Genomic DNA, 70,594 nt, shown 5'->3' with positions numbered 1-70,594 from the left:
AAAGGTTTGAAGTTTAGTTCTCACTAGGAGTTGGTTATCTCTCAAGATAGTTGTAAGTTTCAGTTTTTTTACTTTGTATTTTCATTTTCTTTTAAAGAGACATTCTAGAACCTTTAATCTGAAAACAGAGTATCCTCTCGAGTCAAAATTTTGTTATATAAAATCTCTTGGAGAGAGATTGGGATAAGTGTGATTGGATATTGCACTTGGCTTAAAGAGAGTTGAAATTTCTTGTATTTTTTTAGTAGAGGTAGATAGTGAATTTTTCCCAAGAAAGGGTTCTTGGACAATGACTACACTAGAGGAACATCGAGAAAAAAAAAAAACTTTGTCTCTTTTGTGATTGTACATTTGCTTTTACTTTTATTTTTTATTTTAGTTGCAATTAAAGCACTCTATTTTTATGGGGCGAGGGGTAAATAGGTATGTTGGCATTAATGGTCATTTTTAAGTTCTTCTGTGAAAAATGTGCTCCAATTCTTAGAGAATGCAAAATGTAATTTGAAAATGAATTCTCAATGTGAAAACTTTTACAAATGCTTTGAACTGCAAAACTACATGGATTACAATGGTGCACAATCTAAACACAAGTTGTTAATCCATGGCCACTACTTCCATGCCCTCTAGATCCCTCTTTTTTATTGGGATTTAGAAGTAATATTCAAGGTCCAAGCATGATTATTTTTGACAAACTGGTCTGGATTAGGTAGTATGGCACTTGTTTTGCTTAATACCCTAGAATTGGTTGTGTCAAGAAAAAAATGTCAGCGCTAACTAGCCTTTAACAAACTCAAATTCAGGTCCCAAATCACAAAGGAACCAAACAACTAGAATTTCAGTTTCTTTCTTTTTCATTTCATATAGATTAATGGTAAAAGGATAGTCGACACTAATCTCCTTCAAATGTCCTCACATTTCACCAAAGTTTTTATAGCAATCTTTGTTACCTTTTCGTAGAGTGGGCAAGTTATTGTATAATTTAATAAAATCTTGGAAGGTAGCTTTCATTTGAAAACAAAGACCCAAGTTTTCATTACATATCCTTTGTCATATCACAATATAAATAACTTATACGAGAATCCATACTATTAACCAATCATGTTTTGATGGTTTGACATTTATTCTTTTCCTAAACTCTGAAACATCTTAATTGATATTTACCATAACAAATAGTTTGGACCATTCAATTTCACATTGGTAATTTAAATATGAGAATTATCTTTACTATCATTGGTAACCATAAAAGGTGTAATTACCTCCTACTCTATCAACTACAATACAATTTTAATTGCTCTTAGATTAAAAATTGCTCTCCCGGAGACGAGAGGGAGCAGAGACGGAGGCCGGAGACTAGAGTCCGAGAGAAGAGAGGGAGCAGCGATGTTGGGGGCGCAGGGAGACGCGAGAGGGGGTGAGGGAGAGAGGGAGGCAAAAAGGGAAATGATGATGCGAGAGAGAAGGGGGTGCGAGGAGAGAGAGGGGGAAAAAAAAAACCAAGCCGCATGCGTTCTTCATTTCGAAGAAGATAAAAAATGGTTTTCAACGAGATGAAGGATTTTAAAACGTAGAGATGAAGGACCGCTTCATCCCCAGCATCCAAATGAAATATCATATGCGCTCCACTAACGACTTCAACTGATGAAGGACATCATGCGATTGATCTTCATCTCGGACTTCAAGTTGACTAACTCCCCTTTAGCAATTTGAGTCTCCCTTCCAAAAATAGCAGTAGCCCAAGGCCAATCAAACAATAACAACACTTCATTCAGAGAAATTGGCTTGGAGAAAGGGTGAGCGTGTGTAGAACATTAATTTATTAATCAAAGAAGAAATTTGTGAATAAAAATCTAATCAACAAGCTATTCATGATAGAACAACCTCAACATTAGTAACTATGTATACAAAAAATATGAGAAACAACCACTTGACAACAACAAGTTTTTCATTGAACATATCGAATACATTGATATGTCAACGAAAATTTGTAAAGAACTATCCCACAATGGGGCACAATAGCACGATAAACAGATCTAATAAATTTGTAGAACCTAGTCATAATGGTTTGAGGAAGGAAACAAAGAGAAAATTAGGGTAGAATATACACACAAAAAAAAAAAAAAATCATTTCATGTGGAGAAAAAAAAAGAGGAGAGAAAAACATGTAAAGACCTTATCCTATTGTCTTCAATGCTCTGATACAATGTGAAATTAAGTAAAACAACCAGATAAAAGATAATAAATTGAGGGAAGAAGTGGTGGCCTTGGTGGAGATAGAGGCTACCACAAGTAAATAATTTACTTAGAAAAGACCAAACTGCCCCTCGATTATAAAACCCATAAAAAGATTATAATAAAAAAATAAACTATGTAGTTTTATCCCATAACAAATACTTGTTACTACTAGAAAGTGACACATATGCAAATAAAATTACCAAACCTTCCTTTTATGCTCTAAGAAAAAGAATTAATTAAAGAATTGAAAATAAAAACAATAAATTTTGAAGAGGTGGAAAAAAGTATTTAAACGAAAGCTCGGGAATGAAAGCAATTTAACAAGAATCGACAATCGTTAAACATAAAAAAATGCATAAGGAGAAACGACAAGATAGATTAGCAATTTTCATGAGGCAAGATGAGTTTAAGGATCATTTAACTTCCATGTTTTATTACCTTACTCAAGAAATCAAGATTTTTGAGTTGAGAAGACATGGCTTCTTGTTTTCTTATCTTTTACAACCTCAATCAAAGTTGCAGTTGCATCAGGCATGTCCTTGAGTACTTTTGCATATGAAAATGTAGATTACAAAACCAAATCATTAGATGAAGCATATATGATTTTAATTAATATAAAACAAGAAGTCGCAGGTGCTGCTAACGAGACATAAATCTGCCTTCTCACCAAAAATCTCTACATGAACAGGTTCCCTCTTTAAAGCAATGGAAGCGATTGTTATCCCTCAGAATAATTTCTCGACTGGTAATCTTTGAAATTAGTTTTATAGCTGCATGGCAATCGTTACAAACACGAAGATTCTTCACCACACGAATTGGATCTTCTTTCTCTACAGCAATAAGACCATAAGCTATAGCTAATTTCTCACTATGTTGACCAAGAGAGTGCTCCTTCTCCTCTTCTTCTATATCAAACAAAACTACATCTGTCTTTGGTACATAGCCCAAAATCCTCAGTTGCTCACCCAACTCATTAAGCTTTTGATAGATCGCCTCAGACATCGGATGTGTTTGGTCACCAACATGAAACTCATGAACAAGACCCTCAACTTCAATCCAACTACATCCAGGTGCTTTTCGAATGCTCTTATCCTTCATAATCAACCTAAGATTAGCTGCATCATTCCACCGACCAGTCGAGGAATAAATATTTGATAGTAATACATAATTCCCTGCATTTTGAGGCTCTAATTTTATCAGATGCTTCAAAACATGCTCAGCCAACTGGGTATCCCGATAAACCCTACAACCACCTAAAAGTGCTCCCCAAACAACAGCATTTGGCTCAAGTGGCATGTCCTTAATCAACTGATGTGCTTCATTCAGAAAGCCGGTACGACCAAGAAGGTCCACCATACAACCATAATGCTCGATCTTGTGAGCCAGGAAGTAAACTTTGCTCATAATTTGGAATAAGTAACGACCTTCATCGACCAGGCCAGCATGAGTACAGCCACTAAGAAGACCAATGAATGTGTTCCCATTTGGTTTTATACCCAGTTTCTCAATTTGATTAAAAAGTGCAAATGAAATCTTTACATGCCCACTCATAGCAAATGCAGAGATTATTGCATTCCATACTACAGTATCTCTCTCTTGCATTGCTTTGAAAACTTCCCATGCATGACATATTGTCCCACACTTGGCATACAAATCAATCAATGCCGTACCCATGACTGGGTTCGACAGAAAAACATTTCTATCAATCAATCCACTAGCCCAAGTACCCAATTGTAGAGCTCCTAGTCTGGCACAAGCTGAGATAACTGCAACAATGGTGAAACAATCAGGTTTAACATTCTCCTCCCTCTGCATTCTGAAGAAGATTTCTAATGCCTCTTTAGGGTGTCCATTTGATGAATACCCTCCTATCATGGCACTCCAAGTCACTACATCTTTCTCTCTCATCTGATCAAAAACTTTTCGTGCTTCTTCCATCCGACCACATTTTGTGTACATATCCACCAATGAAGTGGCAACAAAGAGATTGTCCTCAATGCCCTTTTGCTCAATATATCTATGTATCCATTCCCCACTCTTGGCATCCCCTAAATGAGCGCAAGCAGTCAAAACTCGTACTAAAGTGAAAGCATCTGGCCTTGTATCCATTTCCAGCATCTTCCGGAACAAGCCTACTGCCTCCTCAAACTTCCCATGTTCTATACATCCAGTGATTATAGCTGTCCAAGATACAGCATTTCTAATACTCATTTCATCGAACAGCTTCTGCGCTTCATATAAACGACCGCATTTAGCGTACATACACACCAAACTAGTTTGTACGAACACGTCCAATTCAAAACCCAGTTTCACCACATGATTATGGATCTTAATGCCCAATGTAAAATCAAACAACCTGGCGGAAGCCTTCAAGGCAAAAGGGAACGTGAAGTTGTCAGGGAAAAACCCTTCCTCGCGCATCCGATTGTAGAATTCTACTGCTTCTAAGAGCCACTCACGGTCAACATAGCCTCTAATCATTGCGTTCCATAGAAAGATATTACGCTCTTTTGTGTTATTGAAGACTAGAAAGGAATGGGCAGGGTGGCCGGTCTCGAAGTAAGCTTGTAAAATGAGGTTGACAAGGTAGAGGTCGTGGTCTAAAGAGACGCGAAGAACATGGGCATGGATGTGTTTCACATATTGGAAGCTCTTGCATCCTTGCAAAAGGCATTTTCTGATCTCCAACGCCTTAGATGCTTGCTTATATACAGCAGCCACATCCATCCCCTACAAAGGACCAACTAACTGAAGCTGTCACATACGAAATAATTTCGTTTAGTTCTGAAGGTTAGGCGAGGCCGTAGATGCGCGGACTGCACTCTTGCAGCGGTCACTCGCTGCAGTTTCTTTGCAAAAGAAAATTCTTGAAAATTTAATCCTGATATAAATGTAATTCTGCATATGGCCATACAATTTCAAATCTATTTAGCAAAGATAATAGAAAAATTAAAATTATTTAATTATCACTTTCTTTATAATTTTTTTTTTTTTAATAAAGTGGGTATGTGCTTCCCTTCCCTCCTCTTCCTCTCACTTGTTGGTGTTTTGGAGTCCCTGTAAGTAATTTATGTTGGACTCAAGATCTTCATTTAAATAATTTACAAACATTTTAGTTCCTAAGGATATGTATTAAGAATTACTTGTAGTTGAAAAAGATCCCAGAAATTTTTTTGGTAACATAGTTATCCGACCAGCACACGATCAACCGGACCACCAATATAAAAATTGTTGACCATAGGTTGACTCTTATGTTGATTTTGATGATAACAAAACTTAATTGATCTAATAACTTGAAAGTCTAAGATATTTCACCTTGCAACTCAAGGTTTAAAGTTTCAAGCCAAACTCAAAACCTCAAGCCACCATTGAAGAACGCCTCTTGAAAAAGCACCCACAAGGAAGAAGATAACGAGAAGACTAGAGTTTGAGTATATTAGTCAAATGTCCAAACTTAATCACTTTATGTAAGAGAGTATTCTAAACTCTTTCTTTTGGTACATATGTGAAATCGAAGCTTTAAACCATAATTTGTATTTAGACATGTTGAAGATCATCATTAATATCAATTACAACATGTTAGAGAACTCTAAGAAAAATATTTACATGCTTTAAAAGTCAACACTGTTGAACTTGCATGAGAATGATCGATCAACCATTGGTAATGATAAATCATCCATAACTATGCAAGCTAGAAATATAAAGTATGACCAATCAACCATAGTTGATTGATCGATCATCCAAAACATGGTCATTTAATGTTATAACACATGATCTATCATTTCTGCCCAAGCAAGCAAATTTTACATGGAATGATCGATCATCCCAACTGATTGATTGATCAAACAAAACCTTGCCTGTATGGAACATAAAACATGGTCGATCATAGAAATTTTTTTTGATTGATCATACTTGTTTTGTATAATCAGAGGGAATTTTGACTGATAGATTATCCACTAATAATGATCGATCAACTTAACTTTTCTGGACCAATTGTAACATATTGATTGATTAGTCCACCGATTAATAAGTCACTATCTGACAGAAAAGTAGGTATTGTGATCGATCGATCACTTTTAGTGATCGATCAATCAAAGTATCGACGCTTGCAAATGAGAAAATAACAGCTAATTTGAGTTGGGGAAGTTAAAAATACCCCGCCAAACCATGTATAGAGAAGTAAATGAGTATTTATTGGTAATACTGAAGCCATTATTCTCTATCTTGCAAAATTCCTTTGAAGGTATGTTAGAGTGAAAGAGTAAGCATAAGACCTTTGAAAAATCTTTTTTCTCTTTCATCAATCCTTGCATTCATATAGTCTAAGTTTGACCCTTGCCGGTTCCATTGAGAATATGTCCTTACAAAGATATCTGATTGACATTAAAGTTACTCCTTATGAAACTAAACTTGAATATCTTTCATTCAAGTATAACATTTTTGCATAAAATATACTTCTTTTGAGAGCAGTGATTACATAAAATTTTCAAACTCTACAATCAAGCCAAACCTAGTAATCTTTCTTCTTAGGCGAGGGTAAAGGATAGTTCTAACATGACCCTTGACTCTTCCAATATTGATATCTCTCTCTAAAAACCTCAGATTGAGAAAATGTTTGATAAAATAAAAAATAAACTCACATATATTTCTTTTGACATATAATTATTTATACCTGGGTTTGACACTCTCATAACCACCCTTATTTATAGAGGTGATTTTACTACTTAATTCAACCTTTCCTTTCCCTCTTTTTGAAAATTTTATTTAGGACTTAATGTCCACCAAGTAAATAAATCATCAAAATTGGGTTAAAAACGCTAATCGACTAAGCTAGATTAGCTTCTTGAACTAGTGAATTGATTTGGAACTTTTAGTAGTTGACTACTTTGAAACAAGCAAGTACTTCTTCAATCTTGCAACCTTCTATTTGGACTATGTAGGTCTCTAGATTTTGTAAATGACCTATCGTTGTAATCAATAGAAAAAATTAAATATTTTGAATAAATTTTTAGCATAGTTTAATAAGTTTTTACTAAATGAAAAAAAATATCTTTTTTAGGTATAACAACTAGTTTTTTAATGTCGGAGAAACTTCTATTTAAATAACTCCCACTTGAAAGAGATAGAGAATGGTTTGCTTTAGTGATTTTGGATGTTCTCAAATTCTCCTACCCCTGTCAGTGATTTTAAAATCCTAAGTCTGATTTGTATTTGTGTGTCTTTGATTTTTAAAATCCTAAAAGAATACTTAGCTTGTTTATTGAACTTGTGCTTGGTCATTTTAAACTAGATTTATGTTCAACTTAACTCTTTGTATGTTTGCTTAAGTGACTTCCATTTGAAAATCTTGTTTTGGCTTGTTTTGGCCAATTTTAAAGTTCATTAAGATTGGGCTGCTATTAACTTTAGTAGAATCACCTATGATTGGGTGTATTCGTATATTATTGTAATATTGATCTGAGACAATATTGTGCTACATACAATACAAAGTAATCATAGGATTATAAATCTATTCCTCTAGTTGTTGTAAGTGGATTGGAAGCTAAAAAATCCATATGTGGGTCTAGGTTAAGGGTGGGCGTAGGGTTAGGTTCGGCGGGGAACCCAACCCGAAATACGAGGGGACGAGGTTACATTTTCATCCCGCGGGGCAGGGATGGGGATGGAAATAAAACCCCATTGGGTTTTGGGTCGGCCCCGAACCCTAAACCCTAAGCCCTTATTTATAAATTTATATAATTTTTAAGGGTCATTTTTTTATGGGCCCTTATTTTTGGGTTGGGTCGAGGATGAGTTGGGGATGTATCAGAGATGGGCCAGGGATGGGGTGCAGGGGAGGGGGCAGGGACAGGGTTGGTTTCCCAATCGGGTTTGGGTTTTTTAGAGACAGGGATCAGGTTCAGGTTTTTTGGAGGCGGGGATCAGGTTCAGGTTCAGGTTTTGGAAAACTTGTTCCCATGCCCACCCTTAGTTTAGGTGAATGTACCTTGTAGACCAAAAATCCTTGAGGTGCTATAAATCATACCTTAGTCTTTTGGTATAAATATTGTTTAGTTGCTAAATATAGTAAATTTATTCTAAGGTGTAACCAACTTGGGAATTGCCAATATGGAGTTATAAATGATTATAAATCCAAGTATCTTGGTTGTTGTTTGTTTATTGCACTTAATTTTTACCATGCTTGTGTGTTAAATTGCTTGATTTGAAGTAATACTTAAGAACATTCTATTTGTTTTTTGAAAATTTGAAAAATATTTAGGACATAAACTAATGTAAACATCCGATTAACTAACGGGTAGAAAAACCTAGTTCAACTTCACATGCTCATCTCTTTTTAACCTAGTTGGGGTATTTAAGGAAAAGTTTGTTTAAGAAATAGGCATGGTTTAACCTAGTTGGGGTATTTAAAGAAAAGTTTACCCTCTCTTTTTAAGTAGATTAGTAATAGGCATGGTTTATGAATTCAAATCCAACCAACACTTTAATGGTATTTAGAGATTATTATCATTCAATCATATTTACACCTCTGTCACTACATATAAGATATATACGTTTCGATTACCATTCCAGTATTACGTATTTGTTCTATCTGATATTTTTTAAGGCATTTCGATTCCTTTTATTTACCCAGTTAAGAACAAAGTAAATATAAATAAACTGAAATTAGTAAAAAATAATTAAAAAATATAAAATTATTAAATTTAAAAAAAACATAAAAACATATTTATCATATCTAAAGACAATTTCATATAACAATATATATAACAAGGTCCCCCTACATAAAAAATTATAATAATATCCTTACGTAATCAATGAATGAGGAAATGGGTATGGAATGTGTATTATCTGTTTTTGTTGTATTTAATAAAAGATAAAATTGTCCAATTATATATACGGGTAAGATTTCTTGTTTCGTTTCTGTTTTGTATAATAAATGGTAAAGAAAAAGTTAGATAATCAGATAAAAAATTTCTTTGATTTGTTTTAATTAGCCCTCGAGGAGAAACCCTAGGTTATGTTGCTTCGATCGACATTTTAGTTATTTCAAAGAAGAACAAACTCTTTGTTTGTTATCCAAAAATGATTTATGGTTTTGAATATGGAGATTTATATGAGAATGAAGGAAAGAATGGAACCCCTTTCTCCTCTTTCCTGCCAATGGACATAGGTAGGGGTGGCACTAAGCCAAACCGACTCGTAAACAATTTGAGAAAAAGCTCGGTTCAGTTCAATTTTCACTTGAACTTGGTTCAAGCTCAAACTTGAAGTAAGACTCGTTAAGTATAACAAGCCAGACTCGAGATTTTCTAAGCTATGTTGTTAGCTCGTGAGCCGACTTATTAGCATATATTTTTTTTACAAAAATACCCTTTACTCTAATTGCTCTCATCAATTCCCTCTTTATTTGGTTGATAATTCTTTTTATTTACTTCAAACCTCAAAGACAATCAATCGTTCAACCTTTATCAGTCCCTCAAGATCTAATGTTATTGTTTGTCAATAGAATAAACACTATTGATAGAGGTGATTGTTCTTTCTTTTAACTCGATTAAGCTGGTTAATATACGTTAGTATACTCCATTACAAAGTCTTGAACTCCTCTATGATACCTTGTAGTTCAATGGTATCAAGGTCCTCATAATATTCTCTTTATTTATTTATTTTATTTTTTAAATTTTAAATATAGGTTAAAGTTCGAGCTCAAACTTGATTATAATTTTAGACTAGAGGTTGAGAAGTATACAAATCTAAGTCAAACTCAAATATATGCAAGTTAGATATTAGCTATGTTGGACCCCTCTCCAAGACATAGGAAAATGCATTGATTTCTTGGATTTCTCCAACAATCAAAGAGTAAAAAGACTTGCATTGATTTGTCAATTATAAGGAGGACCACCTTCTGTCTCTCCCTCTCTCTCTCTCTCTCTCTCACTTATAAATGATACTTACTTAAAAAGAGGTATTGATGGGTTCTCCCACCCGATTCAGGCCACGGGGAGAGAAGGAGAGTTTGTGATAAGCAACATAAACCTTTAAAGCCAAGTCACATGATTACGCGTTTTGTGCGAGTGTGACATCCATCAATCAATTCATCCTCCTCTTCTTTATTTTATAAAAACAATTTCTTTATCAATATAATAATACATAAGAAATTAACGAAAACCCATGTGATGCCCTGGGCCCCACCCCACGTAGTCGAGGTTCCAACTTCCCAGCCCAATATCTGTAATTACAGGGTTTAAACTCCCACTTATATTTAAAATAATAAAAATAAAAAATATTTTAATAAATTTTATTCCATTAAATTTCAAGCTATGCATATTAATGTCTAATAACTAGTTTAAAATAAATAGTAAATATTTTCATCCATAATATTGAGGGACCCAAAGGGGGTGAACTATTGATCGTCTTTGATGTTTAAGGTAAATAATATCAGAATGGTTCCGTCCACTCTTATTAAAGTTTGTGGTCTGAGTTAGGTCTTCGACTTTTCACACTTTAAACGGCTAGTCTTATTGGGTTATATTGGTTAGGTATCTAACTCAGAACTCCAAAGTTAAGTGAACTTGGACAAGAGTAAGAATAATTATCAACCAACTAAATAGTAAATTGATGAGAGTAATCAGAATAAAAGGTATTTTCATAAAAAAATCAATGTTAACGAATCGATTATTCACGAGCTAACAAGTCGAACTAAAAAATATCAAATTTAACTTATTATATACCATTCTTTTTCGAACCTGAACTTAAGTAAAAACTGAACTGAGTTTATACTCTCTCCAAAGGCTCAGAAAATGAAAAGAATTTCACTTTCAAAGATCTGTCTTTTTCGTGGTGGGCCCAAGAAATGAAAGGTTGTGATTTTGTCGTTTACAGTTACGAACAGGAGGCCAGACACAGAAGCAGCTATTATTTTGACTTTAATAATGGGGGAATGTGCTCACTACGCTGCGATCCAGTTTCGCACTTTCACTTTCACTTTCACTGTCACCTCCGCCCAATTTAATCTCCAGCGACAGCATTCACTCTTACTCCCTCTTTTTTAGGAAAAAAAAACAAAAAAACTTTTGTCAATAAATACACCCATACCTCCTCCTCCGTTCAGTATATTCATTCAAATTCCCGAACATCTTCAAAACGCTCGAAAGAGAGTCAAAGAAATCGACAAAGAACATTGGAGAAGAAAACCTCTGTTTCTATCTTGTTCAGAGCTTCGATGGCGAGAGTCTAGCATCTGGCGAACGAGGGGAACCTGTTTCGGCTCGTACGGTGTTTGATGCATACGAGCAATGCCTATATCGAGATATCAGGTCAGGAATGAGTACAACTTGGCAGATCCGGAGCTGTACAGAGCGGCCGATCGAGATGACCCGGAAGCAATCCTCGAAGGTGTTGCTATGGCGGGGCTTATCGGGGTTTTGCGGCAGTTGGGGGATCTCGCCGAGTGAGTAGCTCTGTTGGAATTCTCTACTTGTTGTTTTGTTTTACTTTTCGTCGGTTGATTGTCTATCAGGAGGGAGATTTTTTTTTTAAAATGTAATTGAGTGCTTCTGCTCCGAAAATGTGATTTATGCGTTTTTGGTGCCTAATTTTGTCATCCGAAGGTGGATTTCATGTATTCGATTTGGAGTCTAATTTTGGTTTATCTTGTCATTTTGTTTAAATTTCCTGAGACGTTTGTCTACTTTGGTCTTTGGTTTCATTTGGGTTGAATTTCTAGTACTCGAAGTGAATTTGCTGGTGTTCTTCTAAGATGAAATTTTCCGAGGAAAAAATAAAAACGTCTGGTGCTATATCTTTTGTCTCTTTCCTCTTTCTTTTTTTCTTTATCTGAATGCTCTTCTCTCATTTTTCTTCGGATTACTCCTGTTTTTAGTTTTTTCTGTTTCAACTGACCGGGTATTTCTTAGTTATTCTGATAATGCATTTTGAATGGCATCATAGAAGTTTTTTTAGTGAGTTTTGTTGATTCACGATGGGTTCGGTTCGTTTATTGTGGGGGCTGGGTCTGCAATTTTGTTCTTTGCTCTTTTATTTATTTGCTTGAGTTGATTGTCCAATGTTTAATCTATGGTTTTGAAGTTAATCCTTGGGTATTTCTTTCATTTGATTACTTTCATCTCAATTTTTATTTCCTTTTCTGAAGCTAATAGATAGAACACTGTTTCCCCGTTGGACAAATATCATGGATTAATTCCTTGCATTTAAAGGATCACACAGAAAGAAGAGCAAGCTCTGGAAAAATTCCTTTTCACCCCACTTTTATATGTGTCAGTGTGCTGATGTCTTCAAACAGTTGACAGACGATTGAACTTAAGTATTTACATTTGATCTTTTGTTAAGTTTTCTGCAGGCAGTGACTTGCAATACAGTGCTATATTGCAAATTACTAGCTATTAGATAGAGAAGCAGCGAACGTTCTATAATCTGTTTGTACCATCTAGTGGAAATTCACGTTAAAGGATGTATTTAGCTCAACCATGTATGTTTTTTCATAGATGTTATTTACATAATTCGTACTTTAGTCTTATTTGCGGTCCATGCTTCAATTGAAAACAGGTTTGCAGCAGAAATTTTTCATGATTTGCATGAAGAAGTGATGGCCACTTCGGCTAGAGGTCATGGGCTAATACTCCGCGTCCAACAGCTAGAGGAAGACTTTCCATCCATTGAGAAGGCTTTTCTCTCTCAAACTAGTCATTCAAGTTTCACTTACAATGGAGGTCAGTAAACCAATCAAAAGTGAACGTGAACTTGTTTTTTTTTTTCCATGGCATTGACTAATCTGAGTGTGCTATATCTTCTTGATTTTTATGGGTTGGATTAACACTTTTCAATTCAACATACTTTCTGTTCTTCCGTAGGTCTGGTTTGGCATGCTAATCTTCAAATAGACCAGAATCTTATTACACGTGGAGACTTGCCTCGCTTTATTATGGACTCTTATGAGGAATGCCGAGGACCGCCTCGGTTATTCTTACTGGATAAGTAAGAGAGTTTCTGCCTCATACTGCTACTTGCTGTGAAACCATCCATTAATAAATAGCTCATGCTTAAATCTGTGCCTTGTCTCGTAGGTTTGATATTGCTGGGGCTGGAGCATGTTTGAAGAGGTATTCTGATCCATCGTTTTTTAAGACAGAATTTGCCTCCTCTGGAGAGATGAAAGAAGAGCTACAGAGAGAGAAGAAAGTCCGGAAAAATAAGGTATGAGATTTGAAAGTACTATTAGCTTATAATTAATTATTTAGGATCGAAGAGTGTGAAGAGTCCTGTGAAGTGAATGAGACATTATTTACTATTTTAGCTTCTCATTCTGGTTAGACATTTTATGCATTATCAATTGACTGTTTGAAATTCCTCCAGTGATTATGGTGTAATGTTTCTCTATCAGTTAACAACTTAATCAGCCATCTTAAACATTTAGTTTTTTAGAGGTCAGTTTGTATGGGCTTAATGAGGTTTTGTGCTTCTTCGATTCGGGAACCAACTGGGCATCATAGAACGGAAACTCTATTTTTCTGCTGGGGTACAAAAGCTTATCCCGCTTACTTTTTCCTAGTAACAGTCACCTGGTATTGGTACCTGGGAATTATTTAGGTTTCTTGAGCCACTGAAGTAATAGAAAGTATAGGGTATAGAAAAAAGTTTTCTCTATAAATATATAGTTTTAGGTAAAGCTATCTCTATAGACATGCTGTTAATTTGACAGTTCTTGTGAATGTTTCTGACAATCACATACTTTTATCTGTGGCAGAAGAAAGGATCCCGCTGGAAGAATGGTGAAACTCCTGAGATTTTCTCAGCATCTGATTTCAGTTCCCAGTAGGATATCAAACATGATGTTGACTTTCTTTTCCATTTAAATTGGACCCATCTAATATCTTACTCTCCTCTAACTTCTGTTGAAATTTCAAACCAAATTTGTTGGCATAAATTTCCATACTGGTGATCGTTTTGTATTTGACTGATGCAGATTGCAGCAAGTAGCAGCTGATGAGCCTTGTGATATCTCAAGGAAAGCCCCAATTTTCGGTGTCAAGCTGAAGAAGAGGCACTTGAGTGGGTCTTACAGTTTAAAAACTAAAAGTTATATGGAGAAAATTCTTGAGACCAATTTACTTGAACAAAATTCAATTTCTAGGGATTCTTTACTAACCTCAAACTTTAAGAGGAGATGCCATGGTCCTGGTGATGCAGTTTCTGAAATACATGAGATTGTTTCAGAACAACTACCTGCAAAACCAACTCAGAAAGAAGAAATGCACGAATTTGCAAAAGCAACTGTAGATGACTTGAATCACAAGATAATTAAAGGTGGGACTTTGGTTTCCCCGGAAAAACCAATTGTTGAATTTGAACCTGAGAAAAAACGTTCTACCATCTCTGAGGTGGACTCAAAGGATCTGGTAGTTGATGCATACAGGTCTGATGATAATACAAGTGAGTTAGAAAATTATGTGGATGCTCTTACAACAATGGAGTCTGAAATGGAGACAGACTTGGAGAGCAACACAAAGAATGAGGTACGTTCTATGAAGATCCCAAATCATGACTTGGATTCAGAGGCAAATGACGAACAACTGGATCTGCAAGGCAAGCTTTCAGATTCTCCTTCATGTGAGAACTTAAGTGCTTCCTGTGATTGGGGCAATGCATTCAAGAAGGGAAGAAAAAGTCATTCCAACTCAGACACATTAAGCAGGGTGGATGATACATTGCAGTCATCTAAAATCATATCAGCAGAATTTCATGATCTGTCTTCAGAAACAATTCCAAGCAATGGGGAAATTCCAGAGACTAAATTTACTGAATGCTTGGCCCCCAGTGTAACTGTCATTGGTGAGTCTAAGGTTGCTAGTCATATGTCTGGATCAGGTGGACTATCTTTTGATTTTTCTTTTACAGAGTCAACTTCTAATGGTACCAATTTAAGTCCAGGTACATCAGAACTGACTGAAATTTCATCCGACTACATCGGAGCTTCTAGCCTTGAGTCATCTTCAAATTTAAAGGGAATGAACCAAAAGTTGGATGGTGACCTGCCACTATCACCTGGCATATTAGACCCACAATCTGACGCAGAAGCTGTTCTGCCATCAGGTTTTGATGTCAGTGATCATCTTGAACAAGTAGGGACCATGAAAGTTGTTAATGATACTTTTTTTGATGATACATTGACAGCTGGAGCCGCCAAAGTTTATCCTTCTGACCTGCATTTTGCAGCAAAAGGTGATATTAACCATGAAAGAGTTTCTGGAGGTTATGTTGAAGAAGTTCATTATCTGGAAGGCTTAAATAGTGGCTTGCCTGAGTTGCCTAACTCAATGGAGAAGATGACAAAAGTTGAAACTTCAGTAAAGCAAGATTTACCTGCTCCTTGCAATAGGACAGTAATTTCAGATGAGTATGATCCTGCTCCTCGTGTTGAGGACACCATTGTGGTGTCTAATGAGAACAAATCGTTGACAAATAGGAATTTAGAGTTGTCTGATGCACCTAAGACTGAGGTGAAAGCAGCAGCTGTGACAGAAGGTCTTGACTTAGACTCCAATATGCTTCTTAACAGCTTTGATCCTGTTGAACTGCAATCCGAGTCTATACCTGTACACATTAACAACCAACCAGATGTTCAAGTGGCTGCAAATAATCATATGGAAGCTTTTACTGCTCAACACAGTTGTGACCTTCTTGGTGCTTCACATGAATCTTTCATTAGGGTGCATGAGCAATCCACTGGCCTTGAACTTGGAGACACAGGTGACAAGAGTGGAAGTGATACTTTTGGGTCTGACTTGGTCAGCTCTCAAGAGATATCTTCTCATGGTCAAACTGATGCCAATTCAGGTGGACATAATTTTCTGGAGGTTGGTGTGGATGATTCTAGGGCCAACCTGATGGTTCATTTGAAAGGTACTACAGATGACGTGCAAGAACAGTCTTCTGGCTTGGCTGCAGCTACGGGCACAAATATTGAAGCTGCAGCAGATGAGTACAGTTCCAATGTGGATATCTCCCAAGAGGCATCATCATATCAGCACTCCAATGATTCAGCAGATGATGACATTTCTCTCGAAGCCAAAGCAGTTGATTTGCATGGCCAGATATTTCCTTCAATGGTATCTACCCCTGAGCTACATGACCTGCAAATTGAACCAATAACTGGATGCATGCTTGTTGTAACTGGAAATATTGAGTGTGGACTTCACTTACATGATTCCACAGAGATATCTTCTGTCAACAAGCCGGAGCCGGCAGATGATCCTGCTGCTAAAAATGATCTCATAAAAGCTGATGTTCATGATCTTTCTCTTGACAGTTTGAGTGCAATGCAAATGTCTGGAGATCACCCTGATGAACCGATAGTATGCCCTTCTAGTGAGACGGAAATAAATCTGTCTAAGCAAGATATAACTGAACCATCAACTGAACATATAGGATTCGATGTTCAAAACTTAGCATCTGTTGCCGACAACATCAATGGGATGGTAGGGGGTTCTCCAGATTTGAGAGAGTCCTGCAGTACAGAATCTGATCCTGAGTCTGAATCTGAGTTTCTTGATTGTGTACATAATCTTGCACCAGTTGAAGATGTTCAAGACAAGGATCATCCTTCTAATGAGTCAGAAGCTCATGTGTCTTTGAAAGAGACTGATCACGGATCAGAATTGGATTACACTCGACACAACCATGGAAATGAAGCTGTTGCAGATGCATCAGAAGAGATTCACAAATTAAAAACTGCCAAGAGAGTTGGGGCAATAACTTCTCATGAGAAAATAGAAAATCTTGAGCCTTTGAAGGAAATAGATCAAATCTCTGAATCAGTTTCACCTCAGCAGGATTCGTATGCAGAAGTCAGTGACATTGGATCTTGTACCTGTTCACTCCCAGAGCCCACTATTTCTTCAGACCAAGAGTTTGGACAAAATCCACATATCAGTGAGGAAATTAGTATGGAACACTCAGAAAAGGGAGCGATCCTCAAATCATCAGAGATTTCCAACGTAGTGTTTGAATCAAAATCATCCAGCTGGAGACCTTATGATCAAATATCTGAATCAGTGTTACCTCTGCAGGATCCTGATGCAGATGTCAGTGACCTCAGATGTCATATTCGTTTAGGCCCAAAGATGACCATTTCTTCTGACCAAGGCTTAGGACAAAAGCCTCAAAGCAGTGAGGAACCCAGTATGGAACACTCAGAAAAGGGTGAAATTTCGAAATCATCAGAGGTTTCCAACCGAATGTTTGGATCAAAATCATCCAGCCAACGTTCTCATGAAAGTAAAGAACATTCTGTTTCTCCATCCCTGCAAATTGTCCCCGATTCAGAATTTGCTTTGGAAGAGTTTATTAGAAAGGAGGAGCACAACAAATCTGCTGATTTTCAGTTTGATGAAGAACAATCTACTGAACAGATGGGTTCTTGTCTAACATCAGACACCCAACTTGGTCCCCGCAATAACGATGTCACAGGATTGGTCATTTCTTCATCAATGGCATCAGTGCAACCTGAACCTTCTACTCAGTTACCAAAATGGCATGATTTTGACAATTTTGAATCAGGATCTAACCCATTTGGTTCAATTTTACCCAGCTCTGATGATTCCTTAGGAGAGGTTGGCCTACAAGCATCATCTAATACCAGTGAGATGCCTCCACTTCCACCTCTGCCTCCCCTGCAGTGGAGAGTGGTTAATCTTCTGCAAGACTGCCAAACTATTGGGGGAGAGGCAGGTCCATCTTCAAGGTTATTCCCACAATTTCCTACTAGAGAAGAAGAGCAGCCTTCACATGTTTTCCTTACCCTTGGGGAAGAAAATCTTTATCCTACCAATCCTTTCCTTCCAATATCTAGTGTAGGAGATGTTGGTTTGGTGGTGTCACCTTCAAATCCATTTGCTCCACAATCGAAAGAAGAAGAGAAGGATCAAAATGGGTCAGAGCGACAAGAATTTCACCCTTCAAATCCATTTGCACCAGCAGAAGATGAGAAGCATCAAAATGGCTTTCTTAATTTAGGGGAGAAAATTAGCGCACCTCCAGATTCTTGTGCTCTGGCACCAACTGTAGGAGATCACATGGAACCTCAACATGATTCTACTGCGACAGAAGGACATTTATGTCTGGCTCCAACTGCTTTCACTTCATCACTAAGTAATGAAGATGAAAAGCCAAATGGCAAGTTGCAGCATCCTCGACGAAAGGATCCTTTGATTGAGGCAGTTGCTGCTCATGATAGAAGCAAGGTAAGATGGTTCGTTTTTATTTTTATTTTTTAAAAATTATCTTGAACTCATCTGGTATCTCATTTTTTGAATGAAATAATAATGTCTGCAGTTGAGAAAAGTCTCTGAACGGGTAACACCTGAAATCAAGATGAAGGTGGATGAAAGGGACTCACTATTAGAACAGATAAGAACGAAGGTGGATGAAACTAGTTTACCTATCTGTCTCTTATTATGGCCACTTTTTTCTGTAGAAACAAGTATGAAATTGTTCCAAAATCTAACTAAAAGAACACCTCTATAATTGCAGTCCTTCAATCTTAAACCAGCAGTTGCAACAAGATCTATTACTCAAGGGCCACAGACTAACTTAAATGTCGCTGCCATTTTGGAAAAAGCTCATGCAATCCGTCAGGTGGGTGAATATGAAACTCTTGTTCCAACTCTTTTGGTGATACAAATTGTTGTATTGTGCCTCAAAAAAATTTCATATGTTTATCAGGCATTTGCTGGAAGTGATGAAGATGATGATGCAAATAGCTGGAGTGATTCTTAGACTGTGAATTCAGTACCCGTTCCACTTATGCGTGGAATGATCAATGCAGTCTAATAGTATGTTTGTACCGTAGACTAGAAAAAGCAAATCGCATGTAATTTTACCTGCAAAAAGCGAGTCCCGTTGAAAAGAAATGTGGCCATCGAAGCCCCAGTGGAAGCGCTGCAGCTTTTTGTAACTCTTGAGATGTAAATTCTTGGAAGTTATTGAGCTTCCTCTTTTTGTGAAGTATGTCTATAAAGATGAATGTATAGAAGAACAGAAGCAGATTAAAAATCTTGTAAATCTTTTCTGAGCAAGCGTAAAACACGAAATCACGAACGTCTTTTAAATCTCAGCCAATCGGAGGGAGAATTTTGCATCGGATTTAGTCTTGCATAAATTTACAAATATATCAACCCATTAGAGCAACATTACTTGAAAGTTAAGAGATCAAAGTTGAAAATAGCCCATTGAAACCTATTCACTCCTCCACCTTTAGGTTTATACACCACAGGACCAAACCAAGGCGCCACTTCCTCAAGAAAATGGTTCCTCAACTCAACTAAACAAGAGAAAAGAAATTCAGCAGGAATCTGGGCTATGTGTCTCAATGTGCTCAACTTTTACAGGTATTATGTGATCTATGTGACTGAGAGATCAAAATACAAGGCCATTCGATAACCATAACTAATTGGGCCACGAGAGTCGCAGGAATGAAAAGGAAATCACAAGTTTACCGGAAGTTCCCTGCTACTTTTTGGCATAAGTAATCACCATGGGGTTCTGTGGGCTAATTTTGAAACCCTGAAGAGCTTGCATCGCAACTGATGATTGGACTTCATCTTCAAACTCTACAAAGGCAATACCTGGCTTTGCTTCAATTATTCTTACTTCTCGGAAACCTGGATATTGCTGGAATAGCATTTGAAGCATCAGACTAGTGGTCTCATGAGGCAAATTTTGGATGAAAAGAATATTGTTAGGATCCGCGGCTGCATCGTGGCCATTCTTTCCTTGGCGAAATGTATGTGAATCCTACAAAAGATAATACAAGTACCTCATTTCAGTTTCAACACTTTTGAAGAGCATTTGTGTACGTAATGAAACTATACACCAGTTTTAAAGTCTAGAACTTCAGCAACCATCTCCATCATTTTACTTTTTTGTAATAGAAAAAAGACTAACATGAATAAAAAGAGTGACAGAAGAGTAAGGAAGAAAGCTGGTTATCATGCAAATGACCGGAAAAGCTGATTGTTTGTATTTCAATGTTAAAACAGGACTAATAATCAGATGGCTGAAATCATCACTCAGCTCTTCATAAGTTGTACAAGATGGAGATTCTCAAGAAGAATATTTCTTCCATATTTTATGTATAAAAGGAAAAATGTCTGAAACAACCAGATGAAACTAAGCAATCTTACAGATGGTCCTCCATTAGCCTGAGAACCAATTCCATTGGTGGCAGCGCCAGACTGCTGTGCCTCCTCAGTCTTCCTTTTCTTTTCAGCTGCAAATATAAAAACATGTAGATTTTGAGAAAACCATTTCAAAGAATAGTAGGGGAGGGCAACTGTCTTTCTTAAGGGAGGAAACAGCACAAACTAGAAACTAAAAAGAGATTTCCAAGAAACTAAAAGAACCATATTTCAGCATTCAAACATTAACAAACCAAAACTTCATCTGCAGGGTTCCAGTAGTAACATCTAGCCGTCACATTCCTGTAACTTTTCCATGATCAACACTTTTAAAAAAATTCTTACATGCAACCATAGTTAGTTAGCTCACATACAGTCAAATAAATAATTCATTCTAGGGTCTGGCAGGTGTTAGCCTGCTCTTCACAGTATGGATCATAAACCTCTTATAAATTCCCAGGAATCATTATAAAAGAATTATTAGAAAGAAACTCAGTTCTTTCTCGTGGCAACAAACCTGAAAGAGACAAACTTAAGACATTTACATGGTTTAACCACAGATAGCATGAGTCATCGTGTACTTTTATTGAATCCAACAAGGGTGTCTACACTTTTACCCAATATTTTTTGAAGAGGTTCGCTGGACACTTTCTACCTGGCTAGGTAAAAACAAGCCTCTGAATTTTGATTCCTTAATTTTAAAGGATGCAGATGGCAGTAGGTTATCTGAGCAGCTTCATTTAGAGGTATAATGGAGTTTAACCAACCTCAAACTCAGCATTTGGCTGACAGATGAACCTACCCCAGATAAAATATCTATTTTGCAATAATCATACAGTAACATACACTGTAAAAGTCAGTATAGCAACATATCCAAAGGTATCTAGATATTCTTTATAACAAAAATAGTGGTATAGATAAGTGCTTAAGCAAAGTCAAACATATTTCTTGATGGTTGAGGGTGACAAAACAAAAGCGTCAGTGCAGCCCAAGTAAATGAGATCTATTTCTTTGAAAACCTTCAACAGTAACATCAGTATACAAATACAAACTAGGAAGTTTGGACAACTCAACCAACAGATGAACCCATTCTAGTCATAGAATACTTTCATATACAGTTATTCTGTAGTGCTGCTATCAGACAAATGGATGTAACACTTTCACATGGTAGAACGCATACACAAGTGACAGGTAAATTACACCCCAATATATCAAAACCACCTCCGCTAATGTGAAGTGGCAGCTCAGAATTACCTTTTTCTTCCAGCTTCTTTTTCTTCTCTCTTGGAACAAAAGAGCCATCTGCCTTTGCAACGCAATCAGATTTGGTTTTTGCATATTGTATTCGCTGTACCAAGCAATGATGTGAGACTAAATATTCAGCAAAGCCAGATACATAATGCTCCCAAAATAACCCTAAAACAAATTTCTGAACTCCATACATTGGACATACATTGGATTAGCAAAATACACAGATTTTTAAAAAATCAGATATTATGAACACACCAGTTTTTTTTTTTTTTTTTTAACTTGTAATCTTCGCAAAAAGTAACAATCATACAACCTTTGATGACGTATCTTGTGGATAAAATGATATTCTGTATTTCTGAGACAACTTAAACGCAGTTGGAATGTGAATGATTACAGAAAAAAAACTAAGAAAACAGAGAAGAAGAAGGCAAAAACAAAGCCAAAAGTGATCTATTAATTCTATTAAATTCAATCTAAAACCCCAGTCACAGCAGCTCTCTTGAATCACATACTCATAATCACGTCTCAGAACTGAGTTTCTTATTAAAACTCAGCCATTGACTTGCTACTTTATGTAACTTAAAACTTACGATTTTTCCAACTACTAAAGTCAATGTTCTACTTGGACTAAAAAATCAGGCATAGAACAAATTCCAGCAACCAGCTGAGGAACTAAAATAAAAACTACTAACAATAGACTTCCCTAATATGACTTTCCTCAGAAACAAGAACTGACTTGAAAGAGGAACTTTCCTATTTGGCTGACTTTCCAAAAAATAGAAGATGCTAACAATAATCTTTCTGAGCAGCTTTCTTTCCTTTCATTTAGTATGTCATCCCATAGAATTTATCTTCTATGTGTTCTGCACCAACTTCTTGAGTTTTGATTACCTAAAGAACTATGACATTTATTGGAGGATAAGGTGCGATTGGCATTTTAGTGACAGGAAATCTTTCCAGCACTAAAACTTTTAGCTACCAATGAATTGTAGATGTCAAGTATTTTATCTGCACAGTACACCCCTCCCTTTGAACAGTTTTAGGGGTGTAAAAGAAAAGTAGATCAGGAGATCATATAACTTCTTGCATCATTTTAGGGGCACTTAAAACCTGGCTAATAAAAACCCTCCAATAACATTTTAACTAAGTCTAGGTCTGCCAGCTCATCACACCAAATTTCACATATCAGTATAATATGTTAAGAATTTCAAACTCCAAGACCAAATAAGACTTTGTCAAGATTTACTGCAGTTGGCACACATATGCACAAGCTAGGCCAGCATTTGACATGTCCTAAACTATTTTGGGTCATTAAGAGAAGTTCACCATTCCATCATTGTTCAACCTTCCAAATGGATTTTAACAATTTTAATCAAAACTAGTTGTATTCCTCTTAAAGAATGAACTATATTGTGGGACACTTGATATAGTCTAAATGATCTAGAATTTAGACTGTTGCTTCCCCCCATCTGAAACCTTCAAACATGACACTGTCAACAACACTTGCACAATACACAAATTCAGAGCATTTGACTACCACTCAGCTGATGATAAATTTTGGATAATACTTGTGTAGGAATGGAGGCAAAGGTCAACATATATGTTTACTCTTGCAGAAAGCATTTAAATATTTTACTTAGGTTTGACAACTTTTGTCCAAATAAAATACCAATTCATGGAACACATAAATCTCAAAAAGAAAAAGTTACTTATTGCTTCTTCTAATAATATAAGCACACCATTGGTTTATCATAGAATGGGAAACTCTGCATTTGTCGCACAGCAGCACTGGCAGCAGTAACTTCACTAAAGACAACCCATGCTTGCCCTCGAAGTTTAGGGGTCATCAAAGCAACCACATCCAAGATCCTTCCGTATTGAGAGAATAATGCATAAAGAGACCTCTTTAGCTCTGTCGAATGAGAAGCAATACAAGTGAGAATCAGATCATTTCAATAATGAAGCACCAAGTGGAAGGAAGTTATATAACGTAAGGTTACTTCTAAATGCAAGGAAAAATAAGATAGAAGTCTTTGTAAATAGGTGGGTGAAAATAGAACACAACATTTCTACATTGGATTAGAATTTTTTGGCAGTATTTTTTTATTCTATTGACAGTTGAGGTCACTCATTGGTAGGCTTTGGGTGGTTTTTAACTCTGCTAAATCACAGAAATAAAGCTGATAGAGAAGGCTGGAATACGGGTAACCCAACCTTAATCTTCTCAAATCCATGAAATTCCTGGTTTTCGAGTTCCAGGGGAAGAACTTGAATTTGCAGGTGCTGTTTTGTATCTAACAGTAGTGAACACAAAATAAAAATCCATTAAGAAACTGTTCTTATAAAAAAGAAAGAGAAACAATGGCACTCCAGCAACCAAAAAGAAAAACTTGTACATATCTTCAAAACTTAAGTTACAGCATATTTCCCGATTTATATACTCTATCCATGTAAAAATAGGCTATGTCACTTTGGTAGAATTTTCCAAGGACTACACTTCCTAATTACAATTGAATTGTAACTTCTTCCACAACTGAGCAATGTATTTATAGTTTTCTTCGGGTTGTATGTCATCATAACAGGTTCTTAGCATTTGTGATGAGATTTATGATTCAATTAAGCTACCTCAGATTTCCTGGGTTCACATGGTAAGAAATGCAAACTCTATGGCAGATTCTTTGGCATGGACGTAATTTCACTGCAGGGACTAGTTAAAGGTGAGATTTATCCTTCAGTTATTTCATGATTGATGGTTTTTGTATTTGTCTTTCTTGATGTCATTCGCTGGCCTTTTCGCTGGTCGAGTTTGTATCCAGTATACTCTTCGCCTCTTAATAAAATTCTCAACATTTCAAAAAATAATATTGATAACTAGTGAAACTCTCTAGATTCTGTATCTATAACCTGTGAAGGATAGCGGTGTCAACAGACTGGTGGGATAATGATGACAATTCATACCTAAAGGACAATTAACTGGACTTACTGGCATCCTGATATTGGGCTTTGGCCATTGTCCTCACGTGAATCCCCCCTCTTCCTTGCTGACCTGGAAGACCATCGCTCATCCAGAGGTGAAAGTTTTCCTCTGGAGCTTGTTGAAAGGTAAAATCCTCATCTGCGACCAGTTGCAAAGGAGATGTATGTCTCATGATAATCCCCACAGAAGATTTTGTTTGTCTGAGTTGGAAACCAACAATTACTCCTTCCTCCCCTGCCATTTGACCATCAAGGTCTGGAATTCCTTTCTTCAGTGTTTTGGCTAATCTTTCTACATGCCTGAATCCCTTGCTGCCCTATTTTCAAACAGCTTACATCTTGCCCTTCTTTTACTTGGTTCCCTCCTCTGACACATCCCTTGAGCCCTTTGGCAGGAGAAGAACAATCGGGGGAGTAATTTAAACAGCCATACACACCACCCCCCAGGGGCAAAGCTGATGTATAATTTTGAAGAGCTTCTTGCAGCTAGCAACAGGAAGAACTACAGCACTATTACGGCCTGCTCCCCCCATAAACCCATTTTCATTGCTAGTTTGGAGACCCCCAATGGACAAGTGGCTCAAGATGAACTTCAACAGAAGCTCGTCTGGGAACCCCAGCCCTTCGGGTTTCAAAGGTCTGATTAGGAATCATGAGGGTCTTATTTTGCTCTCCTACTGCAGGCCATTGGGCCCTTCAGATGCTATTTTTGCCTAGGTGCACGCTATCCTAAGTGGCTTGAAAGATTTCCAATAACACTTCTCTGGTCCAGTTATTGTGGGAGGAGATTCCATAACTATCTTCTTGTCGGTTAGTAGAAATAATAAGAATTCATGAAGGTTCAATCGGCAGTTCGTTCAGATAAAGGATCTTGTATCTTAATTGCAAATTGGGTCTCATGTGCTTCATGAAGCTAAGTTGAAGGCAGATGCTTTTGCAATGATGGGCCACACATAAGATGGGTAGGTTGTAAATTGCCTTTAGGCTTAATGGGCTGATCTTTTGATGGATCTTGTTTGTGTTTCTTTGTTGTTTTGTTGTTTCCTTTTTCTTTCCTCTTAATAATTTTTTTGACTTTGTCAAAATAAAAATAAAAATGCAGCAATATATTATCTGGTCAGTAAAGGGACATAGTGTACCATTTGGGTCCATATACGGCATAGGGGATCTTAACCATAGACTGCATAGAGGATCTCAACCGTAGCATATGCAAGGATAAACCACAACAAAACCCTACCCCCCTTCCCATCTCAACACATAACAAACAAAATAAAGAGAAAAAAGAAAAAGCAACATATAAATTTTGCAGGATTGGGGAGCGGAGCATGAAGAGAAAGGCTTGAATTTATATAGCCACAAGAGTTTGTACCAGAAATGCTAAATAAAAAACAGTGGAATCCATAAGTTTTAAAAGACATAAAACAAGAAACTATTTAGAACCTTTGTTTCAGTTTAGGGGCTCAAAATGAGATTTTACTTCACCATGAAAAAATTCACACTCTTGGTCAAAATTTTCAGCCACTGAATGAAATCAGCATTTTCAGCTGAACTTTCATAATTGTTACAATAAACCTTCATGGCCATTTTGTGTTTTTCGTTAAGGCAGTTGGAGTAAGTCTGTCCCACTCTCTCTTTTCTTTTTTTTTTTTTTTTTTTTTTTTTTTTTTTGGAGGGGCGTGACGCGATTCGAACTTGCGACCTGATGTAAAGAGAATACCACTAGACCAAACGGCCTTAGGTTGTCCCACTCTCTCTTAGTATGTTAATAGTTTAATTTCTCATTATGCTCTAGTGTATGTATTTCAGTACTGTTTATTGTAAAAGTGGGGAGAGAAGAATTCTAGTCATTCCATGTAATATTTTACTTAATGATATAAAACAAGGTCAGGGGTCCAGCCCCACCTCTAACCAACAGAGACTTTACTCTGCAGCAACTCTCAAGTCTCTCCTCCCTCATTCTTTTCTACTTCTCTCTTCTCGGACTTTTTATGCTTCAAATTCCATAAGATTTCACTGGGTTTGAAAGTAAGCAAAATATGAAAATTAGATAGAATTACAAGTGTTATAAGGCATTAATAGATGAGAACAAAGTAATCAGTAACAAAAAATTAATGAAATACAGCAAGTGTCCACAAGGGCCAGCATCATGAGACAATTACATTAAGCTGAACTAAAAGACACATTATATACACCATAGATAAATGAAAGGCAAACAAGAAGAAAAGTCGGTTGAACCTGAGCTTCTCAAACTATGCTTCACTATCGACATTTGATTCAGGGATTCACCAGGTTAAATCATGGCTAATCTTTGTTGTCATCAAAATGCAATAAATGTCTAGCATCTTAGAAAGTAAACCAATCATTACGTAATCTCTCTCTTCATTCCGAGTTGCTACCTTGTAGAATTGATCTTCTCTTTCATTTGCTTTTGCTCTTTTAAGCAAATCCTGAGGACCTAATATCCAAAACCAACTCATTCATCTCCCGATAAAACAAAAAACAATAAAATTCTCAAGGGACAGACATATCAATGCACAAAAGATGTCTCTTTTCCATTCTACGCGGATAAACGATGAGAAATGCTCAATAAGGGACGAGAAAAAAGTCACTACGGAAACCGAAGGGGATATGCATTCACACACATATGATCCTGACGGAATGCTGCAACAATTCGCCTCCTTCGAGCACTGATAACGTACATTTCAAAATCTAAACAATTAAATAACTCAGACCTAACTATTAAATGGAAACCAAATTCGACATCCGCGCACTTCCACCAATACTCCAAATAAAGAACCTATCAACGCAAGGGATTCATTATCAAAAAGAAAAAAAATAGGCAGAAATAAAGGTTCGACAATCAGCAACGCAAAACCCTAAGATGAAACGCAGGACAAGCTAAGAGAATTTTGAGGAAGGAGTAAGACGGAAGGTAGAGGATACCTTCTTTCTTCATCTTCTCATTGAGATTTCTGACGTAAATGGTTTGATTCGGAGGAACATCCGCTGAGAGCATCGCTATGGAGGGAAAAATAGCTGCCAATCCCGAAAGCAAACACCAGAGTGCAAAGAATTGTGAAGATTACTACTACTACATATTTAAGCAAAATATATAAATGTGAAAATTTATTTCAAATTATTTTCTTTTTTTATAGAATTTCTTTCTTTTATAAATGTGAAAGTAAAAGGGAAGTGCTAGGAATTAATTGATTTCCTTCAAAGTTTATAAGGTTGAAACCAAAATAAATAATAATAATAATATGGTGTAGTCTAAGAGGAGTCCCATGAGAATAAAGTCTCACTGTTTAAATGAGTTTTACTTATTTTAGTCTTCTATTTATATTCAATTATTTAATTGTTCTAAGACTTATCTTTAAGTGTTTAATTTTGGGTGTAACTAGGACATGGGTATTTTAATAGTAATATAATTCTACTTGTTTCATGTGTTATAAATAGAGGCTCACTGCACTCAATTATAATCAAGTCAATGAATTATTTATTTTTTCCAGAAATTCCACATGGTATCAGTAAGTAATGCAATTCTCTTTATGATATAGTCATTATTTGTGTCTTTGTATATAGATGAAATAACTAGTTGTTTTGGTTTAATACACAAATTTTTTTTTCTTTTAGTTTATGTCATCCTTTTATTCCTATGCTTATTCTGCTATAGGTTGTTTACAGTCTTCTGTTATTTTTGAATGATGGCTATGTTTTTGCTTGTTTTTAGTTTTTGAATCTTTCTAGTTTCTCTAGTTATTGATGACATGTATTACAAATTTGAAGTTCTCTCTTGTGCCTTTAGTTTATCATTCATGTGGTAAGTGAAATTGTTTAGCCAATCAACTTGATCAAAGTCTGGGTTTTTAATCCCTAAAGGTGTCTTGGGTAGCATGCACTAGAAAGTTGTTGTATCTTGCTTGACAAGTGGTCTAAGTTTTGTCATCTGTTTGTTTGTTCTACTTGTCTGTCACCTACACATAAGTTAATTCTCTATTTAAGAGAGCGAGATTGTCCGGCATTAATCGACGATGCATTGGATTTGGCTTTCATGGTTTCAAGTCCAAGGAGAAGTGTTAGCCCAAGTGGCTTCTCAAGGGGGTGAATTGAGTTTTTAAAAATATAAACTTATAGTGTGTGGGAAATAAAGTAAACAAAAATGCAAGTATAAAGATAAATCACACACTACAAATAAACACCAAATATTTTATTATCGATGTTCCCCTATTAGTATTCACCACCCAAGAACCTGTGCTTGGGAAATTCCACTAATAATCGTTCTATTAGCTTGGAATTACAAGAAAGAATTTTGGCTCTCCTTCAAGCCATGTGTATGCCCAAATATACTATTACAAAATAATCTCTCCAAGAGATTAGCTAGATTCTATCTTTAGCAAGTCTTTCTATCAAGATTGAGCACGGTTCTAGATGAGTCTATCAAGAAATGAAAAATTATAGGAGAAAGGTAAAACTTATACCCTTTAAATTGTGGAGAGATAACCTTCTCCTTGAGAGATCCAAGTTTTAAGCCTTTGATGCACAATGGAATAGATAAGAGCTTGACCAAAATGTATGCAAGGAGTTGAAATTGGGAAAAGAATGGAAGGAATAGGCCAAATATGGTTTTCCTTTCTCAAAAGGGGCTTCAGAAGGAATTTTTAAGAGAATGTTAATGAATTGCAATAGGTATGCCAATAAAAGCTAATTAACTTCTCAATAAAACGTTTGGTGAGGTATTTTTAACTTCCCCAAGCCAAACTAGCCTTGCAAAATGAGGATTTTATATTGATTGATCAATGTAAAGTGATTAATCGATCAATCGTGTGTGACAACTATATTTTTTTTCTTCAGAAAATGACTTATTGATCGATGGTTTGATCGATTAATATCTTGGGTTTGACATTATAAGTTGATCGATGAATGTACAGAGTATGATCGATCGGTCAAAATTCCTATTGGCACTGCATAAGAAGTATGATTGATCAATGGTTTTGCTATGATTGATTATGCTTTAAGCCCATATGATCAATTAGTCTCATGAGGTTGATCAATAAATCGACATGAATTTTCATCCGGGATAGTATTGATCGATAAGTCCACTTGGGTTGATCAATAATGCTTTATAACACAATTTGGTCATGTTTTAAATGATCGATCAATCGACCTTGGTTGATCGATAAATCCAATGCCAGTTCCCTATGTGGATTTTTAAAGTATGACTTTTTGTGATCCTAAGTGATTCTAACATGTATGAAATGTATGTATGCTTTGATAAAAACATGTTTGAATGCAAATATGTCCTAAAGCTTTATTGTACCTCAAAATTTGGAAGGATTAGGGTTGCTATCTGACATAGACAGATTTTTGACATTTTTTCAAGATTTTATATACTCTAGTCTTCAATTCTCTACTTCTTCTTACTGAGGGCGCTTCTTCAAGAACACTTTAATATTTCATGGAGCTCGAGGTCTTTGAGAAGCTTGTGCCGGTTCATTGCTTAAACCTTTGAGTTTTGTGTCATTTGAAGGAAATGCATCTAAAATGTTTGAATTGAAACTATTAGATTAATTAAGTTTTATTATGATCAAAATCAAGAAGGGAGTCAACATTCGGTCAACAAGAAGATCACGTATGTACAAGTGTGCCTTCTTGGCTATCAGAGAGACGTTGCTAGAGTACCGGCCAAATTCTTCTTCGAAAAGAAAAAGTGACTAGAAGAGACGACTAAGAAATTGTGCAAAGAGTGGGAACCCTTGAGTCCATTGAGGAGAAGGGCACTCTCCAACTCCTATGCTAAATGGGATTCTACAAGGTTGCAAATTATCTTGTTGCGTGGACTCGCAGATCATTACAACAAGTCTTGCATTCCTACTTTGAGTAGGACTCCCTCTGATCAAACACCTTCATCCTTATTTTTGTGCAACAACAATTTGTTTTGAGGGATGGAAACTCTAGTGCCCGCTTACTTGCTCCACCAAGTCTAACAATGCTTGGGGGCATAGCTTGTGGTATCTTGTAGAAGAGCAAAAGGCTTGTTAGAAGAATCATCCCCATGGTTTTATTGTGAAACCAAAAATGTTGTCGGATGGTTCCATGAATTTGACAGTTTTGCAACACACAATACCTGGTAAGAAGTATTACCTCAAACTTAAGTGAGAGAGAAAGCCAAGTCCCGCCCAGGAACTTGGCCTCCCACCTCTACCATTCATCGTCTAGTTCCAAAACATGGCAAGTCATGTCTCTTTCCTTTCACTACTGCTATGATGAAGCAAATCTTTGAACCACCACAATAGCCACTTTGTGGGCTTGCCTTTTTTCGCTGCTTCTCTTTCCAGGCTGAAGTACTTATTCTATAAACACTCTTGAACTTGGACATTCTTCTGAAAACAAAAATCATACAACTTTTACTAGATGAGATTTCTTGGGGATGAGAAGGAGAAGAGGTTTTAAAGGCAGAAATAGCAATGGCTAAGGGAGGCACCTTACTCAAATTTGGTCCATGCAGATAACCTTTGGGAAACCAGGTCCAAGTCTAGGTCCGGTTCCATGTCCGACTTGAAATTATATAGTTCAATCAGTTAAAGAACCAGTTCGACAATGATCGTTATGTAAGTTCAATCTCAATAAAATTTTTTTATTTTTTTATTTTTGAGGGGAGATTACACAAGGTGATTTGGCTCGGGGTCTCGTCTCTAGTGTTGGCTTGCTTTTCTCATTGGTTGCATATCTTCCACATCGTCAACTCTGAAATTTTTTTGTCACCCCTCAAAAACTTCCTTGAGGTCATACTTGGTCAAACTAGTTTGTTAAGTTATTTTTACAATTCTACCATTACAGTCTCTCCTATTTTTTCTTTATTAAAAAATAAGAAGGTCACATTCTAGATTCTTTTGAAGTATGAGTGTTGCATAGTCACCTCCTTTCGGTTTAAGTTGTTTTCCTCTAGTATTTCTTCTATTTACCATCTTTAATTTTCATCACTTCAAAGCAATGCTTAAACCCAATACCTAAAAAGTATAGGATTGTACCCAACATCAAGCGTAAGTCAAGTCTTTTTATTCTTCACCTAAGAGATTTTTTTTTTTAGCTACACTTCAAAAGTGAGTAGTCTCTTTGTTGTGCCCTATAATTGGGCCTTTTTTTTGCCTTTGAAATTCAATGGAATGTGTTTCAGGCTAAGACCTTTTCTTGATTTTGTTATGTCCAAGTTGGGTCTCTATGTCCTTTATATTCCCTAATTGAGAGGGAGAAGTAGAAGAAGAAGTACAAGAAAGAAGTATTCCGCATATTGTAGTAAATTTATATGACCAAAATATTCAGGAAAGGGGGTGAACATAAGATGAAGAATTGACATCTATGAAAAAAATTAACTAATGAAGATTGAAGACCAATAGTTTTTTTTTATTGCAAGTTGAAGTCATAAGCTTTAGTTTGAGGGAGAGTGTTGAAGAACAAGTATGAAAAAATTTTACATGACTCTCACAACAAGAAGTTTCATGAAGCCAGGATAAATATGTTGGAGTCTAAGAGGAGTCACATGGGAAAAAAAAAACTCCTATAGTTTAAAGGAGTTTAAGTTATGTTATTTTTCTATTATTTTGTGGTTGTTTAATTGTTCTAAGACTTATCTTTTAGTGTTTTACTTTGGGTGTAACCGGGAATTGGGTAATTTAATTGTAACATAATTTTACTTTTTTCCTCCACAATAAAAAGAGACTCATTTTACTCAGTTATAATCAAGTCAATGAATTATTTCTTTTTTTTTAAAAAATGCAACACTCAAGAAAGGGTGCAAGGTAGGATTCACATAGCTAAAAAAATAATCTTATTTCCTTTTATTGAAAATGAACACAAAGACAACAAAACACTTCAAATAAGCAATTGCATCAAATTTAGATGGCAATGCTGCAAACTTGTGTGCATATTTGACATTAACCCAATAATTAGAATACTTGCAATTGTTAGGTCCTACAATGATAAACCTAAAGGGGAGGGAGAATATGTTTATTAATTTTAGTGAATAATTCTTTGAAGAATAGGTTTAAAAGAGTCTTACATGACTCTCACAACAAAAATATTTGAGTAATCTTATCTATTTTAGATATGAGATGACAAGTTACCAATCGAGTAAATATTTGAAGTTCAGCTTTGCTTGCTTAAGAATAAGAAAACCCACCCAATATTTGTAGCAAGCTTACAAATAAGAGTGTCCTGAACCTACGAAAGAAATTGGTAGAAAAAAAATATCAATGAAAAAGGAAAGACTGAGGGTAATTGAGCTGCCTCTGATACAGGGACGAGTTCTTGTAAGATTCCTATTCCCATCTATTAAAACGGAAAGATTGAGATTTCCAATTCATTCCTTTAACTTCAGAAATTGAGAATGCATTATCTTCTGGCGATTCAGTCAATATTATATTTCTTTCCTTAACAAATAAACAGAATCAAGTAATTTTATTACACCAGAATAGTAAAAAAGACTTGTCTTAATTTCCTTTTCCTGTTTCTGGGTTCCATGCTGAGACAATAATAAGCACAAAAATCTCATCGTTTAGCTCGGACAAAGAGGTTCAAATGGTTTGTTAAACTTCTATGGTTTGTGGGCGGGAAGGATTCCAGTCGGTCAGATGATGCTTTGGTAGAAAACAGCCTATAAATCCCCGGATTTTCGAGTACAGAAACATCCTTTCCTGGTTTTCTCCGCTTAGAATTCTCCGTGGCTGCAACGATGACCGTGGAGTCAATCAGTACCGACCAAAGCCCTCAAGGATCGCCGAATCTGTGCACCACCTATCCCAAAAGGTGAAGGTTATTTTCTTTTCTATTCAATATTTTCTCTGCGACTTAGTCTTTCCAGTAGGCATTTGTCAAATGGAAAGGGCAAGATGTTACAGCAAGTTTACCGTCATCTTTCATTATCACAGATTAGACGGAAAAGTTGCCATAGTCACCGGCGGGGCACGAGGGATAGGAGAAGCGACAGTGAGGCTTTTCGTCAAACACGGTGCAAGGGTAGTCATCGCCGATGTGGAGGACACCGCCGGAAATGAGCTCGCCGCTTCGCTTCATCCCGCTGCATTCTTTCTGCATTGCGACGTGCGCCGGGAAGAAGACGTTCAGCATTTGATCGATAGAACCGTGCAACGACATGGGCACCTGGATGTTCTCTTCAACAACGCTGGGGTCCTCGGAAATCAATCCAAGAACAAAAGCATCCTAAACTTTGACGCAGATGAGTTCGACCGACTGATGCAGGTGAACGTCCGCGGTGTTGCACTGGGCATGAAGCATGCAGCACGGGTTATGGTGCCCCGCCGCAGTGGCTGCATCATATCAACAGCCAGTGTTGCCGGTGTCATGGGTGGTCTCGGGCCTCACGGATACACGGCTTCAAAGCATGCCATTGTAGGGCTAACCAAGAACGCAGCCTGTGAACTGGGTAGATCTGGGCTGCGGGTTAACTGTATCTCTCCTTTCGGCGTAGCCACCTCGATGCTTGTTAATGCCTGGAGAGCAGAAGGGGAGGAAAGTAATGGGATACCTTCTGGGGAAGAAGAAGCGAAGATGGAGGCGTTTGTGAGCAATTTGGCCAACCTGAAGGGTAACACTCTGAGAGCTACAGACATAGCTGAAGCTGTCCTTTACCTTGCCTGTGATGAATCTAATTATGTGAGCGGTCATAATCTTGTTGTGGACGGAGGAGTTACGACATCCAGGAATTGCGTCGGCTTGTAGGAGTATTTCTTCCTATCATCAGATTGGTAACATCGAGTTTGAACATTCCATCTTCTACGATATTCTTTTTTTTTTTGTCTTTCTTCTGTGTTCTTGAGTAGTAAAGCATCATCGAGATTGAATGTGATGTAATTCTTATATGAACTTTTACTACATTTCAGATTGCTAATTTGATGTAACAGGTAGTTTGAGATTCGAAGAAGGTCATCTGGGTTTTTATTTATTTATTATGAATCACAATTACAAATCCAGATGAGTCATAAAAAACAAATAAGATCCTTCAGATTCATGCAACCACTTCCCTTCGATCATCCAACTCTATATAAAGAAAGAAAAACCATGCAACTTGTATTATATGTATCCAGACTTTTGTTTTCCATTTTCTTCTTTTAAGGGTCTGTCCGGAACCCCATGGAAAAGAAAAGAAAATGAGAATTTGATCATTATTATTTCCAAAAATAGTTAGCGAAGAGGAGAATTTGATTATTATCTATTTTCACTAACAATTTTTTGGAATAATAATTGTCAAATTCTCGTTTTCTTTTTCTTTTCTTTTCTAGGGCTTCCAAACAAACCCTAAATTCCCAATGGTGGAAAAAAATAATTCTGTTAATTAGCCGAACTCATTTACACAAACACTAGAGCTCATCTATAAATGGCTTTTCACTCTATGGATTCAAATGTTGTTTGCTTGATTGGTTATCTTTCAACTTAATTAAACGGGCATAGACTAGCTTGAGAACTCAATAATACATGTTTTTTTTATTTTAAAGAGAGTTAATGATACCAGCATCTTTGAAGTGCTAGATGAGTTATTGTTACTCATAGAATATGTTAAATTAATTATAAGCGCATGAAGGGGAGAATGAGGCATCATGGAAAAGGTGCCACGACTTTGAACTTTGATAAAAGTTAGCCTAAGGGAGTCAAATTACAGTTCACCAAATGAAATCACAAAATACTGCAAAACCCCATTGTGTCTAAGTGTGGTACATGTAATTTGGTTATTAACAATTTCAGAGATATTTATTTATATATTTATTGTTAAAAGATGTAGCTTGTGTTTACATAGGTTTCTAAGAAAGTGTTTTTCATAGAATCGTATTTCTTATAGTGTAAAAGGAGTATCAGCATTAGCGTCTTTTTTTAGTGTTTTATGTTATAAATAGGTGAGAAGTGTTTTATGTTGCTTCTTTCCTTTATTGTAAGGTCATAAATTTTCGCATGGTATCAAAGCGATAATCTTGAAACCAAGAAAACGATAGAGAAAAAAAAGAAAGGGAAGAATAAGAAGAAGAATATGAAGAAGGATGAGTCTTTCTCTTTATCTTAAGTTCTTCTTGTCCCAATAATCTTTCATTTAAGTTTTAATTTTGGTTCATCTCATATTCAATTTTTAAGAGTTTTAAGTTTTATTTTTATCACTTCTTGGGTCATGCATGCATACCTTAATTTTCTAGTCATTATGATCATGAGTTTAGAACCTTGAGTCCTTAATGAACGTTGATTAGTCTTCTAGTTAAATCTTTAGTTATCTATACTCCTCATCTGTCTTCTCTCTTCTGAAAAAAATTCTTTCAAAACTAGTCCTCCGCCATGATCATTAAGTTATGAAAACTAGGATTTTTTGTCCTTTTACTCTTTATGTTGTGTGAATTTGAAAAGGGTCAGAGTGTTATTCCGTGAGAAGATCAATAGTTGTTTGGTGCTTCTAAGATTTTGTTGCTGGGCAATTGGTTTGTGTTTTTTGTTGTTGGAAGTTATTCATCAAAAGCTATTATATGAAAAAAAATGTGCAACTAGTACTTCTTAGCATAAGTCTATTTATGTTGGTTTATAAGCTGGTTTGAAATTTGAGAGTTAGTTGATGTCTCAGTCTTCTTGTTTCCTCACTACTTGGCTATTCCTCCTACAATTTGTCACAACTTTCTAGACTCCTAGAAGGAGTCTGACCTCATTTGGACTCCTAATAGGAGAAAGTTTGTCAAACTTTCTTTCTTAACATCCTAATAAATACCCAACCTCTAAAGTCCAATTTTTTCTCCTAGCCATGTTCAGAATTCTCTCCTATGTTCAAGAGAAGCAAGTTTAATTTTGTTTCAAATTCTTCTTAAGTGCTTGATAAACAAATTCTATGTTTTAGGAAACCTTCTTGTTGTCTCCTATTTCTTCCCCGATTATTGACGTGAAGAGAGTTGCGTCTTAGAGTCCTCGTTACTTGAAACTCATCATAATTTTAATTTCATGACTTTTCTTGTTACCCAATCATGAGTTCTATCCAATGTCCAATTTACTTATGTTTATTGAGGTAGTAGATAGTTTTAGTTAAAACAAAATTAATAGTTCTATCCCAGTCAAGGACATAAAGCAAGATCGATCATTGTGTTCACCATAGGTTGAATTCCTTATTTATTTTGATGATAACAAAACTTAATAGAGTTGTCTGACTTTCAAACTAAGTATTTTAGATACTTTACCTTCAAGAGACATGCATCTCAATGTCTAAAGCTTCAAAACGATCAAGCCTACTAAAGACCTCAAACATCATTGAAATACAACTCTTAAAGAAGCACCCTTGAAGAAGAATATGATGTGAATACTAGAGTTTAGGAGTCGTTGATGTATATCAAAACTTAATCAATATGTAAGAGAGCCTTCCAAACTCCTTCTCTTAAAGTACAATGCTAAATATGAGTTTTAGGGCATACATTACATGTACACATATTTTAAAACATCTTTTCAAACATGTTGGAGGACTTCGATTCAATCATTCACATGCTTTAAAAGTCAACTTAGTTGAATTGGGATTGGAGTGATCGATCAACTTTTGCCAATGATCGACCATCTAGAAGTGCACGGACCAAGCTTATAAAACATGATTGATCAACCATAGTCTATTGATTAATCATCTAGAACATGGTCATTTCATGTTAAAAAAACATGATCGATCCATATTGTCCAAGCAAGTAAAAACTTAGATGGAATGATCGATTATCCCACCCAATTGGTCGATCAGACAAAATCTCACCAGTCAAAGACATAAAGCATGATCGATCATAGGAAGTTCATTAATTGATTATACTTGTATTACACAATCAAAGGGAATTCTGATTGATCGATCATCCCCTATGTTAGAAGATATGAATATGTTGGAAGGTCATTGATGTAATTAGTTTATGTTTTTTATTTTTTCTTCACTCTTACTAGGGTGAAGGGTGTAATTGTATTATTGGTACTTTTATCATTTATAAATAGAGCTTAAGGGGGAGGGTTTGGACTAGATCAATTATCTTATTCTTCCTCCTTTTTTCTCCAAATTCGCCACTCTTCCTCTTCTTCTCCTAAAATCCTCTCTCCATAACTCCTCTTTTTCTTCTCACCCCTTAATCCTCTTCTACTGTGATTATACATCATGAAATCCTAAGTTTTAACATGGTATCAGAGAGGGCAAAGATATAAGATGGAAAAAGAGAAGATGGAGAAGAAAGGGAGGAAGAAGAAGAAAAAAAAAAAAAAAGATTAAAGATGAGTTTCTCATTTTTCCTTAAGTTTTTCTTTCCCTGTTCTTGTTTTTCAATAGATATTTTAACTCTCTTACAATATGTTTCATATAGAAAATTATATACCTTTGGAAAGATCAATGAGACTAGTTTTTAACTCAAAAAAAATTGTTGAAATAAGATTTTTCTAGAAAGAGAAATCGGCATTTAAAGCAGAAAAAGGGTCAATGGTCATGTTGGCCAAAGAAGAAAGGATAATCAATTCGACCATATTATAGAGTCTAAAATTGATTAGATTGTTTATCTCAAAAGAAGTATATTTTATGAAGAGATACTTGGATGAAAGATATTTAAGTTTAGTTTCATAAGGAGAATTTTATGTTGATCTAATATATATTTAAGGAGATATTCGCATTGGAAGAATTAATGGTCATGTTGATATCCTGTTGCATGCGAAGATCTGAATTTAAGCTAAATCTTTTGCTTCACTTTTGAATTGAAGTTATTGATCTACCCTTGAAATTTTTTTGTTTGTTAACTAACAATACCTAAAAAGAATCTTAAGAATATCATCTTATTTTTCAGAAAATTTTCTTGATTTATTTAACAAAGAGAAAAAGTGTCTTTATTCTGAACTATGGTAACTTCCAAAAAAAGTAGTTACCTCATTTAATACTGTAAATTACAGAAATATTTATATAAGGAGATTCTAATTTTGGATAAGATTCATAACGTTTATTTCTTCTCTAATTATGAGAAATCCTTGGCTAAATTATATACCTACTATTTCATAAGATTAATGGGCCACATGTCACACATTTAGACTCACATACGTCATCCATTTTTGTGTATGATTTGCTAAGTTTCTGTCGTTTTTGCATTCTGACCTGTTAAAAAAGTGAGAATAGCTCAACATATCCCAACTTGATAACATTTTTTTTGTTTTTAAGCTCACACCCACAAAAAAAAAGAACTCACAAAAGGTTCCTCCAAAATTTAAACTTTACAGGAGGTCAGGCTAATTGGTTGTAAAGAAGAGTGGGAAACATATCCATTAAAGCTGTCCTACTTCAAATGCTTAAATCCATGCGAAAACTCATATACAGAAAAGATAGACAAAACGGAATTAGATGCATCTTTTGTTCTCTGTACACTGTCCGGAGCAAACCATCTTTATCACAAACTTGGTTAAAATGTTCTTGAAAAGCTCATTTTAAGTGGCCCAGACGACTAGGCATTTCCTGGAGTAAGGTTGCTCCCTCCACGTTTAGAAGTCTCTCGCGCCGCCGTTTGAGCTTTCAGACGCTTTATCAACTGAGCAATTGGCTCCTCAACCTACCATAAACCTTCCCTATGATTTTACTGAACAAACTTGCTCCGGAAATAACAAGTAAAAATAGACTAAATTCTCATGAAAATTTTAATAATATATATATAGAGTTGATCCAATATAAAAAATTATTTAATATAAAACATACATTGATCAAAGACTATCTCAACCTTCTGAACAACTGCTATCTCAGCCACGGTTGAGAAAACCGTTTTGCACCAAATTGATTGTCTTTCGTATTGGATCAATTATATATAACTATATATATAGCTAATCCAATACGAAAAAATGGTTTTTTTTATTGAATCAACCCTAATAGATATAGAAATAGCTCAGACAAAACATTGGATGATCTTCGTTTTCACCAATTTCATCTTAGTGCGGGCCCCATTTCTACTACCTGATCAGCTGGTTCAGTCAAGCAGCGGAAATTTGCGAGGTCCTCGTGTGGATGACTTAACGAGAGAATCGAAGAGGAAGAACTCACCGTGCTGGCCTTCCTGAAGCGCTTCTCCTGCGTGGAGCGGTAGCACGTAGTGGCTTCCTGTTGCTCACAGCGAGAATTCCTACCCGCTGTTCCCTCTTGCTCGGCTTTTACTAGGACGACGCTTTCCCGAGAAGCGACCGGCTGTAAAGCAATTAATAACAGATCTGTTACTTCTCTGAGGAAGGGTTTCTTTTTGTCATTCTATCTATTTGAATAATTCTTTACTAGCCATAGATAATTTAGGTATTCTGTCAACATAATTTGCTTACGGGATCACCTTAAACAAAACCCAACTTTATTCGTCTAAAATTTTGAAATTTTCCTGCTCTTTAGGCCACGCCAAGCTTAAATTCTGGCATTTGATTTCCGGTGAATGGGTTTACTTGCATAGAAAAACGAGGGGACGAAAAGGAAATTTGGCTAGGAAAGAGATTCCAGACTGAGAACGACCTGTGCATGGCTGATGGGGGTGTTGCCATGATCCATATTGACTTTCGTACTGGCCGTATGATCACTGTGGTCTGATCCATTTCGGTTGGTGTCAGACCTAGCTCGCGTTCGCGTAAGATCAGATCCGATAGAGTGGAGCCCAGCGCAGATCGATGCCTCATTGCGGTCGCTTCCTGCACACCAACGAAGTGTAACGCATGAGCAAGCAGCAAGCACCGTGGGTAGATTGGTTCACACCGTAGGGTTGCCTTGATTTACTCACCAGCCGATCGTGAAGCAAGTTCACTGGATTTTGTTGCCCCATAACCGGTGATTTCTCTCCCCTGTAGAAAATAAAAAGTATTGCATGAACGAAATAGACGAACATGTTACCCGTAGCTATATTTCCACCAAGCCAATTATAAATCCCCGTAGCTGTATTGCCAATTTGCCGTCTAAGGCAATTATAAATCCCTAGCTTCTTTCTACGGATATTGAGTTGGATAAAAATAAATTACCGATGTAGTTTCTAAAGCTTTCCTGATTTCTTCAAGCTTCCTCGCTGCCACCTCTGAATGTATCACTCGTTTGCCTGTGTGATAGACAAATTAGAAAAGGCCTTTTTATACTATGTGAAATTGGTTTAAAGTCTAACCCAACTACAAAACTCAAAATCTTTCTGACTAATTAATCCATTAACATGACAGTTTTTTCTGAGTCCAAGATGCTTACCGAGCCTTCCGATGTTTTTGACTTCCACAAATCCGTCCAACGTCATCTTTGCTATCAGCTTCCGGATGGTAGACAAGCAAACTTGCCCTTCTAACTTTTTTTGCAATTTAGCCGCCGATATATATTCCATGCCAAGGGCATGATATAAAACCTACAATTGTTGCATTCGAACTTCATCTACTTAGCAAATGTCTGTAGTGCAATTTCCCATTAAGAAGAAGCAGTTATTCACCTTCTTGTAGATGTTATCTTCGTCCATTTTTTGAAGATCTTTTACTGGGCTAATTGTCTCGCACATATCCATCTCCTCTTTTACATCAGCCATCTCGCAATCACCCTTAGTAATGAGCTATGTTAGAGAAAGTATTGAAAGAGCAGAATAACTGCACTCAGACAAAATGTAGCTACTTATCAGACCTGACCCTTGTGTATCTTGTATGAATCCCTTCCAACTGCTGTTAGAAACCCTTGTTTGACCAGCTTGTCCATACTTTCTGAAGCAAATCGTAAACAAGGACATGCAGATGAGAAACATTTGCCCTTCTTTGAAAACATATAACTGTGCATGATGATTTGTCTTCCATTTATTATTCTCATTGTAAGTTAACATTTGAACCGGGCCATTCTTCAAATTGCATGAAAAATGCTTCGTTCTTTACCTTCAATATGTACCTGCGAATCATGACTGCAGTTAAATGTACAAAATAGACATCTAATCTAACGTTGGTTATTGAATTAAGCCTTATTCAAGTATTCAAATTTGTTGTCAAAGGTAATCAAATTTTTCACAAGCACACACTATAATCAAATAAGAAAAACTAAACCTAGGACGATTGATTTCAGTGAAATCAACGTCTTTTGCGTAAACGAGAGATCATCGTTACCACAGATAAGTCTGGAAAGTTCGACAGAACATCAGTGAGGTCAACGTCGTCAGAATGCCTGGAAGCAATCCAATTTCTTATCAATGCCAAATTCTCTTCGTCCTGCTCACGATCTTGAGTTTCATCTGCAACAGGAGTGTCAAATCAACTTGAATAGAAGCTGGGCATTATAAAGACTAAGCTTATCTTGATGCCCAGTTCGTTCACTCTATGCTGTACGTAGAAACAGACCATCAGGAGAGACATTGTTGTCCATGCATGGCTGACAGTTGTCTGACAAGAAATTAAATATGTTAGTGACCCATAGGTATACAGACAGAAGAAAATATTAGCCAGAGAAATAGAGCAGTACTTATTGGTGCCACTATGTACTGATCTCCTTGTAAATGGTGAACCTGAAAAGCCATAAATTTCAACTCTGTTGATTTTTTTTTATTTTCAATGCGAAGTAGGTAGATTTAGAAAAGGAAAGAACATGCTATTCCTACATGTTATTGTAACACTCTCTGATCACATAACATTCTTCACATGTTTTGAAGTACAAGCTGTACAAAGGAGCTTACATATGACCCTGAAAATTTTAAATTACTCCAGAGACATCCCGAACGATTAACCATTTAATTCTCAACAGGGTTACTCCATCTGGTGCACAAGTTTAAAAAAATATGCAATTTATTTGCCAGGCCTCCTAGAGAGTATCATGAACTATTTTAGTGCAAATCCCATTCACGTTTATCAACCTACATCACCCAAAATAAGTTTCAATTGCACAGCTACTTGGCAAGTAAATCAGCTGTAGTGCCAATTGCCAACAAGAAATATTGGTGAAATCATCAAAAGGAATGAGTAGACAGAAATTTCAGAAAGTGATAGACAAATTTAAGGATGTGCAAACATTTCATAGTCATTGTTAAAACCTGGGAGCACCAGCTTCTGAAGTGTTTTGAACAAAACTGTAGGGGCAATTATAGATCTCAGTTTCTTCTTGTTATTTTTTTTCTTCTTTTTTTTGGGTTTTTCCGAAGGGTAATTTTCCATGTGGCAAGATATCAGAATTTACTGGTGCACAGACACCATCCTGAGATTCAGGATTCAATGCCTAAACTGTCAGGCTTCTGACTGCAAGCTACAAGTGTGGACACAGACTCTTCCTTAGTTGCAGATCTCCAAAGCAAAAGAGTTATTTCAGTACAGAACATGACAAAAAATACTAATAATGGCATTAAACATGAAGAAATACAGTTTTATGGTATAGTTGAAATCTTGGTTTTCAGCTGCAATAAATATTTTACCTCGCCATCAGTAGAGGAGTCATCCTGTTGAACCGAAACTGCTCCCAAGCTCTCCTCTTCATCAGCAACAGCATCCTCATTCTCATCATCACATGGATCAAGAATGCTTTTTACCTGCACATATAAATAGTTGGTTAGTGGCAAGCAACTAGAATATATAGATCATGAATTCTTGTTTCATACCTTCAGTGCTAATGAAATATGCTTGCTGTCAACATTTCCGACCTCCATTTTAAGAGGTCTTTTTGTCCATGTATTATTTGTTTCTTGTTCGGAGCAGCTTCTAAAGAAGGGGGGCTCATAATTTGCTGGCTGCACGCGATTGAGCACAATATTTGTTTTAGTATGTCTCAAAGTGTTTACATAAGAAGAATAGACGATAGTCCTCAGGATGCCACTTCCGGTAACTGCACCCGCATGGAGCCATAGTGAATCACTTGCATGCCAGATAAAGAAAGCAGAGTGATCACTGGCACAATTCAAAGGGTGTCTTGGTATTCATTCCGGAGTTCCTGATAGAGAAATATCCATGCTTCCAAGCAATGAAATTAATAAAACCATATCAATTTAGAAATTTCATTCTTCCCAACACGAAACTACAAGAGAACGGAGCAATCTACAATTAACTGTAAGGAAGAGCATAAAATCTCATTAAAAAAACTATAAAGCATAAATTAGTGCATAATCAGAGAACAAGTTCAGGTAAAGAAATGTTACTCACCGTTACATCCTCGAAATATAATAGTTTCATCAAAATGGTCCGCTGTAAAAGAATATAATTTCCAGTTTCAGCTCTACAAAATATAAATTTTCTCCACTTTCTTCAGTTTTATGTACCTCATCAGGCATACGATCAAGAGTCCTCATCAGCTGGACAAGAGTCCGTATCATTTTACATGCAGAACTCCTGCAATTTGGTATAAGTTAGTAAAGGCAAGAAGCTGACTGACATCATTCACCAAATCCAAATATACCTCATTTGGTTGGGAGTAATTTCAGTTGCATTGGACTTGAACGTGCATCCTTGTTTCTTGTTTCTAGTGATGTTCATGGACACCTCGTCGCTGTCTGAACCCGTGTAGCTGAAAGAAACTGCAGGAAATATAAATAAAATTTAGTCAGGTGGAATGATTACTAAACATAATAATTCGTTCCGGAGGTCACTGCGTGAAAATCACTACCCCTGAAATTTCTCACTAGGATTATGAGAATAGCAGAATTAACTCCTATAAATAGTCCCACTAGCTTACTATATCTTTCCATACTACTGGAATGCTTCTCTCTCGGAATGCAGCTCGTAAGTGGTGGTCTTCTTAATTGAACAGAGTCCTTAATCCTCCAGAACAATGGAATGGCCATAGGCAAAGTAAAAATTCCGGTTGTGAAGTTGACGAAATACTGATTGTTTATTCGTCTAAAAGAGAGTGAAAAAACCAATAATGCGCGACAGCCCTGGATGGCTTTTGACTGTCAAAACCTAAACAAAATCTAGGAAAGAAACAGACAAATCTGAAAGAAAGAGAACTGATCAAGGACGGAGAAACAATATTGCATATACCAAAATAATTCTGACACATGAACTTCTTAATAAACAACTCACAGGAATATTCCTCGATCATTGGACCATCCATAGCTTCACAGATGCTAAACAACATCGTTTTGAGGTACTTCTTTTGCAATGCATCATAAACGCCTACGCGAGTAAGAAGAGTAGAGTGAGCTAAGAAATACAAAAATACAGATAAAATGCCGTTCCGTGGTAATTACATCGTTAAACACTGAACACGTTTGAAAAGCCAATGCGCTGAAAGTAACAGTGTGGTAGATCCTGGAAATTCCAGATTTAATGGAAAAATCCTTATTGATTCATAAATTACACAGCATTGAGGTACGTGAAACGGTCCGACCGGACGCGTCGCCAACAATCTCTGGAAACAAGACCGAGATACTCTACTTCAATCTACTTCACATGTCAGGTACCTTTCTCCATCCAATCGATCAGTCTTCTTGATTCTGCATCCATCGGCATCAGCTTTTTTATTTTCATCTCTGCAAGAAGACAGATCTTATCACTAAAATCTCCTTCACGATATTAGATCACGCAAAGGTCTTTTTTTAGAGAAGAAACTGACCTAAGGCTGGAACAGATTTATCGTTGAAATATTTCTCCGGAAAAAGGCCTCTAATGTAGCTAATATTGTAGATAGCGATTCGAAGCAGGTTCCTTGTCTGTTCGTCATATGTGGAGAAATAGGCCAAAAATTGACAATTCGATTAGGTAGGACAGAGCAACAGACTAGACGAAGAACGAATTAACTAAGTGAAAAACAAGTACTCTCAGCATTTCACTTATGACTGAAATTAATTGAAGCCGTTCCGTCTGTTGATTATAGTGATACCGTAAGATGAGTGAATTTTAAAAATCTAGCAGAGGAAGTTACTTCGATTTTTTCAGAAATTGGGCAGAGTTATGAGTCGAAAACCCGACATCAGGAGGAAATTGGGCTGAATCAGACGATTTCGTCGACGAATTACCAAAAAGCTTAAAAAGATTACTAAAAGCTGAATGTGCCGAACATTCTGTTCACCGTAGGGCATTTTTTACCAGATCTTACAACTGAGAAACACTAACAAGATCAACAGTATCTACTAGCATATCGGTGTTGAATTCCAAAACAAAACCAGACACTGGTTTGTAGTTAACTATCGACTTATAAATTAAACTAAGAATCTCAAATGATGGTGAAATATGAAAAAAACTAAAGGAGAAGTCAAAAAAGTATATCACCAGTAGCAGGGAATCCTGCTCAGTTATTTCAGCTTCTTTCAGTTTCTGAACCACAACCTAGCGAATGCACAAGCAGCAACAGATCAGCGAAAACAGATGAATCACAAACACCAAACATTCATAGCGACGAGATAGGTAAGTTCGTCTCCGTGCTCACCATTTTTGCGCCTTCTATGCAGAGGACAGCAGAAACACAGAGCGCCCCTACCGAAATTTTGAATTGTCACTGAAGACTGAAGATGGCGCGGGAGTGCCGTATTTATAGACCGCCTTTATACTTCTAAAGTCTCAGTGACTCTCATGGATTCCAAGTCTCGGCCAAGACTTGCTAGTGACGTGGCTAAAAATTTGTATACCAATAAAGTTAGGGATATTTTTTCTTAGTTAAAAGTTTTCTTTAATTTAAAATCTCATTTGTTTCATATTATAAAATGTATAAAAATTTGATAATATTTTCCCAACAATTAGTAGCATGATTATTACTAAAATAAAATAAAATTTGTATTACCAAAATTATGATATATAAATTATAATATAAAATAATCTTTATAAAATAGAGAATTTTTATAATTAATGTATTATATATAATTTTCTAGTTAAAATGTGACATATAATATTTTAAAAAATATTATAATTATTATTATAAAAAGAAATATAAAGTAGTAAGAAAGAAGGGGGATTCTTCTTACGAGAGAGCTTTGCTCGTGGAGGAGCTCTACAAGAACAAAAGCATAAGGGGAGACCCTCTACCTTATACATCGAGGGGGAGGGAGAACATCGAGGGGGAGGGAGAATGTTAGACTTTCAGTAGCATCATATTGATCTTCATAGTTTTGATGATAATAAAATGGGTAACTTGAAAGTGTGTTACTAACAGTGTTATCTAACGTTGATCCATCAAGTTCCCAAGTCAAAACCCAAAGCAAAATGATTTTGAAGATTATTACTACGAAGAATAACTTACAAAAAAAAAGATAAATGAAGAATTGAATACTAGAGTTAAATCATATAAAACATTACAAGAACTCTAGCATGTAAGTAGACAACCACCAATTTTTGCTAGTTAAGTACATCTACTTTAAAGGAGCAATAGGACATGCATATTTCAAAAATCGTGTATAGACGATGCCTTAAAATGTTCAATAACTCGCTAAACTACCTTAAGCTCAAATTTAATCATGCTTTGAAATCATACTTAGCAATTTGGTATTGGATTAATCCATAAATATATTTGGCGATGGGCGATCAACTAAAAGTGTACATGCCAAAAATATAAGCCATAATCAATCAATCAGAGGTGATTGATCGATCAAACAAAACTTAGCCAAATTGTGCTATAAAGCATGATCAATCATCCTCTATGGACTGATTGATCAATGATGTCCATGCAATGTAAAAATATGAAGAATGATCGATCATACAGAAGATTTTCAACTAGGGAAGTAAAGTATGATTGATCATTGGCAAGTCATTGATTGATCATACATGCAATGCACTACCAATAGGAAAACTGATTGATTTATCAATCCTTGGACATTGATCGATAAACTTAACTTGTCATACCCAACAAAAAGATATTGATCGATTATTCTAATCGATCAATAAGCCATTTATGACAAAATTATAGTCGTTAGACTAAATTGATCAATCATTCACTAACATTGCTCTATCAATGAGATGTAAGTTTTTTACAAACGGGCAAATAATGGATATTTTAAAGGGAAAACTTATAAATACCCCTCTAAACATCTTGGGGGCATTGAGTTGTTGTGCCTATATTTGAATATCCAAACTTTGAAAATTTGATTTAAGCATCACTTCCTCATTTTTACCCATTAAAAGAGAAAATCCCAAAAATTACCCAAGCTTTTATCCTCTCTTCAATCATCATATGCATCTTAGTTCCCACCAAGCTCCTCCCTACACATTCTGATTTATGCTTAAAGTCTGGAGACTTGGATATCAATCGTTATCTCTCCATTACAAGAAATTTTTAAGTTTTATTTTTCTTTTGTATTTTCATACTTTATTTTTAGAAGTTGCCTAGAACCTTATGTTATGAAATTAATTTTAGTGAGAATAATGTGTATTTACTGAAGATTTTTTAATTTTTTCAGACATAAGTGAATAAACCTCAATGATTTTTTTGGTTTTTTGTACTTATTCTCAGCAAAATTAATTTAACCAAGAAGAGTTTATATTTACAGGTGATTTTTGTATGGTTCCTTTCCATTTAGCAAGAATCTGCTCTTCATCAAAACGATTGTGTCAAACAATGTCTTTAGCAAACCTTTCAGAAACACTATCATATTATTCTCAAATTGGGTAGGCTATTCTTATTCTTCCTTTTTCTTTTATTACATATCAGGATTGATCGAAGCTAGGTGAATAAGACGATGGGGCTGCTCACACTATGAGAAGTATCAGACCAGACTAGTTGAAAAGAGAGAAGAGAATCACTTTTCAGTGTTCCTCCTGAGATAGTCACAACGAAAGGCTGTTTATCATTCTTGGAGCTGAACTGGAGAATATCAGGAGTGATCGTCACCTTGATAGCAGAATCTCTCGGTGAGATTGTTGCCTTGTAGGTTGAATCGTGGGAGCCCACGTTTGTGACTGTCCTTAAGAAGTAAGTAGAGAAATGGCTTCCTTCCGTGATCTTTACTGCCATTGCTGGGTAATTGAGATCTCTCACTGTTCCAACTGGACCATGAGGACAACTGCTGTTATCTCCTGAAATTAGCCGAACATGTTTCGCTTCATAGCCTTGGTTACACAGCATCTGAATATAGTCTCTTTCTTGTGCATCATAAACGAGACCGGGATCAGTGGCTTTCACTGGATTAACAAGGCCAGCACCATAGGCAAATTCAACATCTTTATGTTTTCCAGGACTCATGGCAGAAGCTGTCAGTACAAGAAATTTAAGTTACTTAACATCCCGAATTCCCAGCCAAGCAGAAGATGAAGATGAAGATTACCAGTAGTCATCAAAGCAGACTTAATTGCTGCAGGAGACCATGTCGGGTGAAAACTCTTGACATAAGCAGCAGCTCCGGCAACATGGGGGCAGGACATTGAGGTCCCCGACATTATATTGTATTTGGAAAATCTTTTATCTCTGTAACTACCAGAGATGGATGCAGAAAGGGAGTAAGCAGCTAGAATGGCCATTCCTGGAGCGGCAATGTCTGGCTGTTCTTCATAGAAAAATGAAATAGACTTAGAAAGCACTACTAGGAATCCTTTTCCAACATAAAAGCAAGTTGGGTTTTTCAAATACCTTGAGAATATCGCTTGTGATGCTATTTGGGCCTCTTGATGAGAATGAAGCGATGACAGGTGCTCTTGAATCCTTTATTTCCATGGTTCTAAATATATTTGCTCGTGGATCTCTATTGAGTTGAAACGAATTGGAATTTAGTCAGTTTCATTACTGAATGACTTATTTTCAGACAGTGAAAACCTGTATATTTTGGCTTACTTTGAGCTGTTAATGTAAGATTTGATCCTGTCACCAAACCTAGGAGGGAGGAGTGTAGCAGGCAATGGGAAAGATTCAGGGCAATCGCTGTACTTTCCGTCTTCAATAATTGCTCCCAGGGCGCCTAACTTTGCAGGTCCTTCTACATCAAAAGTTTCTTCACAGAGAATAATTCTTCCCTCCACTAATGTCTTGTTGAGGCATTCCTCGTAGCAGAACCTGAAGCAGTCCATGGTTTGGTTGGATTCCTTTCTTCAGTTTCATTTTAAACAAAACGATGAAAAACTAGAAATAGTCAAGAGGGAGGCTTTAATACTTTTATTTTACCTGCCAGCGCCTGCACTACAGCCATTTGTAGCATCTCCTCCATAGATCAAAGGAAAGCTGGAACCGTTCATGGTGAAAGTATTTACAGCATTTCCCTGCCATAATCGTGAAGCTAGTCACCGATTTGTTCTCAAGGAGTTACAGAAAAGAGTCTCTAAAATATCCCACACTTACAACAAAAGTTTTACCATCCCTAAGCTTAACCTTGCTGACAAACCCACGGTCGATGGTAGTGGCAGCAACGGAAAGCAGCCATGGAGCAGCGCTGCCCATAGAAGCAGAACCCGGGCCTGAATTCCCTCCAGCTTGTGATGTGAGGATGCCCTTCTTCATTGCGTGGAAGCTCCCAATGGCGATGGGATCCACAGTGTAATCAGTCGTAGCAGAAGGCCCCAGTGAAACAGAGATAATGTCAACACCATCAGCAATGGCGTCGTCGAAACCGGCCAATATGTTCTCCAATAAGCAGCCATCTTCCGCACACACCTTATAGATTGCTAGTCTTGCAGAGGGTACACCACCCCTTGCGGTCCCTCGTCCCAAACCGTAGAGACTCGCTCCCTCCACCTCTCGTCCCGCAGCTGTGGATGCTGTGTGGGTTCCGTGCCCCTGTTTATCCCTCGGAGAATCACCCGTTTCTTCGTAGAATCGAGCACCGATGACTTTACTGTAAATCGTAAATTTGATAAGCAAAATCACTTGATGATTACTACTTGAAAATCAAACTTCTAGTTGGAAATCAAACTTTTACTTGTTGCATGAAAAATATGTTGTGGATTGACAAATGCCTTTCCACTTCTTTGGAGGATGACTCAATCCCTGATCAGTAAACGACTCTGACTCCGGCCAAATTCCACCATCAAGCACGCCGATAATTATATCACTTTCAACTGCAGACATCCTTTCGACAGTACGAGTGAAACCGATGAAGTCCCATGATCTTGTCGTCAGCAGCTTGTATTTGCTACTCGGGAAAATTGAAACAACACCTTCCATATCTGTAAAATCACAGTAGTTGTTTATGTAAAGGTGGCAGAGGGCTTCACGGATTTCATTAAACAAATTGATTCTTGTTTACTTACTAGCAATCCGCTTTTGCTCCTCATCTGTGAGATGGGCCACAAAGCCATTGAAACTTCTGGTGTAGCTGTATATCAAGGAATCAGAAACCGAGCTGCAAATGTAGGAGAAGACTGCCGCTCAGTAGAAAAAAAAACGAAAGAAATCGAGAATTGGTGAGATGAAAACGCTCATATTCAAAACTACCTATTTCGAAGGACTTGCTGCAGGATGCTTTGATGGTGCGCTCTGGGTTCATATTGTCCTCTTGGGAGGGCACCCATGTACACAATATAGACCTGCGTAGCCATTACCAGATAGCTTGTATGAGCTTAATATCTCAAAAAAATGTAACACAACCACGCTCTGTTTATGCTTCCATTTCGACTGGAGATCACAAATAGGATCTCAGAGAGAGAGAGAGAGAGAGAGAGAGAGACTACCTTTCTATCTGTATGGAGAGAAAGGCAATGACATGAAAGGGCAACCAGCAGAACAGTAAGGAGAATGGTAACACGGCATAGGTTAGCCATTGATTTTATGCTAGACAGAGGAGCATAAAATTATATAGCCATTGGATGATTATATAGCAGCGGAAGATAAGGAACGAGCATGTAATGTATTCGGAGCTTTCCTGATAAGGTAGGCCGTTGAGAAGCAAGCAATTAGAGACCTGATGAGGAGCCGGTACTCGAAACTGCAGAGAAAATCCTTACTCTCCCTCTTCGGAACGAAACAACACAGCTGGGTAACCTCGCTAAAAAAGAAACGAGAAACAAACATGTAACCTTATTCCTCAATAATCTGGAACTTCTAGTTCAAACCTTTTGCTTCTTTTTGTTAGTTCCTATGTTCGAACTGATTTTTATAGTTTCTACAGAGTTTGTTATTGTGCCATTGGTTATGCTTATGTCTGTAATAATGCGTAAAATGAGGGATTTTAAGAGAACATGACTGACACATTCAAATGCTAAGGCCTCCCTCGAACGTATGATTCAAGGTGGTTGGTGATTGCTTAAATCTGACCTGGAAAGATCAAATGATTATGATTTGTAAATAAAACTCCCAAGTTCAGTTAGTCATTGTAGATGGGTTTGAACCCAACAATTCTTATGAAAGTCTTAGATCCAAGCCAAGGTAGTTATCTCAAGGAAGACTGCCTATGTAAGCTTATATACAAGGGATTGTGTTGGAGAATGGAGAACCCTCCATGTAATAGGCCTAGATATGTATATGTGGCCTACAAAATCCAGTACCCAAATTGAAAAAAACATCATTTGATCTTTGTGAGCGATCCAGTCTCTTAAGTTTGATGTTTATTAAGTCTCATATTGGGAAGAGTATCCGTTGATCCATCCCTAATTATACTAAAGCAAAGGAATATATTCAAGCTATTCAGGATCAGTTTGAAACTTTAAGTTCCTTAGTGTGTTTTAAATCTAGTATGACTCATGCTTCTTATAACACTTGGTGGATTGATTCTGGTACTACAATCCATGTTCCCAACACCATACATAGATTCTTAAACCAACAAAAACAACTGAAACGTAAATCTTCCGTCTATTCAGGAAACAAGATGGTTCACATGTGGAGGCGGTTGGAACTTACAGACTTGTTCTCAATACTGGTTTTGTGTTAGACCTTAAAAGAACCTTTTATGTTCCATCCTTTTCTCAAAACCTTTTCTTAGTTTCCAAACTTTCACCTTTTGGGTTCAATTCCAATTTTCTTGGTAATTTCCTACATTTATTCTTATTGGAAATGGAATTTTGGATGAAGGATTGTTTAAACTTCTTTTAAAGCTTACCCTCGATTGTAGTCTTATAATTGTGCATGGTTCAAATGTTGGCATTAAGCGTGGTATTATAAATGAGAAATCCTTCATGTTGTGGCACAAGAGATTAGATTATATCTTCATTGATAGAATTAAAAGATTAGTAAATGATAGAGTCCTTAGGCTCTTCACTTTACTAATTTTGGTATTTGTGTGGATTGCATAAAGGGCAAGCAAACTAACAGATACAAAAGTGCCAGGAGGACTGCTGATATTTTAGTAATCATACACACTAATATTCCAGATCCTTATGATGCATTAATTTTATTGATTAGTCTACACGATATATGTATCTCTATTTGCTTTATGATAAAAGTGAAGCACTAGTTGCTTTTAATATCTATAAAGTAAAAGTAAAGAAACAATTAAACAAATATATTTTGATTGTGAAGTCAGATAGGGGTGGTGAATAATATGGTAGGTACATGGAAAAGGACAATTACTAGGTCCATTTGCAAGGTTTCTTGAGCAACAAGGTATTGTGGCACAATACACCATGTTGGGCTCACCATCTCAAAATGGTGTGGTTGAAAGACGAAACCGAACATTAATGGACATGGTGAGGAATATGATTAACAACTTTGATCTCCCATTGTCTTTGTGGAGTGAAGCTCTAAAAACCGCAACCTATGTACTAAATAGGGTTCCAACTAAGGCAATTCACAAAACACCATTTGAATTATGGAAAGGTTAGAAACCAAGTTTAAGGCATGTACATTTTTGGGTTGCCTAGCTGAAATTTGAGTCTATAATCCACATGAGATAAAGTTAGATTCTAAAACAGTCATTGGAAATTTCATTGCTTAGGTAGAAAAGACTAAGGGATATAAATTTTACTATCCATCTTATACAACGAGAATTGTGGAATCCAAGAATGTCTGGTTCCTAGAGAACGATGAGATTAGTGGGACTATGCTACCTCAAAACTTAGTTTTTGAGCAATATAGTAGTTCTCAACCTGCTCTTATATCTTCACATAGATTGGTTGTGTTTCAAGATAATCATTAGGACTCGATTCCTCAAGAATAACCAATAGTTGAAGAACAATATCATCATGAGGATATTCCTATAGATCCACTTACTCAATATTTTTAACCTAAATATGTTAAAGTACCATTAAGAAGATTTTCAATAGTTAGGAAGCCAGCAATTTCTTAAGAGCATGAAGTGTACCTTCAAGAATATAACATGGATATTGGTGCTAAATATTATCCTATTACGTTTGCACAGGTTGTGAGTGGAATGTTGCCGCGAAGGACGAGTTAGATTCAATGGCTAAAAACCAAGTCAGGGATCTTGTTCAATTGCCAAAAGGGAGGAAGTCCATTGGTTGTAAGTGGGTTTTTAAAACCAAATGAGACTCTTTAGGCAATATTGAAAGATATAAGACAAGACTTGTAGCCAAAATATTTACTCAACCAGAAGGAATTGATTGTTACGATACTCTCTCTCTTGTTCCAAATAAAGATTCATTTCAGATAATCACCGCATTAGTAGCTCATTTTAATATGGAGTTACATCAAATGGATGTGACAAAGGCTTTTCTCAATGGAGACCTAGAAGAAAAGGTTTACATGAAACAACCTGAAGGTTTCATTTCAAAGGGGAATGATCATTTGGTTATAAGCTTAAGAAATCTATATAAACAAGCCTCTCGTCAGTGATATTTAAAATTCTATGATATCATTTCTTCATTTGGTTGTACGAAGAATACCATGAATCAATGTATATACCATAAGGTTAGTGGGAGCAAAATAATTTTCTTAGTCCTATATGTAGATGATATTCTACTTGCTTCAAGTGATTTAGGATTACTTGAAAAGGTTAAGCAATTTCTCTTCACATAATTTGATATGAAAGATATGGGTGAAGCTCATTATGTCATAGGCATAAAGATTTAGAGAGACAAATCTCGAAGGACGTTAGGATTGTCTGAAGAACCCTATGTCAATAAAATTTGGGAGAGATTTCATATGAATAATTGTTCATCTGGTGTTACACCTATTATCAAAGGTGACAAATTAAGTTTAGAACAAGGTCCAATGAATGATTTAGAGAGGGAACAAATGAAAAATATTTCATATGCTTTTGTAGCTAGGAGTTTAATGTATGCTCAGGTTTGCACAAGACCTGACATAGCATATGTAGAGGGAACATTGGACGAATATCAAAGTAACCTAGGTTTGGACCACTGGAAAGTTGTAAAGAAAGTCATGCGATACCTTCAATGGACTAAAGATTACAAGATTACATATTGTCGATCTGATCATCTGGATGTCATTGGATATTCAGACTCTGATTTTTTGGATGCCTTGATTCATAAAAGTTGACATCAAAATATGTCTTCTTATTTGCTAGAGGGGCCATTTATTGGAGAATTGCAAAATAATCTTTGATTGTTACTTCTACCACAAAGGCAGAGTTTGTAATATATTTTGAAGCGATATCACATGTCATGTGGGTGACAAGTTTTATTTCTGAGTTTGAAATTATTGGCACAATTTCCAAGTCATTAAGGGTCTTTTGCGACAATTCTCCTACAATATTTTTGGACGAGAAAAATAAGAGCAAAAGTCATAGTAAACATATTGGTATCAAGTATTTGGCTATTCGAGAACATGTAAAAAAAAAACAAAGTGGTTGTGTAGCACATCAACACTGAGTTAATGATTGTTGATCCGTTGACAAAAGGTCTACCACTCATTGCTTATAAGGGACATGTTGAACACATGGGACTCAGTTCTACTAGGTAATTGAGATTCCTTTATGTTTGTATCACATTTTGTGTCAATTGATAAACTCCATTAATTTCAAATTTGTCTTCTCTTATTTAGTTATATACATAAAGTTTAGAGAATGACATTTTAAGTTTAATGATCCAGAATGAGCTTAAACTCTAATATACATTTCTTAAGATTTTTCTAAATATCTTAGACTCTAATCTTCATTTCTTCACTTGTGGGGTACTTTTTCAAGTTGATTTAACACACGTTTTGTTGGAAGATGGGCCCAAGCCCAAACGACCAAGGATGGCCACACATCCAAGAGATGTGGAAGATGGGTTCAAGTTCCAAATAGTGATGGCAAGAGGGTAAATAAAGAATAATCTCATAGAGATGATATTGATGTAATTAGGTTAAAATTTCAAGGGCATAATTATAATATTGAAGTTTGTTTAATCTATAAATTGAGCTTAGAGGGAGGGTAAGGACAATAAGTCCATAACCTCTTCTTCCTCCTGTTTCATCCCAATGAGTCTCTTTTTTTTTTCCATGAGCTAAATCCATGAAGTCCTGAAAATCAACATGGTATTAGAGCATAGATTTTCAGGACTCGTAGTATGGTTTTCAAGATACCCGAAACCCATTATTTTTCTTTGATCATATTGATTCTTTCTTTTTATAGTTGTTGGAATTCGGTTTTTTGATTTTGTTAGTCTTTTTCCTTCCTGCTTGAGTTGCATATTTGTCTCTAGAGTTCTGAAAAGGCTCTTTGGTATGACTTCAAGGACTCTCCAAGGTACTTCCAAAATTCGTTTATTGTTGCTTATCTGAATTTCTGAGACTCTGGTTGTCACTCAGAAACCTTCTTGTTGTTGAAAATCAACACCAGCGGGCCCAACCTGTGTGGGCCCACCTTCTATTTTGAGTTGAAGATGCACAATGTGTCGGGAATAAGTGAGATACAGTAAGGGTGAAATAAATTAGGGTGAGGGAAAAATCGTTGGTGCGGCATGGTGTGAGAGCAAAAACAAAAAAAGGGAAAATCGGGGATAAAGGAGAGAGAGAGCTCGGGAGGCTTCTGTTGACGAAAAAGAGAGTTTCGAAGGTTCTTGTTGTAGCCGGAAAAGAGAGAGTTGGGGAGGTTCTTGTTGTAGCCGGAAGATGGATAGTTGGAGAGACTCTCGCCGTTGACGGAAGAGGAGGAGTCCAGTAGGCTCTTGCTGTTGTTGCCGGAGTCGGAGCTCAGGACTCAAAATTGTTGTCGGAAGAGGTTAGGGTTGGAAGCCAACGTTGTCATTGCTGGATAGAGAGCGTGAGAAGCGACGCTGCTGTTGCTGAATAGTGTCGTTGTGCGCAAGAAGGAAGTTCCTTTTTCTCTCAAGTTTGATTTTTGTTTAATACTGTATCTGTGGACCTTATTTGTGTATTTATGTTTTGTGGATGTGTATTTGCCCACTGTGAAGTTTGTATTCAGTACGAGAACTTAATAGAATAGCAATTTGGTTGTTGTGTATGTGAAATTTATTCAACAATTGGTATCAGAGCGGGACGGTCAGGGACCGTTGTTTGTTTTGGTGAAGTTATCTTGAGTTGTAAGCAGTAAGCTTTAGCTAAACAAATGGGAGAAGTCTTGCTGAAGGGTAAGGCTGAACGGATTGACTACAAGAATGACTGGATCGTAGATTCGGGATGCTCAAATCATATGACAGGTGATAAAAGAAGCTGCAAAACCTGTATGACTACAAGGGAAACCGTGTGGTGGTGACAGCCAACAACTCAAGGTTATTGATAGCTCACACCGGTAAGACAATAGTTACAGCTCGGTATAATCCCAACCAGATGCCACTTCAAGATGTTTATCATGTCCCAGGAATGAAGAAAAATTTGCTATATGTGGCTCAGTTGACATTATCAGGCAACTGTGTTCTGTTCGGTCCCCGAGATATGAAAGTGTATCGTGATCTCAAAATTTTAGAAACACCAACAATGGAGGGGCGACGGTTGGAGTCAATCTACGTAATGTCAGCAGAGTCTGCATATGTAGATAAGACAAGAAAAAATGAGACAGGAGATCTATGACACATGCGATTAGGTCATGTCAGCTACTTCAAGCTTAGTGTGATGGTAAAAAAGTTGATGCGTAAGGGGCTTCCTCAAGTAAATGTTCAAACAGACACGGTCTGTGCCGGATGCTAATATGGTAGAACATACCAATTACAGTACGAGGAGTCAAAGTTTAAAGCAAATGAACCGCTAGAGCTAATCCACTCTAATGTATTCGGGCCGGTTAAGTAACCACCAATTAGTGGTATGCGGTACATAGTGACATTCATTGATAACTTCTCAAGGTACGTGTGGGTCTTCTTCATGAAGGAAAAATCTGACACATTCTCAAAGTTTAAAGAGTTCAGAGAGTCAGCTGAGGGAGAAGAAGGAAAGAAGATCCGGTGCTTGCGCACAGACAATGGGGGTGAATACAGCTAAAATAAATTTTTCCAATATTTAAGGGAATGTCGCATACGTCATCAGTACACGTGTGTCAACACGCCACAACAGAATGGTGTAGTAGAGAAAAAGAACCGTCATCTTGCAGAGGTGTGTCGGAGCATGTTACATGGGAAAAATATACCTAGAAGGTTTTGGGCTGAAGCAATGAGGACCACAACCTTTGTGATCGACAAAATTCCTCAACCAAGGTTAGGATTTGTTACACCCTATGAGAAACTGTGGAACATGAAGCCTACAGTTAGTTACTTTTCAGTGTTTGGCTGTGTATGTTATGTATTTATTCCTGATTATCTACGGAGCAAATTTGACATGAAAGCTATTAGATGTATCTTTACGGGGTACGACAGCCAGAGAAAATGGTGGAAATGTTGTGACCCAATGAGTGGAAAATGCTACACTTCACGGGATGTGGTATTCGATGAAGCATCTTCGTAGTGGTCCTCAGAGAAGGAAGTTTTGTCAGATTCAAGAGAATTTGGAGACGAACTACAACAAAAAATGGGGGAGCATACTACTCAACTCCCATCAAGTTCAGGTGAATCAGAAGATCAAAATGATGATGATGTTGAGCAAGGAGTGACTCAGAGCCCTTGGCAAACTGGCGTGTATCAACAACGAAATGAAGAAGGTGAGCCCAGTGAAATGGAAGAATCAATCCCACAATTTCAACTCCGAAGGTCAACAAGAACACGAAGGTCAAATCCCAAATACGTCAATGCAACCGTTGCTAAAGAAGAAAGTTTGATAGAACCTGAGACCTTAGAAGAAGCATCACTGAGCTTTGAGTGGAGGACAATTATGAAAGAAGAGATTGATGCACTTGAGCAAAATCAGACTTGGGATCTAGTGTCAAAGCCAACCAATGTGAAACCCATATCGTGCAAGTGGGTCTACAAGATCAAGCATCGTTCAGATGGGTCAATTGAGTGGTACAAGGCATGATTGGTAGCTCGTGGTTTCTCTCAACAGTACGGACTAGACTATGATGAAACGTTTAGTCTAGTGGCAAAATTTACAACCGTACGAGTCCTACTTGCACTGGCAGCCAACAAAGACTAGAACTTGTGGCAGGTGGATGTAAAAAATGCTTTTCTTCATGGAGAGTTGGATCGGAAGATCTACATGATTCAACCGATGGGTTTTTAGAGCCAAGAACATCCTAAACATGTTTGCAAGTTACGGAAAGCACTATACGGATTGAAACAAGCACCCAGGGCGTGGTATGGTAAGATTGCTGAATTTTTAAAGCGAAGTGGTTATTTTGTAACACTTGCAGACTCCAACTTGTTTATCAAAGCCAATGAAGGAAAACTAGCTATTATGCTAGTGTATATGGATGATTTGATTTTAACTGGTGATAATGAGGCAGAACTTCTTTAGACGAAGAAGAATCTATCAGTTCGTTTCCAGATAAAGAACTTGGCCAGCTCAAGCACTTTCTTGGTCTAAAGGTTGATCGAACACAAGAAGGAATATTTCTCTGTCAACAGAAATATGCCAAGGATTTGTTTAAGAAGTTTGGAATGCTTGAATGCAAGCTGACTTCGACGCCGATGGAGCCAAATGCCAAAATGTGTGCACGTGAAGGAAAAAATTTGGAAGATGTGACAATGTATCAATAATTGATAGGTAGTCTGATCTACTTAACCTTGACTCGACCTGACATATCTTATGCAGTTGGCATGATGAGTCGGTACGTGCAAGATCCAAAGAATCCTCATTTGGAAGCAGTTCGTCGAATTCTGAGATATGTGAAGAGTACAATTGACTATGGTCTTTTATACAAGAAAGGTGAAGACTACAAGTTAGTTAGCTACTGTGATGCTGATTATGCAGGAGATCATGACACCAGGAGGTCGACAACTGGGTATGTGTTTAAGCTTGGCTCTAGAACAATTTCTTGGTGTAGCAAGAGACAGCCGACGGTATCATTGTCATCCACTGAAGCTGAATATCGAGCAGCAGCACTGGCAGCTCAAGAGAGTACATGGTTGATACAACTGATGAATAATCTACATCAACCAGTAGAGTATGCAGTTCCGTTGAATTGTGACAATCAGTTGGCAATTCGTTTGGCAAAGAATCCGGTCTTTCATGCTAGAACTAAACATACTGAAGTGCACTATCATTTTATCAGAGAAAAGGTTCGGCAAGAAGAAATTGAGATGAGACCGATCAAGACAGATGTTCAAGTTGCGGATTTGCTCACAAAGAGTTTGAGTATAGGCAAGTTTAAAATGTTTCGCTATCAGCTCGGCACAGTTCAACTAGTGACAGCTGGTGTTGAGGGGGAGTGTTGAAAATCAACACCAGCGGGTCCAGCCCGCGTGGGGCCACCTTCTATTTTGAGTTGTAGATGCACAGTGCGTCAGGAATAAGTGAGATACAGTAAGGGTGAAATAAATTAGGGTAAGGGAAAAATTGTTGGTGCGACATGGTGTGAGAGCAGAAACAGAAAAGGAAAAATTGGGGAGAAAGGAGAGAGAGCTTGGGAGGCTTCTGTTGACGGAAGAGAAAGAGTTGGGGAGGTTTTCGTTGTAGCCGAAAGAGAGAGTTGGGGAGGTTCTCGTTGTAGCCGAAAGAGGGAGAGTTGGAGCGACTCTCACCGTTGACGGAAGAATAGGAGTCCAGGAGGCTCTTGCTGTTGTTACCAGAGCCGGAACTCGGGACTCGAGATTGTTGTCGGAAGAGGTCAGGGTTGGAAGCCAACATTGTCATTGCTGGACAGAGAGCGTGAGAAGCAATGTTGCTGCTGAATAGTGTCACTGTGTGCAGCAAGGAGGTTCCTTTTTCTCTCAACTTTGATTTTTGTTTAATACTATATCAGTGGACCCTATTTGTGTATTTATGTTTTGTGGATGTGTATTTGCCCACTGTGAAGTTTGTATTCAATACGAGAACTTAATAGAATAACAATTTGGTTGTTGTGTATGTGAAATTTATTCAACAGTTGTCATGTTTCATAAAGGTTTACGGCTGATAACAAACTATTGGAAGATGGGACCAAGCCCACACGACCAAGGAAGACCCATATATCCAAGTGTGTTGGAAGATGGGCCCAAACCCATAAGACCAAGGAAGGCCCACACCTTCAAGAGATGTGGAAGATGGGCTCAATGCATATATATCAAAGAGAAGGCCCACAAGTCCATACAATGATGGCAGGATGGTAAATAATGAGTCATCTCGTAAAGATGGAATTGATGTAATTAGGTTAAAATTCTAGGGTTATAATTGTAATATTGTAGGTTAATTAATCTATAAATTGAGCTTATGGGAAGGGTTAGGATAATAAGTTCGTAACCCCCTTCCTCTTGTTTTCTCTCAATGAGTCCCTCTCTCTTTTTCTCCAAGAGCTAAATCCATGAAGTCCTAAAAATCAACATGGTATTTTCAGGACTTACATTTATGGTTTTTAGGATTCAAAACCTTTTTTTTTTCTTTTCACCTTCTCATATTGTGTTCTTTTTTATTAGTTACTAGAACTTCCTTTTTTTTATAATACAACACATTTTCTTCATTTGCCTGACATTACTGAATAAGCTGTTGGTCATGTGTTCACATCAACGTTCCGTTACATTGTTATTGAGGCTATGCAGGACGGTTTATAATAATTATTCCATTCTTTAATGCTTCGTGTTACCTCATGATCATGCATACTTCGGAATTAAGCTCTGCTTCTGATGTTTGATGATTGGCTAAGACTCTAAGCTGTAATAATTTACAAAAATTAATTAACAGCAACAGCAGGAAGAAGACGAGTCTGCTCTTCTCTGGTTCTTTGAGAATACTTACAGCAGCAAAAGTGTTTTCATTCTGCACACCGACGAGTAGTAGAAACAGAATTCTCGTTTTTCTCCTCCGTTACCTTCTCTACTTTCGTAGCCAATTTCTTATCTATTTTGAATACTTGCAGCAACCTTCCATAGCCATTGGGAAGATCTGAGACATTTTCTATTGAGAAAGAATTTTATTTGTGCAGAGACGACCCTTGTTTTTCTACCAGCAGACACGATTTTATCTGGCATTGAAGACACGTTCATGCAAAGCTTCAACACGTTGTGACCTTCATTTTTGAATTCCAACATGAGGTGTTCTTGTTGTTCTTGATTGTCTTTCTTTGGTGACTCTGCCTTCGGAGCCAGTGCAGGGGTCGAAGCCTCCGCCTTTTGGCTCCAACAATCAACATGATCAATAACTAACTTCGATTGATTGCCGCTCAAAAGTTTCAGGATTCAGCGGCGTTGTTTATCTTGGAAAGTCATAAGTTGGAGTGTAGGAAGAATCGGAAACATAGTTCTTCACCTAGGCGACCCGGGATTCTTTGCTATCTTCGTAATTTCATTCAAGAAATCTAATTTTGATAGCTGCCATCTATCTTCGAAAGTTTTTTTTCATCGCTATCTGATTGCCGTAAAAATCGAAATCTCTCTGCTAGTTTTGGAAATTCCCGTAGTCTTCAATGTTGTTTATGGATATTTGATGGAAGATTTCCACTATTTCCCCGAAGATATATTCTCTGCTATTTTTGGAAACTCAACTGCTGATTGATCTCCTTCGGCAAATCCACGAGATTATTTTGCGCCGGTGATTCACTCTCTCCAGGATTGAATTATATTTAGAAAGATCAAGTTTTTGTTCAGCGCCAGCGTTGTCGTCTCTGGTTTTCCGTTTTGTTCGGAAGCGGGGAAGACGCATGAAAAATCAGATTTCCTAAGGGGGGGTTAGTGCACATGACTCAGGACATGATCTTCATGCGCATTACGCAGTTCATGTCCTAATGTCGTTAGGGAGCGCCGAAATTAATGTCATATACGTGAAGATACATGACTCAAGAGTTCATGTCTCAAGAGTAACGGGCGGAAAGTGTTTTCCGCCCGATTTTGAGAATCATCAACATGACTCTCGCGCGGGCTCTCTCTCGGCGAGCGGGGCTCTCTCTCGAGGGGCTCTCTGATGCACACCCTCTTTGCCATTTCATTTCCATAGCCCTCTCTCGCTGTTGCCGCAGCCCTCTCTCGTTCTGGAGCCCTCTCTCGGTGTTGCCGCAACCCTCTCTCGTTCTGCAACCGTCTCTCGTTCTCGCAGCCCTCTCTTGGTGTTGCCGCAGCCCTCTCTCGTTCCGTCGCCGGCCAGTGCTGTTGCCTACTAGCCCGTCCCCGTCGCCATCGTCGTTGCTCGCCGTCGTCGTTGGCCGTCGCCGTCGCCGTCGTCTACTAGCCAATCCCCGTCGCCATCGTCGTTGCCCTTTGGCTTGCAGCTGAAGAAGACGACGATGGTTTAATTTTTCCTAAGTTAGGAAAAATTAAACTATCTTCATAAAAATTATTAATTTATAATTTTTATTTATAAAATAATTACTTTTATTTATAAAATAATTATTTTTATTTATAACTAATTATTTTAATTTATTTAATATATTTATTTTACAGTTACTATATTAAAATAGTGATTTAATAGTCATAATTAAAATATTATTAAAATAAATATTTGATAAATTATTTTTGGCATAATTATCCGATTGCTATAGTTAATTAAACCAATAGTTTTAAATTTTGTGATAATATATTAATAATTAATAATACATAAAATATATTATGTACAAATATATAGTGTGTTAAAGTTATGATTAGATCAATTTTTTCTCTTAAGTTATTCATTTTTAGGTTAAAGTATTTCATATGTTATTAGTAAATTAATAACTCAACGTATTACTTTCATTTTTGTTATTTATAATGTATTTATTTATTATTTGTAATTAATCATGTAGGTATTTCATTGGCTCATGTAATTACCATATTAATGTACAATAAAATATCTAATTCAATTAATAAATATATTAGTATATTTAATTATACATTAAATAATTTATTCGTGTAGTAATAATGGTTGTTTTACCTAATTTGGGGTTTAAGGATTATGTTGTAATTAAGTGCACTGTAAAGGTTTAGAAATTCTCTTGTTTTTTATGTTTTTCTCATGTTGGGGCACTAACACTGGAAATTATTTTCCAGTGCACATGAAGTCGTCAACACTAACACAAATTCTTACCTGATCTTCATGTACATGACTTGATCTTCATGTTGGACATGACTTGATCTTCAAGAATCCACTTTGGGGCACTAACCCCCCCTAAGTTAGGAAACTGATTTAATTGAGCGTCGGTTCAGCCCCTACCGAGTCTCAGACCGGGCCCGCCTGAGTCAACCCAGCGAACCAGTGACCCGAGAGTCATCCGCTCTGCTCAAGTTAACCCAACGAGCAGAGATGATTCAGCCCAGCAGTTCGGGTCAACTCAGACCGAGTCAACTTGGTCTGGTCAACCTGACTCAGCCCACTTATTTTTTGCCGAAGTTATATGTGTCCGATCCCAAGTTTTATACATAATATCGGTTATATTGGTCTACTATTTGGCTCGAAACGACTGGGTCCTCTTTCTTTGACTGGATTATTATTTTAAAGTATTGGCAGTATATTCCTTGGTACAGATACTCGCATCGGATTATTTCATGGGTTCTTTTACAAGGATTTTTATTATTTTGGTTTGTGTTATATGGGCCCAAACCCACTTCAGCTGCAACTATTGTGTCTCTTTGGATGAGACATTATTATTAAATATGAACTTCTCAATTGTTGATTTTTGGCTATTCTGATAGATGATGAAAACTAATGTTGTCCCAAAATATTATCTTCTGGGTAATTACCTGTTACCCCCCTTAATTAGCATTTATTACCGCTACACTTGAGAGTCGGTGTCCCAGGTTGGGATGCAGCGATGGGGAGTTTTATTATACTTCTGAACATTGCATATAGACCCACTACCTATAGAAGATAGGAGTGTGTTCTACATCCAACATGGGTTATGACTGGAGTATGAAGCCATGTCATACGGCTTGGAGTGATTTTACTCTCACTTATCTTATGCCAGTTGGGCCTCATGGAAGAGACCACCAACGTGAGGAGTGTTGGAAGGTATGGAGGACTACCATTTTTTACGAGAAGATATTATACACCATTTGCAGCAAGCTAATAGTTCATGATGTTCTTTCTCCCCTAGCTTGAGGGGGAGCGTTGGAAGATGGGCCCAAGCCTACACGACCAAGGAAGACCCACATATCCAAGTGTATTGGAAGATGGGCCCAAGCCTATAAGACCAAGGATGCCCACACATCCAATAGATGTGGAAGATGGACTCAAGGCCCACAAAGTGATGGCGGGATGGTAAATAAAGAGTCATCTCATAGAGATGACATTATTATAATTATGTTAAAGTTCTAAGTGCATAATTGTAATATTAAAGTTTGATTAATCTATAAATTGAGCGTAGGGGGTTAGGACAATAAGTCCATAACATCTTCTTCGTCTTGTTTCATCCCAATGAGTCCCTTTCTCTTTTTCTCCGTGAATTAAATCTAAAACTCAACACGTTTGACTTTAGATCTTGAGATGTGTTTGTCGATTAATTTGCAACCTTGAAATTTGTGTCTCTTGGAGGAAAAACATACGAAACGTTAAATTTATAATTATCAGCACTATTAAATTTTTCACTAACTTGTTGTAATTTAGTACAATGAGGCTTTATTTATAGTAGAGGAAACAAGTAGAAATAAATTATAATTAAAGTACCGAAGTCCCAGTTAGACCCAAAGCCAAACACCAAACAATAAGTCCTAATACAATTGAACAACTAAAAATAAAAGAAAACTAACATAACTAAAACACATTTAACTGAAACTCTTCTATGAGACTTCCTCCCGTTAGACTGTTGTAAGACTACACCATATTAATTTAAGGTTTGTGAGACTTCTTGTTATGAGAGTCATGTAAGACTTTTTCATACCTATGCTTCATCAAGAGTCAACTCTAGGTCAACATGATCGATCAAACTAGCACAATGATTGATCATCTAGAACTTTACAGAACCAGCCTTATAAGAGTATGATTAATCAACCTAATTGGATCGATCGACCATTTTTGACAAGTTGAGAATTTGATTGATTGATGGCTTGACCGATCCTCAAACTTGGAGAATACAAAAATATAGTCGTTATGTATGGTTGATTGATTATACCTTTGTAGTGATCAATTCAAATTTTTACAATTTTTTGAAAATGAGTAAAAATGACTAGTTTGCAGTGATCAATCCAAATTTTTACAATTTCAAGGGTGTAAACCACTGATCTAGAGCAAATAATCTGGGTAAGAAAGCTTGCTAGAGTTAGAATCTAGCTGATCAATCTCAATAAGTTTTGTATTCATATATTTAAACATACACGTGGCTCAAAAGAGAGCTCAAATCTCTTTTATGTAAAATTTAGCTAATAGAGCAATTAATAGAAAAATTTCAAGTAAGAGTTCTTGAACAGTGACTACCAATAAGAGAATATCAATAACAAAAAAATTCTCTATATCAATGTGAAATAGAGCGTGTAAAAATTCTGCTTTGACTTCATGCGACGTGCAGAATTTCCTTATCGACAATGTGAGCCAATTGATTTGATGAGAACCGCGTGAAAAAAATAAATAAATAAAATAAGAATTTAACCATTATTATTTGAAAAGTCGTTTGTTATAAACAAGAATTTGACCGGAAAATGAAGCCCGTCTGCGCAAGAAAGAAGTGTGTTGCCATGCAACAGCACACCGGCCACTCGGCCTCTCGCCGTATTTAACAAGCCGGAAATGTTCTATCAGTCTTAGTCAATCACACTGTCTTCTATAGTCTACACTTACTACCGTCTCGCACACTTCGTCTTCGTCTTCGTTTAATTTAATGCTCGAACCTGCACTCTTGTCGTCGATCACACTTGCTCTTGACCTTGACCCAGGGGACTTCATAAGGATTCCTCAGATTCAAAAAGAAACCAAAGGAAAGCAAAATCTCAAGTAGCCTCTTCTTCTTCGTCTTCTTCTTCCATTGTTGCTTGACTACTGGAGCAAAGGAGCAAGCATACCCAGCTATCAAAAATGAAGTTATTCTGCTTATACACCTTCATCTTCCTCTTCACTGCTAGTATCGTCTCCTGTGAATCCTGCCTGGATGGTGAAGAGTCCCTTGTCGACGGCTTCAATTTGACGCAATGGGAGGATGAGACCAGTTTCTCTTTCACGAAGATTTATCTATATGTCGCCAACTCTCCTTTGTGCTTGGCCTGTCTCATTGTCCTCTCTCTATACCGACCGGTGGCCAGATTCCAACAAGAAGATCGACATTGACGGCCGAAATGAATGACCAGTTTACGCTCCCAATTCCGAACCTCAGCTGCCGAGCCCCAGCTTAAAGATAACGTCCGGCGAGCATATAATCGAAGATTGTATACCATAGCAGTAGATTTTTTTTATTTTTTTTTAATCTTTAAACGAATCTGGTGCGATCTTCCCTTTCTATGAAAATTTCTAGTTGCAAGTTGGTTTGGAACTAAAGCTCAAATGCAAACAAGAACAATCATAATTACTCCACACAAAGATTTATAATGATCTACAATCCAAACTCTAGTTACCACCTCTACTCCCAAAGTGTTTACGCCTGAAGTTGAATCTATTATTCTATATCACTGAATGACATCTAAATCAAGTAGTTGCAAGAATCAGATTACATCAATTTCCCTCACAAGGACTTATGTCACTTAATTGACCATGCCAACCATGTTAAAGTGCTCATTCACAAGGACTTATAACACACCATGCAAGCTCGCCTAAACCCATGTTTGAGATTTTAAATAGCAAGCTAGGATTCTCAAGCCTAGAGCCACACTTGGGATTCTAAAGGTTTATTGCTTGTAATTCAATATACATAAAAATGCTTCCCAAATAGATCGATATCAAAATCGAAGCTCAAACAATTTATACCTCTTCTGTATGACCCCCAAAATGATAAGCTACTCATGGTATTTTTCCATTGATTTTAAAGTCCAAGTACAATTTGAAAAACCAAAGAAAGATTTTCTTTGACAATAATAGCCCAAAATGATTTTTCTTAACTTTACTTTCAAAGAGTTCTATGGTACTTTGATTTTCTAAAGTACATCAATCAAAATAGTTAATATGAAATTCAAGGCTCAAGAGTAGTTGTGATATGAATGCAAATGATTTTACAATCCAAGAACATTCATTCCAGCACAAACTAAAAACTAAAGGACTCAGTGATCTAAAAAAAGGAGTTTTATGTTGGTTAACATATAAAAATCATCTCAACCATCACAAAATTTAAAAATCAAAGTAAAAATAGACTTGCTAGAAAATGAAATATGATTTAGTAATCACTATGATTAGTTCTAACGAGAATCTAAGCCAAGACATATCAAAGATTTAAAAACAAAAGCTCTTATGTAGTTAGCTTTTCAGAAAATGAGGCATTGAGCTTATAAACCTGTAAATCAAGCTCCCAATATTATTGCAAAGTATAGAGTGCCTTAGAATTTGTGCCAAGATACGTTCTCGAAATGAGGCAGGAAATCTACTTAGAAACAATGTCCTGGAAATTTGAAAAAGAACCATTAAGTTTTGATTGGGATTTTTTCCCCTAGTAAAATCTATCAAATCCTTGATGAATAAAATGGAAAAATATATAGAATACTCTCCTTGAGCCACCGAGACAACTGTAGGTCACTTGCAAACTTTGAAGTTTCTATAGATGTCCAAATTGGAGTTTGGAAGGCAGCTATGTTCATGCTACTATAACACCATTCAAACAATGTTATGGGCTATTTGAATGGTCTTCTTTAAATGCTCTACTCAACTTCTATTTCTCCACCATTCAAAAGGTAGAAAGATTGTTTGAACAATCTGTCTCAAAAATTTTTTTTGTTCAATTCTTTATGCAATTTTTTGTCATTCAAGTGCATCATTTGAATGATATGTGTTTGATCACCCTTCTTCTTTCTGTTGCTTCAAGTATTCAAACTCTGAGTGTAGCTAGTTGAAGAGAAAGACTTTAATCTTCACTCTCATTTAGGTGATTTTTTCTAACAATCCAAGTTGTGGAACTTGATGTTGATTTTAAAATTTTGTCTAAAACAAATCAATTGACACAGTTAGTTTTCATGTATTTGTTGTCACTAAAACTTGGTGAACTGAGATCTTGAAGCCAATGTCCTTTCAACAATTTGTTTAAAAGAAACGTGTGGTTTTTTAGTTATTTTAAAAAAAAATTGTTGACCTTGTAGGAGGAAAACATCCTCTCAAACCCTTCAATTTCCCTTGTGCAAAAGACCATGTTGACCTTGCATGGTTCTAGAATGTTTTTATTGATAAAGCTAGAGAAGTACCTACCCTTTGTTGCCTATTGCGGAAGTGCTCTCACCAATTGGGCATTTCTTCACATACATCACTTTCTTTCACGAGCGTCTTCTTGTTACCCATGATTTTGGTGCATACCATATTGGAAAATTGGTTTCTAGAGAAAGAGAGTGGGTGAAAAAGAGGGTTTTAACCTCGGATTTGAGTGGGAATAGCTCAAAAATCGGAATGGAATGGAGGATTAGGGCATTGGACCCCTTAGGGTATGTTGTAATATGGTTTTGGAATGATTTGAAGTGAAGAGACTGGGTTAAAAATTGTTTGAGACTCTTCAACTTCTCACTTTGTACCGTGAATGATCGCTCATTATATGTTGATTGATGGATCAATCGTTCAAGTTGATGGATCAACCAATAGGCATTGATCGATCAATGACCTACGCAAAGTGACATAATTGTTATCTATTGTGTTCCACTTCCCTCTGTTGGCACTACTAAAGTGGGATGTGTTCACTGCACACATATTTTTCAGCCTAAGTGAATCAAGGTGGGTTGCTCATGCTTGGTTCTCCTTGAAGCTTTGAGAAACGGTTAAATCTTAATGGCTTTGTAAAGATGTCCGCTAATTGGTTTTTAGTGGGAACCAACTCAATTTTAATAACCTTGGTCTGAACCAACTTTATACATATTTTGATCGAGACTGGTGAACCGGGGTTCTTACTTAAACTTATGGTACTCATGTTGTCACAATGGAATGAAATTTGTTTTTTCTCTATGCGGTAATCATCTAGTTGTTGTTTAATCCAACGAAGTAGAGCACAACAACTTCCACATGCAATGTATTTAGCTCCAATGGGGGACAGTGCAACCGAATGTTGTTTCTAGGAAAACCAAGAGACAAACATATTCTCAAGTAATTGGTAACTACCACTCGTACTGTTTCTGTCAATTTTGCAACTAGAAAAATTATCATCGAAGTAACCTACTAGATCAATGGTTGAAGAGTTTGAGTACCAAAGACTAAGTAGATAAAATAAAATTATTTTCAATACCACTAAGTGAGATTCTCTAGGATCGGATTGAAATCTAGCCCATAGACATACCAAGAACATTATATCTAATCTACTAGGTTAAAGGTAATGTAGGGATCCTATTATGCTTCTATTCTATTTTTGATATATGGCCCTACCATAGTTATTCGAGTTAAAATTCAAGGATGAACTCATGGGTGTGCTAATTGACTTAAGATGTTCAATGTTAAATCTCTTAAGCATCCCCTTAGTGTATTTAGATGGATTTATGAATGTGCCCTGATTGGTTTGCATTACTTGAAGTCCAAGGCAGAATGTGAGTTCGCCCATGAAACTCATTTCAAACTCGTTGTTCATTATACTAACAATTTTTTTACGTTGAGAGAGGTTTGTAGAACCAAATATGATATAATTCACATAAATTTGAACGATAATCAAGTTGTGATCATGGTTTTTTGTTAATAGTCTTATTTTTCCTACCTCTCTTGTAGCAATTCTTTTTAAGGAATCTGCTTGGTATTTCAGACCATGCTCTAGGAACTTGTTTTAAACTATATAAAGCTTTGT

At 36.8% G+C, this 70,594-nt stretch overlaps 6 protein-coding genes across 7 annotated transcripts; 2 read left to right on the top strand and 4 right to left on the bottom strand.

Annotated features, from left to right (window-relative positions):
• Positions 1-2,864: 2,864 nt before the first annotated feature.
• On the bottom strand, positions 2,865-4,781 carry LOC137942740 (putative pentatricopeptide repeat-containing protein At3g08820). Its single transcript, XM_068788480.1, has one exon. It carries the CDS (start codon positions 4,711-4,713, stop codon positions 2,896-2,898), a length of 1,818 nt encoding a protein of 605 aa, XP_068644581.1. The 5' UTR covers positions 4,714-4,781; the 3' UTR covers positions 2,865-2,895.
• Positions 4,782-11,362: 6,581 nt separating this feature from the next.
• Positions 11,363-19,358, top strand: LOC137934235 (protein SCAR2-like). Of its 2 annotated transcripts, XM_068778520.1 has the most exons (10): positions 11,363-11,677; positions 12,793-12,956; positions 13,098-13,221; positions 13,311-13,440; positions 13,991-14,058; positions 14,210-15,075; positions 15,175-18,485; positions 18,577-18,663; positions 18,775-18,879; positions 18,967-19,358. In XM_068778520.1, exons 1-10 carry the CDS (start codon positions 11,523-11,525, stop codon positions 19,018-19,020), a joined length of 5,064 nt encoding a protein of 1,687 aa, XP_068634621.1. In that variant the 5' UTR covers positions 11,363-11,522; the 3' UTR covers positions 19,021-19,358. The 2 variants fall into 2 exon arrangements, with proteins under 2 accessions (XP_068634621.1, XP_068634614.1); XM_068778513.1 differs by having other exon boundaries at positions 14,210-18,485.
• Positions 19,359-19,386: 28 nt separating this feature from the next.
• LOC137934248 (U2 small nuclear ribonucleoprotein B''-like) lies at positions 19,387-27,703 on the bottom strand. Its single transcript, XM_068778528.1, has 5 exons — positions 27,591-27,703; positions 23,411-23,583; positions 21,675-21,768; positions 20,427-20,512; positions 19,387-20,037 (listed from the first exon to the last, which is right to left on the bottom strand). Exons 1-5 carry the CDS (start codon positions 27,661-27,663, stop codon positions 19,753-19,755), a joined length of 711 nt encoding a protein of 236 aa, XP_068634629.1. The 5' UTR covers positions 27,664-27,703; the 3' UTR covers positions 19,387-19,752.
• Positions 27,704-33,518: 5,815 nt separating this feature from the next.
• LOC137942811 (short-chain dehydrogenase reductase 2a-like) lies at positions 33,519-34,382 on the top strand. The gene has a single exon (XM_068788547.1). It carries the CDS (start codon positions 33,519-33,521, stop codon positions 34,380-34,382), a length of 864 nt encoding a protein of 287 aa, XP_068644648.1.
• A 4,550-nt stretch (positions 34,383-38,932) lies between these two features.
• Positions 38,933-46,043, bottom strand: LOC137942383 (meiosis-specific protein ASY1). The gene is made up of 21 exons (XM_068788009.1): positions 45,982-46,043; positions 45,825-45,881; positions 45,169-45,265; positions 45,017-45,085; positions 44,637-44,729; positions 44,011-44,128; positions 43,874-43,943; positions 43,758-43,799; positions 43,220-43,348; positions 43,037-43,150; positions 42,097-42,139; positions 41,976-42,017; positions 41,729-41,869; positions 41,278-41,354; positions 41,093-41,197; positions 40,861-41,011; positions 40,647-40,720; positions 40,412-40,472; positions 40,150-40,322; positions 39,700-39,840; positions 38,933-39,217 (listed from the first exon to the last, which is right to left on the bottom strand). Exons 1-21 carry the CDS (start codon positions 45,982-45,984, stop codon positions 39,113-39,115), a joined length of 1,905 nt encoding a protein of 634 aa, XP_068644110.1. The 5' UTR covers positions 45,985-46,043; the 3' UTR covers positions 38,933-39,112.
• A 2,091-nt stretch (positions 46,044-48,134) lies between these two features.
• On the bottom strand, positions 48,135-51,241 carry LOC137940648 (subtilisin-like protease SBT4.3). Its single transcript, XM_068785800.1, has 10 exons — positions 51,138-51,241; positions 50,902-50,993; positions 50,718-50,809; positions 50,387-50,633; positions 49,810-50,302; positions 49,636-49,730; positions 49,309-49,527; positions 49,108-49,219; positions 48,806-49,019; positions 48,135-48,731 (listed from the first exon to the last, which is right to left on the bottom strand). The coding sequence occupies exons 1-10, from the start codon at positions 51,225-51,227 to the stop codon at positions 48,205-48,207; spliced, it is 2,181 nt and encodes a 726-aa protein (XP_068641901.1). The 5' UTR covers positions 51,228-51,241; the 3' UTR covers positions 48,135-48,204.
• Between the last annotated feature and the right edge of the window lie 19,353 nt (positions 51,242-70,594).

This window comes from Aristolochia californica, unplaced genomic scaffold, assembly GCF_029961685.1.
Source record: "Aristolochia californica isolate CCGP_79_NKW_82.1479 unplaced genomic scaffold, dmAriCali1.0.hap1 SCAF_10, whole genome shotgun sequence".
Lineage (NCBI taxonomy): Eukaryota > Viridiplantae > Streptophyta > Magnoliopsida > Piperales > Aristolochiaceae > Aristolochia > Aristolochia californica.
This window is presented reverse-complemented; position numbering and strand designations above follow the sequence as displayed.

What these genes read in the sequence shown, in the direction of transcription:
- LOC137942740 (XM_068788480.1), bottom strand. Translation starts at nt 4,713, where the DNA reads ATGATTAGAGGCTATGTTGACCGTGAGTGGCTCTTAGAAGCAGTAGAA.
- LOC137934235 (XM_068778513.1), top strand. Translation starts at nt 11,523, where the DNA reads ATGCCTATATCGAGATATCAGGTCAGGAATGAGTACAACTTGGCAGAT. An exon ending in CGGTTATTCTTACTGGATAA is followed by an intron (nt 13,222 to 13,310) that starts GTAAGAGAGTTT and finishes CTTGTCTCGTAG; the next exon opens with GTTTGATATTGCTGGGGCTG. An exon ending in AAGCTCATGCAATCCGTCAG is followed by an intron (nt 18,880 to 18,966) that starts GTGGGTGAATAT and finishes TATGTTTATCAG; the next exon opens with GCATTTGCTGGAAGTGATGA.
- LOC137934248 (XM_068778528.1), bottom strand. Translation starts at nt 27,663, where the DNA reads ATGCTCTCAGCGGATGTTCCTCCGAATCAAACCATTTACGTCAGAAAT. An exon ending in TGAGAAGATGAAGAAAGAAG is followed by an intron (nt 23,584 to 27,590) that starts GTATCCTCTACC and finishes CTCATTCGACAG; the next exon opens with AGCTAAAGAGGTCTCTTTAT. An exon ending in AAAGAAGCTGGAAGAAAAAG is followed by an intron (nt 20,513 to 21,674) that starts GTAATTCTGAGC and finishes TTATATTTGCAG; the next exon opens with CTGAAAAGAAAAGGAAGACT.
- LOC137942811 (XM_068788547.1), top strand. Translation starts at nt 33,519, where the DNA reads ATGGAAAGGGCAAGATGTTACAGCAAGTTTACCGTCATCTTTCATTAT.
- LOC137942383 (XM_068788009.1), bottom strand. An exon ending in TTGATCGTATGCCTGATGAG is followed by an intron (nt 43,800 to 43,873) that starts GTACATAAAACT and finishes ATTCTTTTACAG; the next exon opens with CGGACCATTTTGATGAAACT. An exon ending in GCTTCAGGAAGGCCAGCACG is followed by an intron (nt 39,218 to 39,699) that starts GTGAGTTCTTCC and finishes GGTTTATGGTAG; the next exon opens with GTTGAGGAGCCAATTGCTCA.
- LOC137940648 (XM_068785800.1), bottom strand. Translation starts at nt 51,227, where the DNA reads ATGGCTAACCTATGCCGTGTTACCATTCTCCTTACTGTTCTGCTGGTT. An exon ending in CTCTCCATACAGATAGAAAG is followed by an intron (nt 50,994 to 51,137) that starts GTAGTCTCTCTC and finishes ATGGCTACGCAG; the next exon opens with GTCTATATTGTGTACATGGG. An exon ending in GGAGCAAAAGCGGATTGCTA is followed by an intron (nt 50,634 to 50,717) that starts GTAAGTAAACAA and finishes GTGATTTTACAG; the next exon opens with ATATGGAAGGTGTTGTTTCA.